This window comes from Micropterus salmoides, unplaced genomic scaffold (assembly GCF_014851395.1).
Source record: "Micropterus salmoides isolate LMB-PRFRI ecotype aquatic unplaced genomic scaffold, ASM1485139v1 Ms_hic_scaffold_4, whole genome shotgun sequence".
In the NCBI taxonomy this organism is placed as follows: Eukaryota; Metazoa; Chordata; class Actinopteri; order Centrarchiformes; family Centrarchidae; genus Micropterus; species Micropterus salmoides.
This window is the reverse complement of record NW_024043372.1, coordinates 13,882,059-13,939,741: the sequence shown is the minus strand read 5'-3', so window position 1 is coordinate 13,939,741 and position 57,683 is coordinate 13,882,059. Positions and strand designations below refer to the sequence as shown.

The window sequence follows — 57,683 nt, the reverse complement described above, 5'->3', positions numbered from 1 at the left end:
GATGGAACATCAGAAATGTGGACTGGAGATGCTCTGAGAGAAAAGTAAACTTAAAGGCGCTATATGTAGTTTTTCAATGAAATCACTTCTCATTAAATCACTTTTTTACTACCTTATTTCTCAACGGGCTGTAACCTCACTTTAAAATGAACCACACGCCTGTTTTCTCTGTTCCTTGGAACAGCCACTATTCTGCTTCTTATGTGAAGGAATCGGGTCGGGTTCTCTGCAAGCTTGCCCCCGGGGCTCTTGCTAAATACAGCGACAACACAGCACCAAACAAAATGCAGTCCACTAACACCAGAAAACGACGTGCACAAACTCCAATTAATACAGACTCAACTAACTAACATGTTATTAACTATCGTAGTACCGTTTAACACCAGTGTAGGCAGTCAGAGTTTGTCAACCCTGAGTTAGCTTGACAATCTGAATAGGTTAAACTCCCTTCGTAGTATAGGTCTCAGGTTGCAATCTAAAACCCGCACAACTATTGGCTGCTGAAAACTACATATTGCCGCTTTAAAGAATCAACAAACTCTTTATGAAGACGAAGATTTCATTCTGTGGAGTTTGCTGAAACATTTTATCCATTTAATCTTTACATAAAACACATAAAACTCGTTAAAAAATAAAATACATACATTTAAAAAGACATTTAATGAGTGTTTCTACAGAAATCTTGTAACTAAATTAGGACAACCTGATTGGCCTGTACATTCTTGATCTTCTTCTACATTTAAAGGGCCATTATGGAGTTTCCAGCAGCCAATAGCGGTGCAGTTTTAAGATTGCAAGCTGGCGTGTGCATGTACGTGTGCTCACTTGAACTCATGAGCGAGCATAATCCAAAACACAACCACTTTCATACAGAAATCCTGCAATAAAGAGAAACACCTGCATGCCGGCTGTGGCTTTTCACACTGACATGTTCAGGCTCTGGTACTTAAACGTTCCCGGCTCAGAGGCAGCTGAACACCGGCGCCGTACCTTTCAGCACAGCGAGACACCGGCATATTGGCACAGTAGGCTACTCCCGAAAAAAGGCAGAGTGACAGCAGCTATAGACAGGCAGGGAGACAGCTTCACAAAACATGGTGGGAAACTCAGGTAAATCCCACTGCAACGTTACAGTAATATTTTTATCAGCTTGAGGTTGAACTAATCCACGCTCATTTCATGATAACGGTACAGTGACTGCATTTAGCCGACGTGCTACATCGTCGTTAGCTTGCCTGTCTGCTTTTCAGTAAATAACTTTACTATCTGTGCATCTTTCACCAGAGGCTCAGCAGTGCCAGCACAGCTAAATGTATTGGATGGAAACGGTTAGTGAGCTGGACTGAAAATTATAACGAGATTGTGTCACTCTTAATAACAGTTAGACCTCAGTAAGTAACTTTACTGTAGTGTTAGTGGATGGCTCTTCCTCTGTGTGGTTGTGACCATTTTGTTGCAGTGTTTTATATTATATGGGTCACATTTGTTACAACAGCAGTAGGTCGGAGCTCATGTAGCATTAGCCAGCTGCTCATGGCTCCATTTCTATAGTACAGTAAAAAAATCACTCCACATTTGCTTTTTACCATTACATAATTTCTTGCAGTTTGGTCTGATGGGCTTCAGCACAAAAACTATTGTTGTTTTTTATCCTTACGTGGAGTCTGTGTTTTGCTATGAGCTTGTTGTTTTATGGTGTTAGTGGACTACATGTCGTTAGCTGCGGTGTTGTCTCTTTAGTCTGAGAGAGGCTCGGGAACGCTCACAGGGCTGAATGCAACCCGGTGTCCTCACATTAAAAGCAGAATATTGGCTGATGCAAGCAAGACAGAAAACAGGCTTGTGCTTCATTTGTTAGTGAGTTATGTTAGACAGACTGAGGCACTGGGTGGGGATCTCAGGTACGGCCCTAGAATGGTTTTCATCCTACCTGTCAAATAGGAAGTTTTGCGTGTCTGTAAACAACTATGTCTCTTCGTTCTGTCCAGTTAAATATGGCGTGCCTCGGGGGTCGGTCTTAGGACCCATTTTGTTTTCCTTGTATCTGCTTCCCCTTGGACATATTATCCATAAACATGGCATTTCCTTTCATATTTATGCTAACACACAAATGTACAGACCCACAGACCCTGAAATGCTGAGTTCACTTACCGACTGCCTTTGTGAAGTAAAAATTAATGTCAAATAATTTCCTCCAGCTGAACTCAGACAAAACAGAAATCCTGGTCATCGGGTCCCAGCAGATGGATTCCCTATCACGTTAAACCTGTTGCAAAGAACCTTGGTGTCTGGTTTGATAGTAATTTAAATTTCGAGCAGTACACCACAAAGCTTGTTCAATCATGTTTTTATCAACTTAGAAATATAGCAAAAATTCGATCTATGCTAACTTTTAAGGACACCAAGACCATTTTACACGCCTTCATCTCATCACGCCTGGATTATCGCAACAGCCTTTTCACCTGTTTAACCCAAAAATCTATTGATCGACTCCAGACTGTCCAGAACTCAGCTGCCAGGCTTTTAACCAGAACAAAGAAATATGACCACATTACTCCTATTTTAGCTTCATTACACTGGCTCCCAGTATGTTTTAGAATTGACTTTAAAATTTTATTGATCACTTTTAAAGCTCTTCATGGCCTCTCGTGTTGTTATATTTCTGACCTTTTAGTCCCATATGCACCAGCACTTACCTTGAGATCCTCGGGCAGAGGTCTGTTGTCTGTTCCAGAGTCTCGACTGAAAACTAAAAGGGACAGAGCATTTGCAGTCAGGCCCTGAGTCTCTGGAACAGCCTGCCCAAGGAAATCAGGTTGGCTGAGTTAGTGAACTCTCTCATTTTGAGTAATACTCTTAATCATTTTCTTGCTGAGTCAGATAACACAATTTATAATGAGTGACCACTTTATAAGGTACATATGTACAATCTAATGTAATCCAATGTAACTGTTCTAAAATAAATTCACTTTTATGATGTTGGGGGTTCCTTTATGTGACACTGTCATAGTGGTATTGTTAGTGGTGGTGTTGTACTGCATTATATTTAGAGATGGATGTAATATTCTGCCCCTTTCATGTTTGTAAATAGGCAGAACAAAACATCAGAAACACCTTTTGGTATAATGCACTATTACCTCAATAATAAACAGATAATTAAATGTACACATTTCCAACAGTGTCAACAAAAAAATTTACATTATAACCTTTGTAAAGGTCCACAGAACTTCTGATTCAGGTGAAACTTCTCTGTAAGTTCATCACTATGTACGTTCATCACTATGAGCAACAACTTTAACATTGTTTTCACATTGTCATACATTGTTATTATAAACATTTTGATTATAACCGCTTTCTTCCTCTGTAACATTCAATATTCATGACTAAATAAGCAACAAACATAGTAACTACACATTGTTAAGTATTATTTATTAAATGTTTTCAAGCCAGTGAGAAGAGAAAAAAAAAACAGAAATCTCTCATATGAAATAACCAAAACTTTCAGGAATTTTATTAAAAGCTTTATTAAAAGGCTGACCAGATTTTTGTTTCATGTTTTTTCCACATAAATAAGTTAATAGTTATTTTGTTTCAATGGACAACTGGAGTGAGTTGTTGACTAGTCTTCTGCTGGTTCAATCTATCTGCACAAAAACATGTGGGATAGTTATGTGGGCGTGTGTGTGTGTGTGTGTCTGTGTTTTCCCAGTTTGAATCCAAGGGGCACTTTGAGAGGTAGGTCATTTGTTTTCTCCAAAAGATGAACTGTTCGGGAAATGTTCTGCAAAGGTAAAGCAGCAATATTACAGTATTAAAAAACTCCATTACAAGTAAGAGTCCTGCATTCAAAATGCCACTTAAGTGAAAGCACGTATCATATACTTGAATTTCCCTCGGGATAAATAAAGTATCTATCTATCTATCTACTACAAAAATATTATTACAGGTGTACGTGTTGTATTTTAATGTTGTAGCTGGTCGAGATGGAGCCAACTTGGATGGTTTAATTTATAACCAGAAATCATATTTTATAAGCTCATTATATATTATTTTTATTTAAAAATCATTATCAGTAAAGCAACTAGTAACTATAGCTGTCAAACAAATGAGGTGGAATAGAAGTATAAATTGACATAAAATGGTCGTACTCAAGACAAGTACCTAAGAATTGTACTTACAGTCCATGGGAAAATATAATACAATATATTGGCATTGATGGGAAATTGTGGGTTGTTTTCTTTTTCGTCATGGGAATCATTGTGCTTGGTTTAGCCTAATACAGCTATTGATAATGCAACAGACTGTATTTATCTCCCCCAAGCAGCACATGGTCCACACTCAGGCACCAATTAATCTAAGATGTACTCTATGTCCTGTGGGATGAAACACGTGGATCTGGAGGAATCCCATGCAGTATGCACATGAGAAGAACATGAGAACTCCCCATAACCTGAAAGGGGAATTCCACCTAAAATTAAATTTTAAGGTATAGTATCTAAAGCCGCTATGTTTAGAATTTCAAACATTTGGCACCCCCCAGTGGTAGAAAAAAAAGACACACTGTTGCAGTGCCTTTGCATGAACACTAGTACCCTGGTTATGTCCAGATTTCAGAGAAACCCAGAAATGCTACTTCACTTTAAGAGTCTGTGGAATTTTTCAGTACAACATGGGTGTGGGACAACTGGGACAAACACAAAGCTAATTTAATTTATATACTCCCACTTGTGTCCTCAACTCGAGTTATGTAGTGCTTATTCAGTAAATAAAAAATATAATGATCAACAATGTACAATAATGACGATGTACACTCTGAAATTAAAGTGAAAATCTTACATCGGTAATGTGGAGGACACATTTGATCGCTCTTCACTCACATCTTCTATTACTGGTAATCAGAGTGAAAAGCCAAATCAGGCTAAATGCAGGATAGGCCAAGTGGCCACACACCACTTACTAAATATCTTTATGTTTCAACTAAGTACCCCGTATATTTCTATTATGATGAAAACCATGAAAAGACTCAGGATACAAGCACAAATATTCTCAGTGTCTCCCACTGATCTTACCTGGGACACTGACATAAAAGGGCTGATAGCGACACCAACTGCATCAATTTCGACTTGAATTATGTTATTTGCAAATATAAACTTATCAGAATCATTAGAATGATGCTATAAAATCATATTAAAATTCTACAAATTGCCTTTTTAAATACACTATGGCCTCAAACGTGCAACACGATGAATGTCAATCTCAACTTAAACCCAATACTATGAGCTTAAACTAACTGTTATTTCCAGAAGGGCTTTTGTACACTATAAATAAAGATTCTGTTACTTTATTCCTATTCTGTAAACTAAACTTCCAAGAAAAACTTGCCTCTGCATAATGTTCCTATGAGCTGCAAAAAACAAAGATGATAACTTTTGCCCTGTCATATTCACTATCAGCACAGCTCCAATCCTTTATCACCACTGACATTATTTTAATTTTAATTTTAAATGACTGGTAATTATATGCTGTAAATACTGTAAATTCATTTATCTAGAAATTACTGACTTGCTTGTGTTGTTACACCTTGGTGTTACTTAGATAAATGGCTCCCTCTGCTGTTGATCATGTACAATCAACAACCATTACCTTCCTGACTAAAACAAAAGTGGCAAGGATGTAGGTTTGGTCACAACAGTGGTCAATACTGGTAGGGACATACAGCCCATATGCAAATCTACGGCCTTGTTGAACATGTTTTTGACCAACATGATACTGATTACAAATGTTTGACCATGCCTTGTGTCAAAATGACAGCCTTGTTAGAGATTCATTGAGAACGTTGTACTGTACCAACCTGTCGGGAGAATAATTTTATAAGAAAATTGTCTGCACCATAAACCACAATTACTTTTTATGCATAGTGTGTGAAGACATGTAAGGGCTAATTTACCAATATGAGAACACAAGCTTTTTTCGATTTGGAAAAGCACAGGTGTAAATAATAAAATTGAATTTTTCTTAATAGCCTCAGTTTCAGGGTCCTGTTTTTGTGCATGCTGGCTCGCTGTCACAATGTCATAGCATACTGGGACACTTGAATACGCAGTCATTGTTAGTGTTATTAGTAACACCTGTTCTTTTCATACTATGAAAAGTCAAAACATCTGCTGTGTCAATTGTGAAAGCACGTCACAATACTTATCCACAAGCAAACCCTTCTTTACTATATGGCAGAGGTCACTAATAGGCGGACCGCGGTCCGGATCCGGACCCAGCCGCCGTCCTCTCCGGACCGCTGACCTACAGCATATTTATTATTGAGACTTACTACCTCGTGACGGAGCGTTTCTATTTTAACCCGCGCAGCTTTTCTAGCATTTACTGTACTGGTTTAGAGGACCAGGAAACTCACAGACCAATCGCATGTGCTCCAATCGTCTCATGTGACACTGCTCAGCCAATCAAATCTGTGCATACCGATGCTTGCGAGTCCGCGAGATTCACCAGAGACGTTTTGGAAACACACCCGAATTGAGGAGACGAAAGATAAAAGAGATGCTCACGGAGCTCACGTTTCTCACTGAACAACAGAAAGTAGGAAAGTGGTAGCTCTGTAAGAGGAAATGAAAGAGAAGAGGAGGCATTACAGCTGTTCATTTGTTATGATGTGTTGAGTGTTTATTATAAAATTGGTTAAGACTACACTTCATCACTTCAAGCTACACTTTTTATTACATTTTTCTAAAAAATTAGGCACTTTACTTAAATTTAGAATTTATTATTTGAATAGTTATTATTTATTATCCCTCCAGTTTGATGTGAAAACTGACTGAAATATTATTTGATTTGACAGTCCGTTGTTTACTAAAAACATGTGTTGATACAACTATAGGTTATAGTACTGAATGATAACGCAAGTTCGTCGTTTTGATGTTCCGGACCTTTGCTTCAGGAAATTTTCTCTAACTAGACCTCTTTGAAATCTAACTGAATACCCCTGCTATATGGTTTGGTACAACAGTACAGTCACTATATGTTGTATAGAATTATACACAATATAGTGAAAATGCATAATGTTCACCAGATTTAAAGGCCCAACACTCGCATGGTTCACCGACAGAGGTGTCATCATTCGTTTCTGCTAACAATCCCCATTATTTTTTAACAAAAACACTAACATTTTTGGTTTAGAGATGTCAGAATGACACAAAATGATCAATTTGCTGCTCACTATTGAGTAAACTATTATAAGTGGGCATTATATAGAGCAGTGAACGAGTGAACAAGTGAGTGATTACGGATACTGTTTGACTGACATCTCTCTGACCCTAGTTTTATTGCACCTGTCTGGGTCTGGGTCATGTAATTCCCGAATAACTTCAACCTGAGCAGAAGCCTAATCAATGTCTGTTAACACCTGTGTTGGTGTACAGGGAAATTAAAAAGTTGTAGTATAAGTAAGTGAGTGTTGGACAGGGGCTGATGTACAGCAGCTGTTTTATTTCTTGCATGTCTATGTGTGAAAAAAAGTGTAAGCAGGTAAATGTCATCGATATTTTGTGAAATAAAATTACAGTGGTTGAAACTGCAGTTTTCATAAAAGTAGTACAGCACCTCAACAGTGAATATTGGTCCAGTAAGCTAATAGGAGCAACTGTGGGTCTAAAACATCCACATTTGTTGGTTTTACAAACAAAACAATTATTGTGTAAGTGTTACTTTGGGTAATTGTGATGGCATTTCTCACTATTTTCAGATTTTTTTACAAAACAAACAATTAATGGATTAATTGAGAAAAACAAATCAGAACAGATTAATCCATAATGAAAATAATCATTTGTTGGATTTCAATACAACATAGTTAAGAATTAGCTCCACCTCAACCAACTACATGAGAAAAATCCTGTTTTACATTAATGCAGGAGTAATAATAATCTAATGATATAATATGTAGTAGTATAACAAGATACTATGTTTGTGAGATGTTTGCATGCCACAGGGCGGCTGTGGCTCAGGAGGTAGTGCGGGTTGGCAGTTAATCAGAAGGTTGGTGGTTCAATCCTGAGTTGTTAAAAAGACTAGAAAGGCGCTATACAGAGCATTTACATTTATACCTTATAATGGTTTCAGTCACATATTATTGATCCTATTGAGCATAAAACCACCATTTCAATACTACAGGTGTTTTTCCATTCTTAATATCGTGACCTTGGCAAGCTTTAAAATCCAAATGGAAGACTCTGTTTCGGAGTGTGAGAGGACGTGGCTGAACCCCAGTTTTTTGTACAGGGCCACAGCAACGGTCTGAATGGAGCTGGTATGCAGCACCACCTTGGAGAAACCTCGTTCTTTACAGAAGTCAACAACAGTTTGAGTCAACCTAAAGCCCAGGCCCATTTGTCTGCACGATGGTGAGATGATCATTCTGAATAGTTCTCCATGTCTTTCTTTACCACTTTCTTTGGCCACTACAGCCACCATACCCATGATATAGGCCCTGCCATCAACCTCAGCCTCCGCTACCCAGAAGCACTCATCAGGCCTGCTCAGATACTTCCCAGGGATGTCCTGCATGTCTGTCTGGAGTTTCTCCCTGACGTAGCCGGCATAAATCTCATGACAGCAGTAGTAGATGAACCCCACCCAGATTCCTGGCAACGCCACAGCCCCTAACAGAGAGCCGAGGAGGAGGCCAGCAACACACAGACCCAGGGTGATGGTGAGGTAGAGAGGGCTGGTCATGGCGTTGTGAAAACATGGACGGATGTGCTCCCGGATGCCGACGCTGAACAGGGTGAGAACTGCATCCTTGTCTGAGGGACGGTACCGGCGGATCACCACCTGCATGGCTAGAAGGAACTAAAGGGAAATAAAATAAAGGACTGGCATGTGAAATCTTAAACTAAAATGCCAAGTATAAGCTCTTTAGGGAACTAATAATTATTTTCATTATCAATTATTTCTCAATTAATTGTTTTGTCAGTAAAAAGACAGAAAATTGTATTATGCTAAAAATGATACTTTCCCAGAGCTTGAGGTGGCATCTTCCTTCTTTTATTTGACAATCACTCCAAAAACCAAAGATATTCAGTTTGCTATCATATATAAAAAAGAAAAGCAGCAAGTACTCATATGATAAGCTGAGAGCCCGTACAAGTTTAGCATTTGACTTGAAAAATAGTTTGCCATTGACAAACCAATAAATCGTTTCAGCTCTAAAATGTTTTATGGAATTCACTTTCTGCCTCTCACTAATAACACGGCTGTGTAAAATGTACAACATGGTTATATTTATAGTGTTTGAGCATAATCAATTCAAATATTGCTATAGGGCAAGGTACTAATTCAACACAATTATTACTTATCAACCTTCAGTATTGTGATGATATGATTTTATAGTGTGATATAATATATTCATTTGTTACAGTTGTTTAGCTTTTGCTTGTTTGAGAGATACTTCAAAGCCAAAAACCAGGACATCAATCATTTCACATTATTATCTATATCAAATATTAACTCAGTGACAGCCATGTAACTAAGATTAGGATTTATTCAAGCACTGTATTTTTGAGGTCCTTGTGTTTTCCTTGAGTATTTCCATTTCATGCTACTTTATACTTAAACTCCACTACATTTCAGCGGAAAATATTTTACTTTTTAAAGTTAATTTTTACAGGTTCAGATTAATGCAAATGATTTCTAATATTCAACAACAATCCATACATACATGATGATAATTTATTGTAGCTTAAGCTACCAGGCAGTCAAGTAGTAGCCTAGTAAATAATTAGCTTCACGTTTACCAGCCTAGTAGTTCCCCAAAAATAGGCTAATGCTTAGGCTACATAGTAATTATAATTCAATAATATAAATATTTATTAGGCATAAATTCCATTAATTTATTATCTTCTATTTTTAATTTATCATCTTCATAATGAGTAGTATACTTTTTGTACATTAAGAAGGTCTATATTTGAATGCTAATTTTACTTTTAATAAGTAAATTGTTGAATGCATGACTTTAACAGAGTGTTTCTTGTCTGTGGCATTGCATCTTTTACTAGAGTAAAATATTGGCTAAGAATGCGTTCCCCCGCCCCCCCAAAAAACAAAACACACACACACACATAGCCTACTTGTCGGCTACTTTAATAACATTTTAATGAAAACTGTAGCCCACTTACGTTAAGTTACTCAGACGACTTGTAAAACTGGTCCTTGTCCAACAACAGCACAGTCCAACAATTAGCGGCTCAAACGAACTATGGACATTCTGACAAACACCATGAAATCGTTTAAAAATTAACTTTACCAGGGACACGTTAACATAATCACGGCGTTGACAAAGAAATGATCTTTAAAGACATAGTTTTACTCATATGTCGGGTCTCAGTAGATCGAAAAAGTAATGATTAACGTCTGTTATTCAACTCACTGCAGAGTCTGCGCGGCAACGTAAATAATTATGTGGATCCAAACCACTTTAATGTTTATTCGCCCCATATAATCATCTGTAGGCTACGGAATAGTTGTCTTTTGTAACCACAATGTTTCCACATACCTTTCCTCCTCCAAACCCCTCCGTGATCTGTGACGCGGATGCAGTTTGGTCTATTCATCCATAGACATAATATAGAGATGTATTCATCCACACTTCAGCCTAGAGAACAGGGGCCTTTCCGAAAGTGCACGCTCGTCACTTCCTCTCCGATACGGAGTGAACTCTGGTCGGAGTCACCTTCACAGCCAAATCGAGCTCACTAACCCGCCTAGGGTTTAAATACAGCGGACAACTTTCGGACGAACTACCCTCTCCCCCCAGCGTAAATAGGATCTGACGTTACCGCTGCACTCACTTGTGTACTCAAGAAAAGTACCTAAGAATTGTACTTACAGTCCATGGGAAAATATAATATATTGGCATTGATGGGAAATTGTGGGTTGTTTTCTTTTTCGTCATGGGAATCATTGTGCTTGGTTTAGCCTAATACAGCTATTGATAATGCAACAGACTTTATTTATCTCCCCCAAGCAGCACATGGTCCACACTCAGGCACCAATTAATCTAAGATGTACTCTATGTCCTGTGGGATGAAACACGTGGATCTGGAGGAATCCCATGCAGTATGCACATGAGAAGAACATGAGAACTCCCCATAACCTGAAAGGGGAATTCCACCTAAAATTAAATTTTAAGGTATAGTATCTAAAGCCGCTATGTTTAGAATTTCAAACATTTGGCACCCCCCAGTGGTAGAAAAAAAAGACACACTGTTGCAGTGCCTTTGCATGAACACTAGTACCCTGGTTATGTCCAGATTTCAGAGAAACCCAGAAATGCTACTTCACTTTAAGAGTCTGTGGAAATTTTCAGTACAACATGGGTGTGGGACAACTGGGACTAACAAAAAGCTAATTTAATTTATATACTCCCACTTGTGTCCTCAACTCGAGTTATGTAGTGCTTATTCAGTAAATAAAAAATATAATGATCAACAATGTACAATAATGACGATGTACACTCTGAAATTAAAGTGAAAATCTTACATCGGTAATGTGGAGGACACATTTGATCGCTCTTCACTCACATCTTCTATTACTGGTAATCAGAGTGAAAAGCCAAATCAGGCTAAATGCAGGATAGGCCAAGTGGCCACACACCACTTACTAAATATCTTTATGTTTCAACTAAGTACCCCGTATATTTCTATTATGATGAAAACCATGAAAAGACTCAGGATACAGGCACAAATATTCTCAGTGTCTCCCACTGATCTTACCTGGGACACTGACATAAAAGGGCTGATAGCGACACCAACTGCATCAATTTCCACTTGAATTATGTTATTTGCAAATATAAACTTATCAGAATCATTAGAATGATGCTATAAAATCATATTAAAATTCTACAAATTGCCTTTTTAAATACACTATGGCCTCAAACGTGCAACACGATGAATGTCAATCTCAACTTAAACCCAATACTATGAGCTTAAACTAACTGTTATTTCCAGAAGGGCTTTTGTACACTATAAATAAAGATTCTGTTACTTTATTCCTATTCTGTAAACTAAACTTCCAAGAAAAACTTGCCTCTGCATAATGTTCCTATGAGCTGCAAAAAACAAAGATGATAACTTTTGCCCTGTCATATTCACTATCAGCACAGCTCCAATCCTTTATCACCACTGACATTATTTTAATTTTAAATGACTGGTAATTATATGCTGTAAATACTGTAAATTCATTTATCTAGAAATTACTGACTTGCTTGTGTTGTTACACCTTGGTGTTACTTAGATAAATGGCTCCCTCTGCTGTTGATCATGTACAATCAACAACCATTACCTTCCTGACTAAAACAAAAGTGGCAAGGATGTAGGTTTGGTCACAACAGTGGTCAATACTGGTAGGGACATACAGCCCATATGCAAATCTACGGCCTTGTTGAACATGTTTTTGACCAACATGATACTGATTACAAATGTTTGACCATGCCTTGTGTCAAAATGACAGCCTTGTTAGAGATTCATTGAGAACGTTGTACTGTACCAACCTGTCGGGAGAATAATTTTATGAGAAAATTGTCTGCACCATAAACCACAATTACTTTTTATGCATAGTGTGTGAAGACATGTAAGGGCTAATTTACCAATATGAGAACACAAGCTTTTTTCACATGTTCCAATTTATGAGCAGATAGCGATTAGGAAAAGCACAGGTGTAAATAATAAAATTGAATTTTTCTTAATAGCCTCAGTTTCAGGGTCCTGTTTTTGTGCATGCTGGCTCGCTGTCACAATGTCATAGCATACTGGGACACTTGAATACGCAGTCATTGTTAGTGTTATTAGTAACACCTGTTCTTTTCATACTATGAAAAGTCAAAACATCTGCTGTGTCAATTGTGAAAGCACGTCACAATACTTATCCACAAGCAAACCCTTCTTTACTATATGGCAGAGGTCACTAATAGGCGGACCGCGGTCCGGATCCGGACCCAGCCGCCGTCCTCTCCGGACCGCTGACCTACAGCACATTTATTATTGAGACTTACTACCTCGTGACGGAGCGTTTCTATTTTAACCCGCGCAGCTTTTCTAGCATTTACTGTACTGGTTTAGAGGACCAGGAAACTCACAGACCAATCGCATGTGCTCCAATCGTCTCATGTGACGCTGCTCAGCCAATCAAATCTGTGCATACCGATGCTTGCGAGTCGAGTCCGCGAGATTCACCAGAGACGTTTTGGAAACACACCCGAATTGAGGAGACGAAAGATAAAAGAGATTTCACATGACTTTTAATCAAGAATTTACAGATTTTTACATGTACATTCCTCCCACGGGCAGTTCAAAACCAGAATATCTCATAGATCTCCAATATGCTAGCTGGAGCTCACGTTTCTCACTGAACAACAGAAAGTAGGAAAGTGGTAGCTCTGTAAGAGGAAATGAAAGAGGCATTACAGCTGTTCATTTGTTATGATGTGTTGAGTGTTTATTATAAAATTGGTTAAGACTACACTTCAAGCTACACTTTTTATTACATTTTTTCTAAAAATTAGGCACTTTAGTTTACTTAAATTTAGAATTTATTATTTGAATAGTTATTTATTATCCCTCCAGTTTGATGTGAAAACTGACTGAAATATTTTATTTGACAGCCCAGATAGCAAAAATCATGCGGCCCAGATCCTTCATAAGTTCTGGGCCAGATCTGTCTCCTTTAGCACAACGGGCCAATGCCGGCGCGGATCCGGTTTTCACATCTGGGCCGGCACTGTTCCAGCTCCAGAATGGATGACAATTATGTAGTCATTTGGCCCAAATGTGGGCCAGATCTGGACTAGTTCCATACTGGATCTGGCCCAGAGTCTCTAAGATACTTTTGAGGATCCGGTTTTCACATCTGGACTGGCACTGGGCCAGCTCCATTTATTAGTTCTGGCCTCTTTCATAACCTTGATCTATACCCACAAAACATATACAAAAATGTGGATTTTTGTTATGGCAGGAGCTGGTCTATATAATGTATAACAAATAGTGACTTGTATATCACTAAGGTACACTAAGATTTCTTGTTTTACTTTCGTTTTCTTTTTCCTTGCATTTTAAACGCGATTACTTTTTTCTTTTGAATTTAAAAAGCATGGACAGTCAAAACTACTGTTACACTGTTACAAAGACTGTTTCTATTTGTCCTACACAGAATTTCAACAAAGAAAGTGATAGAACGGATGAGTGACACATTTTAAATTTAATTGAAAATACACATTTTAAATTTATTTGAAATGTTTGAGATAAAGAGAGGACAGAAACTTAAAACAAAGTAGATAATTGCCAAACTAACAATCAATCTAATAAACACATTTTACAGCTCATTTCTGTCTTTAACAACTGTAGGAACAAGAAACTTCACTCCAGTTGACTTGCAGGTGACAATTAGTTTCTAGTAACTGTACAGTAACCACACACCTATGACACAGGTGTTATTTTTAAATGAATGCAGAAGTATTAAACTCTAATAATAGCAACAGTGTGGCTTAGTTAAAAAGCTCAATACATTGACATTGCTATCAGTCTTGCATAGTGTAGTGTACCATTAATAATGATGGTAAGAAAGTAAGATTTCTTTCTCCCTGAGAAACATATAAAGCTAAAGCCAGGAGACACACGAGATTCTACAGCCTAAACACACAAGATAATGTTTTAATTAGCGACAAGCAATAAGTTTGTCTTGATAGATGATTACTGCCAGCCATTTAGATTTTAACCATTTTCCATGACCCTGGTATAAATAAAAGATTTTATAGCCAAAATACAATATCCAACTCCAACTAGTCATGTGAAACCCTGAAAAAAAATGTAAAATGTTCATACACATTGTTTGGTGGCTTTACGGGTAACATTGATGAGGCAAGTGGAGAAGTGGGAATGCCATAACCCTCACATGACACCCAACAAATCATCAGTAGTGGAAGAGTGGGGGATGGCCGATGTGTTCATTTCTGCGAAGGATAAAAGAATGGGTGATTACTCAACTGATAATGGCAATCACAAATTACATAAAATCCACAGATTAGTCATTTTAAAAGGTGGCTAGACTAGACTAGGGCTGGAAGATTTGACCTAAAATCAAAATCCCGAGTGAAGTGAACATTTTACCGCGATTACAACTAATGAATGATTATTTTGTTTTTTTTGCCCTCCTAGTTCACTGACCAGGCTTGTACTGCAAACATGCTCAACTATTGTAGGTGGGGTGGTTTTTTTAGACTCACAAATGTCAAAAAACGATTAAGTAAATGTTAACTGATAAGATAATGTTGAAGTGCACACAACAGATGTACTCCCCCTAAATTTGGCATATCGCCACTACTAATATTTCACATGATCAATTAATATCAATGTGCATTAATCTCGTGCAACAGTGTTGTGTGCATGTGACCAAATGTGAGAGAGTGAGCAGCTGAAAGTGACGGTGAAAGTGAGCGAGGTTGTTGTAAGTGTGGCAGTAAATGATCAGTGTGGGTCAAAGTGTGTTCATAAATAAATGCTGCTGGAAAATTAAGGCAGTTAGCACTAGTTAACATCTCCCTGTGCTCCAGACTCTGGGAGCTGAGCAGGACAGGGCGGAGTCACTGACTACAGTTTTTTAAGGGGAAAGTACATAAACACAGGGGGACATTTTAACAGGAAATAAAACAACTAAAATGGTAAAATTACAGCCGTTAGAGCTCGGAATTTGGGTTTCAATTACTTCAATTAGACGTCCAGCCCTAGAGGGGAGACATCATGAAAAACTCCCCTTTTCTCTCCCCATTTGGGTATCAAACTGTGAAATAAGACAACCCAGACAGGTTTTTGTGGGTTGCCTAGATCACAAAACATGTGCTTCAACAAGCCATTCAGATTTGGTTCTCCTTCCTATGTCACATGCAGGCTTATTAGAATATAAGATAAAATAAGATACAACTTTATTAAACCACCGCCTTCCCCATCTGAGTATCCCCACTCAAGGTTAAGTACCATCTTTGCAAAGCAGTGGCATATTTTTCTCGCAAGCCAATCAGCAGACTGGGCTTTTTCAGGATGGGGGCTTTAACGAGACAGGTGCTAAATGGAGCATTTCAAAAAGAGGGTAAATACAGATTTACCATGGTTAATACCTCTCTGGCCATGGCACGTTCTTTGCAGCCACCTCCACGGTCAGAGGCCAGGTTGAACCAGCGGATGGCGTGCTGGTTAATTCCGTTGTCCGATGCGCTGCTAGCAGCTTGGTTCTTCCGTACAGCCTCTGTTAAGAGAGAAAGTCAATTGGTTGATGAGCTGTCATTAACAGACATTTTGAAAATTACCTGTAAGCCAAGCTAATAACCAACTTTTTTGAGAAATGCTTTAGAGGGTTGAAAAGAGTACTCAATGCCCATGTTTACTATTGTTGATGTGGCAGTAGACCTAATTTTCTATAGCATTTAATTTAGTAACTCAAAACAAATAGAATTTCACTCATGAATAACTAATTATTAAAAAATCATACTGATTATGAACTGCACAATTATCAAATCACATCTGGATTGTATTGGATCAGCCTTAAATCTCAGTGCATCTTATTACAAATTTATCTGTGTGGATTCTGTATCAAGGTCATGGATAGGCATTGGCAGGTACCAACATTTCCCCAGTATCTCCAGGCAGAGGACATTTAGGGGAATCTCGTTTAGTAAAAAGTAAAAGCTCTCAATTCAACTCCATGTAAAACATTACAGCAAACAAGCTTCTCGTGCTTTTATTTTGCTGGCAAATCTACAAAGAGGAAGTGATTATGTGAGTAACCGGTGCTGTCATGACTGAGATCTATTTCACCACTGCTATCAAAGTATTTTTTGGCTTTAAAGTTACATCCCTGATATATTAAAATATACTATTTAAATATTTTATTTTACATAATTCACTCTACTAGTCACCTCCACATATAATACGTATACTAAAATACTTACTGATCAACAGAGTTCTTGTTAGCATTTCTTTAAAATATATCTTTTCTCTGCTCCTCAACCATATTACCGTGGTGTGATTTCATACAAAGTCAATGAAAAGACATGGAGAGATGCGATTTCCCGCCCATAGACCTTATTTGTCATAGTGAATTTACGTTTTGATTAATGTCAGATGAAAATTCCAACTTCTTTAGATGGCTTTGATTTTTTAAACACTTAACTTGCCTATCATAACTTTATAACGTTATGCTTAAATATAGCCAAGATTTGAAAATCAAAGCCAAAAATACTTAATTTACCCTATAATCCTGGGCTCTCAGCCAGGGGTGAAGAAAAGATTGAACCTAAAAAAGGAGACCGGTGCTGTTGGAAACTAACATTACAACATCGTTGTAAGTTAACTAACCTTAACGTTAAACAGCATTAATGTTTTGTGCTAGCTGCACACACACACAGTTGTTTATTAATGCTAGCTAGCTTAGCTATCCGTTCATTCAGTTAATTTAGCTAACCCAGCTAAAAAGCTAACGTTAGCCAATGCCTCTTCAACAGTTTTAGCTATTTTAAGAAGTTAAAACCCGGTCAAAACATTCCGATGTGATGATGTTAATGTTGTTAACAAGCATTACACCACTATTAAAAACAATCTCACTAAACTGTTTGACTGTAACATCGTTCAACTTACCGTTATAAACTCATTCCCCAAAGCTTCCAGTCCGAACTGATCCAAAGACAGAAACGGTTAACGCGCTCGTTCCGACGGCCCCGGGCCAGAACAACTACGATTCCGCCGACTGACTTCTGCTCCGGTATGAACCAGTTCGAAAGAAAAAAAAAAAAAGAAACAATTCGATTTCAATTCAGTTTTATTTATATAGCGCCAAATCACAACAACAGTTATCTCACAGCGCTTTTCATAAAAGAGCAGGTCTAGACCGTACTCTGATGATATTTACAGAAGCCCAACAGTTCCCACCAAGAGCAAGCACTAGGCGACAGAGGCAAGGAAAAACTTCCTTTTAAGAGGCAGAAACCTCGAGCAGAACCATGGCTCAGGGTGGGCGGCCATCTGCCTCGACCGGTTGGGGTGAGAGAGAGAGAGAGAGAGGGATGTAAGGAGAGAGAGAGGGGAGGGAGGCAGCCTACACAATATACACACAGAGGTACAGACAGTAAAGGTGATGTTGCTATAGACTAAATGAAAAATGGTACAGATATTTATAGTAGTGTTAATGGTAACAGTCGTAATGTTAATGATTATAATAACAATAGGACTAGTAACAATAGTCGTTGCAGCAGAGGGTGTCGAGCAGGAACACGGGGTCAGCAGGTGACCCGCAGCCACAGATCCAGACTCCACAGCTCCAGAGCCAGAAAACCTGCAGGAAGTGATAGGAGGAGAGAGGAGAGGGACGAGAAAGCACAAGACTACCAGAAAGGGGAGAAGTTGTGTTAGTAACATGCAATAATGGGATGAGGTTGCATACAGAGGGAGAGAAAGAAGAGGAGAGAGGAGCTCAGTGCATCATGGGAAATCCCCCGGCAGTCTAGGCCTATAGCAGCATAACTAAGGGATGGTTCAGGACTCACCTGAGCCAGCCCTAACTATAAGCTTTATCAAAGAGGAAAGTCTTAAGCCTACTCTTAAATGTGGAGATGGTGTCTGCCTCCTGAACCCAAACTGGCACCTGGTTCCACAGGAGAGGAGCTTGATAGCTGAACGCTCTGGCTCCCATTCTACTTTTGGAGACTCTAGGAACCACAAGTAACCCTGCATTCTGGGAGCGCGCTTGTTCCGACGAGTCCGGGCCAGAACTGTTATGATTCCGCCGACTGATGGATGCTCACGCCCACTCCTGAGTGTACACAGACTACATGCGGGCCGTATCTGGAACTGGGCAGTATAACGGGCGTGACTGTTACACGGATCTGCCGGTTTGGAGGCGGATCCGGCCCAGAGTCAACTGCTATCTGGGAGTCCGTTGTTGACTAAAAACATGTGTTGATACAACTATAGGTTATAGTACTGAATGATAACGCAAGTTCGTCGTTTTGATGTTCCGGACCTTTGCTTCAGGAAATTCTCTAACTAGACCTCTTTGAAATCTAATTGAATACCCCTGGTCTATGGACTGGAGCCTCGATGTCTTCATCAAATGGGCACATAAATGCTGGAAACAATGCTTATTCAACTTATTTTTACATGCCATCTGTGAACAAATTTAGTTTGTTGGCAGGGATCAATGAAATTCACAATTTCAGGGTCCAGCCAACAGCCTATAGATGGCTTGAGTGTTCTTTGCCCAGTCGTTTTTTTCCCTCAATGTGCACGTGCTTGTAGTCCTTCAGTGTCCACACCAGGTTTCGAGTTATGATCTGAACTTCGTGGGGGTCTGTAATATAGCCTACTAACTAACAGTATTGGCAAAGATAAATAATTAGAGCTCAGATTAGGGGTGTGACAGAACACTTGGGTCACAAGAACAAGATGATAACAGTACTTTATATAAATATTCTATGCTGTAATATATCAGGCTGGGGGGTCCTCCCCCAGAAGACTTTGAGCACCTAACACTTAATTTCCTGCATCATGGAAACATTTTCTGCACCAATTTATGGTGGAAATGTCTTTATATGATGGGAAATAGAATTAAGTTTGTAGGTGACAATTGGAAATATAAAATATAATGGTGTCACAGTTTGGTGTGGGTGAGGCAGGTTGGAGGACCTAAAGCAGGAGGAGGTATAGCACAGAGGGTTTTAATGAACAAACCAAAAGCAAGCACACTTACAGGTGAGTGGCTGAATACAGAGTCCAAAAACTAAGGTAGTCCAAACAGAGATCCAAAGGGAGCAGGGTAACAGGGAGACGCAACAAGCAGGCAACAAGCAGGCAACAAGCAGGCAACAAGCAGGCAACAAGCAGGCAACAAGCAGGCAACAAGCAGGCAACAAGCAGGCAACAAGCAGGCAACAAGCAGGCAACAAGCAGGCAACAAGCAGGCAACAAGCAGGCAACTCCAGAAGACAGCATACAATGACCCAACAAAGACAAGACAGAAACACCAGGTATATATACACAGGGACTAACGAGCAGGGCGGGAGCAACACAGGTGAAAGACATGATGCTAACGAGGCACAGGCAGGGAGAAAGGGAGCAGGGGAAAACAGAGACAGACATGCAGAGGGATAACTGGGGTAACAGACATGACAAGGGTTACCAAACACTAGACGACAGACAAGACAGACCCCTAAAACCCAACATACAATAAGGCAGATACTAAACTCAAAAGTGCAACACAAAGAATGGCCGACCGGCAGAGCGTGACAAATAGAGTATAATGCAGTAATCAGCAGCTTGTTGTTTTTACTTAAGTTTTCACAAAGTGACGGAGACACTCTAATTCTGACATGTACCCAGCATCCCCAGTGTAAATGACACCAATCTGTCAATATTTTTAAATGTCGCGCCCCATCCAGGCTGTGATTGGTCAGTTCACAAAAGGTGACATTGACAAGCAACTTTCTGGTAGAGATGTGCGGATCGATCCTAAAGTATCGATATTTCTGATACCAACGTTTCCTGCTCTAGGATCGATACTCATATAAAAGGATCTAAACAGTCATTTGGAGTGAGTGTGTGTTTTATCCAAGATGTCCAAGTATCTTACTGACACCAGGATGGTCTAATTATACTCAGTTGATAGGAACTATTTTTCCTTCCGCCTGACAAAGTCATGCTTGCGCTATGGCTCTGTGAGGAGCTTCTTTGAAGTGAGCCGCTGCAAGCCCTTTACATTTCCCACGATTGAATACTGACTCTGGCCGACGTCTGGCTGTATTTTAGCTGTGAGGGTAATAATGTTGCTCTGTGTGATGTGTGTGCAAATACAGTGAAATACTTTGGCAACACTGCAAACTTTGCTAAACATCTGAGATTAAGTCTGTCACAATAATAGGATGATGTTACGAAGCGGCATTTCTGAGCATGATATTGATATTATAATTAAAGAATATGAGAGTAGTTTGATGTCTTGTCATTATGCAGCTATTATTTTGAAGTGGTAAGGCTACAGTCTACTCCTTATTTCTCATAAATACAGAAACGGGAAGGGGGAGGTCACATTAAACTAGAAATACAATATGTAAAAAGTATTAGTATCGGTTCTACCAGCCTGGGTATTACTGGGTATTGGATCGGATAGGAATTAAGTGGTATCACACATCACTACTTTCTGGACACGGCTGCATGACAGGCACCCGAGCTTCTCTTCTCAGGAACAGGTGAGCGTCACATGGCACCCAGAGAACCTGATATGTAGAGGGCAGAGGAGAGTACCGGCAGCTTGTGAGAAGTGCCAGTAGGCAAGAAAAAGTCCCAGTAAGCCAAATAGTAATATGTTGAGGTGCTGGTACTGTGGTCTGCATGTCAGATAGTCAACAATCCAGAACATGTGGGGGGCATACTCCTGCATCATGTCAGCCTGACACCCAGCAGGGCTAGCCGGATGGTGTTGAAAGCACTGAAGAAGTCAAAAAATACAACCCATAGAAGCAATTAAGCAGGAAAATGATGGCATCCTCAACTCCCAGTAAGGGCTGGTTAAGCAGGAGCCATTGTCTCAAATCTGTTAAAGAGAACAGATTAAGTTTGTTACACTACTTCCAGTGGGTCTGATGCCAGTGATGTTCTTCATGCCACTCTAGACCTCTTTAATTTTTTTCTGCTGGAGTTTCCGCTCCAGCTCCCCCCTTTATTCACCTTAGCCCCCCCGACCTTCACTTTCAGGTCCCCCTGAATTGCACTCATATTCTCTTACCATCACTGAAAGCCCTCCTCCTTCAATTGTGAAAAAGCTGTCATGGTTATAAAACATGACTTCTACAGAAGGTAAACAAGTGATTGTAATCCAGTGCACTTTTTGTTAAATTCAGCGAATATTTCCTCATGGATCGCTTGCTCTTCGTTTTGTGGGTGTACTGAAAAAGTGGGTTTCCTACACAGCCCTGGATCTGTAAATGAAAATCATAGAAAGGGGTGCAGATATTCCCCACATCATTGTTCCAGCCATTCAGCAACAGGTGGCGTTAGTGTTCATGCACAGTGTTCTACACACCGGCACATTCAAACATGCTTGATTCCAGGCACCATGAAGAATGAGAGATGGCAGAGAAACAGCCAAATAGGAAAAGGTCTGAAGAGTATACACAGAGTAGAAAGTTTTATGACCAGGCATTTCAACGCTGCAGAAACCTCAGACAGTTTGGGACAGTGAGAGGGAGATGGCATGGTGAGACTTTATATAATCTCAGGAGACTTTGTGCAATTTCAAACATGGAGGCAAGCAGTTTAACAAACATTCAAACATTTCAGACAATCCGCCCACACACACACACAAATGTGTGAAAATGAAGTTGTCCATGGTTGTCAATTTGTAGTTGCCTTGCTCTTTATGGATTTCATTTAGTTCACACTGCTGTGCTTTGTTTTTTTATTTATTTTGCTTGACTTTTTCCTTTTCTCTATGTTGTTTAGTTGTTTTATTTTCTCTGCTGTTTATTGCTCTTTATTGTCCCCTGTCATCTGGCCAGACAAAATTTGGACCCTGAAAGTATTGATGCACTCAGCACACTCTTATGAAACTGCAAAACAGACAGGAAACAGCGGCCTCATACCAGTTTGTTTGATAAGTAAACATACAATCTTACTGGAAATGCTAACATTCAGGGTTAACGTTCAGTTAAATTGGCTTTGTACTCACTCAGACAGGGGATTATTTATTATCTGTGATAAACTAAAACAAAACTGAACCCATTTGTGTTGGGGGTTTTTTTACATGAAATGTTGTAATTATTGACAAATGACAAATTCCCTTATTTTTATTATTTCAGTTGTTACTTCATTATAGCCATGCAGATAGTTTTGGTTTAATTTGCCCTGCGATATCCATCTGAGATTTCTGCAGCAATCACGTCAGAAAATTTGTTAGAAACAAAAAGCAACTTATCTTTCCAGAAACAATGTTGCAGAGATTCTGACAGACCTCATTGTGAACATGTGTAAATAAATCAAACTATACTGTACTATTAAAAACTAATTTTGTCTGTCAGATATTTGTTACAGAATTTCTCACTTCCTGGTAGTGTTAGGTTTGGCAGATTTGGGACCGACGAGACTCAGACTTGAGTGTTGTTATTTCCTGTTTACTTTCAAAGTATCCTTCCTTGTGTGTCTTGTATAACTTCGTTTCCTGTCCTGGTTGATTGTTTGCTCCACCTGTGTCCATCCAGCCTTGTGAGTCATCAAGTGTCCCTGCTTGTCTCCTGTCATGTTTAGCTGTGTTTCTGGATTTTGTTGGGAAGTATTGAATTTTGGATTATGTTCTGTGCCTTTTGGATTTGTTTGCTTTGTATTTTGATTGCTTCCCTGTTTTGGACTCTTGCCTTCCTCATTACCACCTAATACTGTTAACTTATGTTGTTCTTATTAAACTCCATAAACTGAATCTGCTCAGCCTGGTGGCCTGAAAAGCAGATGTATATAATTGGCAAGTAACCAGGAGCCAGGGAGGAGAGCAAGAGTTATCACCACACCCACAGCACCCAGACACAGATCGACAAAACACACAGGGGGACACCGGAAAGGGAAAACACAAGCAAAAGGCTGACGTCACAGCTGTTACTGTGACAGATAGCCTTGAAACTACGTCTTTAATAGAACAAATTTCAGTCCACTTGTTTTTTTTACTGTGAGACAAATATTGATCATCTTGTGCATCCAATATAGAGATAGTAAAGTATACAGAGAGTATTTAGCTCAGCTTAGCTTAAACACTGACAGCCGTGGAAACTGTATACACACCTATCAATAGTAGACCGAACTAAATTCTCGCAAAAATATATGTACAGAAGAAAAAATGCAAAACTGAATATAGCTAAAAGGACATTTTAAAACTGAGCATTGGGCTCAACTATGACAGAGCTAACAACAAACCTATAAAAATAAAGTATAAGTAATAAGTATTTGATAGCATATCTATCTAACTACATTAAAAAATATGACCTTCAACTGAATTTCTATTAATAATAAAAATATGAGACAGCTAATTAAAAAACATCCTGATGAGTTCAAGAAAATGTTGTATCAATCTTATAATTAAACAAAGTGCCTGTATAGTCATATAGCCATTAAGAACAAAGAAGCACAAAAACAAGGAAAATCTTCTTTCACTCATTTTTGACAACTGTTAATGTTACTACTGAGATTGTTGTTTGTCGTCTGGCTTATCTGAGATCCTTGATGTTCTTCTCCATGTACAATATACCGTCTCCAGATCTTCAGGTATGCTGTCCTGATCTTTTGTATTTTGAAAGCATACACAACTGGGTTTACAGCTGAGTTAGCGTGAGAAAGCAGGATGCCAACGTAGAAGGCTATTTCTGGTACATCATTCGGTCCACCAAAGTAAACAATGCAGTTCATTATGTGGAGAGGGAGCCAGGCCAGGGCAAACAGAGCCAAGACCAGAGACAAAGATGCTGCCAGCTGTTTCTCTTTCCTTAGGTAGTTCTGAGACTGTTTTTGGACACCATTACCTGGTTTCTGTTGAAGGTTTCCTCGTATAGTACAGAAGACATACCCATACAAAACAGTCATCACCAACAGGGGTGTCAGGGTACAAAGAAAAAAGTTGAAGTAAACCAGATATGACATTGGGATCACTGATATAAACTGGCAGACAAAAGTAGAGTTGACTGAGTTGGGCAAAGTTTCGTGGTTGTGCCATCCAAGCATGGGAGCAAAACTCAGTGGTATTGCAACAAGGCAACATGCTGCTACCGCAAGCCAAGAATGTGTCTGTGTTACAGTCCTTTTGTACCTATAGAGAAAAGCAATAATGATTGGCATCATCAATTATGTTGCTATACATACAAAAGGGTCAGAGTTGAGTTAAGATAAAATAATATAAAAATACAAAACTTTTGATTCAAAGTTTTGATTAGAAGCACTATTTAATTTTTCTCTGCACAATAAATCTTCCAGAAAAAACGTTACCTGAGAGGGATATAGACCCGGAAGAATCGGTCCACCGCAATAGCAGCAAGAGACAAAACTGAGACCAGGGTCAACAGGATGACCACACAGCTGATGAAGAGACAGCCATAGAATGAAGTCTTGACTCGTCCGTCCACCAGCACAGCCAACGGTATGGCCACACAGCCAACCATCAAGTCAGCCACAGCCAGACAGACAATAAGGCAGAAGGTAGGTTGTTGAATGCTTTTACTGGTCCACAGTGCCAAAATAACCAACATATTACCAAGACAGCAGCTAACAGCAATGAGCACCTCCAACAACGTGTAGATCACAACCCCTACATCCATTGTGTCTGAATGTGAGCCTGAGCCTGAATGTGCTGAGCCCTTATGAAACTATTGCGGAAGTCCTCAGCCTTTTAGCAAGTTTTAAAAAAGTATATGCATACGATATCTGCTGATAAAAAAAAAAATCTAATCAGGTTGTTGCAAGGGTTTCATAATAGTCACTAAAAAACAGAGGAAGCCACAAAGCCACATCCTTACCCCCACACAGACCCACATGTGCTGAAAGTGGCTGGATTGGTGCAGCTGAAGTGTTTATGCAGGTCAGGCGGCGCATTACAAATTCTGGTTCACATTTTGGCATTCAAGTGCATTTCTGCTTACTGTGGCTACTTTACCAATGCAAGTTCTGTCCATGGAGCTAGTTCTTTAATTCAACAAGAAGACCTCCAAAATGGTTGTAGTCCAGCTGTTCAGGAGAGGTTCTAATCCCATTCAAGAATATCAAGGGTTTAGCTTCCACTTTGTCAATAAAACCGAGGAAATTCTGTCAGTGTAATGGTTGGAAACACAAACAGTATTGGAGATTTAACCAGCTGGCTTCACTGTTAACTCTGGTTCTTTAGTCTCCCAAAGATGAGTTAAATGTTACAAGGAACAGATTTTGTTCAATTTACAGATCAAAACATATGAAAGATCTACCAGTCAGGTTCAGAAATACTTTATTGATCCTCGATGGGAAATTCTTGTGTAACAGTTGCTTGATTTGCACATCAAGGCATTAAAGGAACAGAAATCACAGGGCGTTTGTAAGTAGAATATAAGGAAGATACAAATCTAAAAATAAATATACAAATAAAAAATATTTAAAAAAGAGTAAAATGTACAGTATTTACAGTATACGACAGAAGTGTAATGATAAATAGTAGTAATAATGAGCACTGAATGTGGAGAGGAAGAATGGATTAAAATCCTTAAAAATTGCAGTATTGGAAAGAATTTAGCACATTAAGGCTCATAAAACATCCTCAGCCTGCAGATGTTAAAGGAGACCTATTATACTGCTTTTCCAGTCCTATATTGTAGTTCTGTGACTCCTGTATGGCAGCTTTGCATGATTCAAAAATTTTTTTTCTTATACTGATTTTTCATTTCAGCCTCTGTCTGATCAAGCTGTAGATGCTCCTGTCACTTTTTTTGTTAAATTCATTGAATATTTCCACACGGTTCGCTAGCTCATAGTTTTGGGTGTGTACTATGAAAAAAAATCTGGGTTTCCTACACAGCCCTGGCTCTGTAAATGGAAATGAAAGAAAGGGGTGCAGACCATCCCAACAACATGGTTCCAGCCAATCAGCAACAGGTGGCATTAAGTGTTCGTGGACAGGAGAGAGTTCTGTACACCAGCACATTCAAACATGCTTGATTCCAGGCACCGTGAAGAATGAGAGATGGCAAAGAAACAGCCAAATAGGAAAAGGTCTGAAGAGTATACGCCAATTATATGTTTGTAAACATTAGGGATGCGCGCACAACATGGTTGCAGAAAACCCGGACGAGAGAGAGAGGAGTTAGCTAGCAAAAATAATACGATAAGTTATACATAGTAGTTAGATATCAAAACATTACATTTTATATTGAATAGATGGTACATATTTAAAATGTTCTCCGCATACTACAACAGCTTGTCACCCAGCGATAAGAATTTATTCAACTTCAAGAAGTTATTCAACTAAACTTATGTTAGTGAGTGGGATACGTCTTACAGATCCGTTTTCCATAGCGCCTTGTCAATGGTTAAACGACGAAACAAAATGGCCAAGCATTCAATGGCCAGAAATATATAATTACCTGATTGACACTCCAAGCGTTTATACCCAGGAGAAGTTGAAATCGTACAAATCACCAGGTTTCACCACTGTGGAAAACCCCAGAAATGCCCATTTTATAAATGAGCCACACTGATTCATTGCCGGATAGTGCGACAATTAACCTCCTCCCGGTAAATATCAGTGTGTCGGAAGGAGAGACTGGGAGAGGAGCAGTGACAGAAGTGGCCGGAGCAAAATGCTCTTATTTTGTCAGAAAGAAGAAAATCAAAGTAAGGTAGTAAATCTCTTGGGTAACGTTTTTCATCTGTGACTTTTCAACCATTCGCCCATCCTGTACACTTCACTTCACCGTCGGATCATCATTCTACATTCGCCTTGCAAGGTTATTTGCGGAAACAGACAAAACATTCACAACCCAGCAGCAAAAACCTGACTGGACTGACTGACTGGACTCGTTTTTCTGTACTATGACGTTTTGTTTGTGCCTGAGAAACTGAACCAGCTTTATTTATCTTTTTTTGCTTTGGCACTGGACTCAATTTATCTTTGTGTTTTTGAAATGAATTGCAACTGATTTGTGTTTTTGAGATTGTTTGGTTTAAGTGTGCAGAAAACCCGAAGTGGAATTTACAGTTGGATTGTGTTTTACTTTGTGATTGTGTTTTTGTGTGAAATCTTTAAATACACCAATATTTTGTTTTGTGATAAGCTTTTGAGTTTGTGGTGTTTCTTTGTTTTATGGTCATTCAGTGGGAGGGTGTAACTGTGCAACTCAGATAAAAAAGTGGCACCCCAGATGGGACTTGGAAAAGTATAATTGAATGACAAAATATCTCAAAAAATAAAAACGCACACCTATTGTGAAGATAAAACTTATATTTATTTTTTGGTACAAACAAAACTGACACATACAAAATGGCTGCTAACTCAGAGTCCTTGTGGTGTGAAATGGAAGGAGGATCAGTAGTCACTACTGCCAAATGTCAATGTTGTGCCGGCCCGGGAGTTACCTCCTACAACATACTCTCTGTTGGAGATGGATCTCACTGTGTTTTCTGAACTTGCTCATCCCTTAACGCCGTTGAAATAGTCATGGAGGACCTCGGCCTGAAATTTCTGCCTTAGAGGAAACCTTTTCTGGCTATGGGATTCAGCAACACCTTCAGAAAATTGCGGAGGATCAACTTCACCACCGGCAGGAACTAAAAAATTCATATGTGGAGGAAAACCACAAGAGCTGGGAGAAATACTTACCTGAATTCTGTTTTGCATTGAACTCAGCAGTGCATGTGTCCACAGGACACATGCTTCTTCTGAAAGGCCCCTTGGATGCTGAGCTCAAGCCACAGCTTTGTGATCCTGATACACCTGCATATGCTACTGCTAACCAGATAGCAGAGTTCAAGAAACTTGTAAGTGGCAACCTGGAAAAAGCAAAACAAAGGCAAAAGAAAAACTATGTCAAAGGGAGGAGAAACTGTGATTTTTCAGACAAAGATCGTGTCTGGCTCGGTACTCACCCTTACTCCAAGGCTGATAAGTCAAACTGGCACCACGGTGGAGAGGTCCTTATCGTGTTACCAGGAAAACTGGCCTCTTAAACTATGAGGTGGTCCTAGAGAATACTGGAGAAGACTTAAGTGTTGTTAACGTGGCCCAACTCAAACCATGCTATCGCACAGCCGAGGAAATGGACAGAGAACGTCGACGGATCCTTGAACTATTTGAAGAGGAAAGCGACGGGGAGGATTTCCTTCGTGTCTCTGCCTCAAGTGTGGAGGAAGATAGTATTATGAGAAAAAATTTAACACAGGCCCTAGATAAGAGAAGGGGGGGAAAAAGCCTTCCTTACGAGGTAAGACAGAGGTTCTGCCTAGCCAAAGACAGGGTAAGAAGACGGAGTAGTACAAGGCCTGGGTTATCGTCAACAAGACCAACAACTGTATTCTGACTGCAGACTGCACCAGTATGGCTGGGTATGTAACATACGACATTTATGAAATTATATTGGTTATGGAGTGGTGGATAAGATGCATGCCTTTGGTGTGGGAGACCTGGGTTCAACTCCCCACTGTGACACATCCACCAATGTGTCCCTGAGCAAGACACTTAACCCCTAGTTTCTCCAGAGGCGTGCGACCTCTGACATATATAGCAATTGTACGTCACTTTGGATAAAGGTGTCAGCTAAATGTAATGTAAATGTATTACATTTTATTATTATTTATCCAATCCAGTATTTGTCAGGAAGATAATCCAACTCAATTTCACTGCTTATTTTCTGAAATCATCCAGCTGTTGTTATTGACATGGATAGCCTAAAGCACCACTTACACCAATGTGTTTCATTCATTAGATAGCTAGGAATAAATGTTGTGCAGGTTAGGGTGATGCTGCAGCCATGCAGCTGCCCTTATGTTTAAAGTTGAGCTGTGGGTCAGGATGGGAAAGATGGAGAATTGTTGTACTTCAGGGACAAATATGGCTCCACACATCCAAGAGAGAGGTGAAGCCAGGTAGACTGAGTGAGATCAGCTTCAGAAAGCCTAAGAGGTCAGACACCCAACTGCAGCCAGCCAGAGCAAAGCGTAAGAAAGAGCAATGTCAAAGGTAGACGCAATCTGAATTTAGACAAGATCAGGCCATGTACATATAACAAGCAGCAGGTATAAATTATATTTATAACCTTATATTTATGACTTTTTATTAAGCCATTACTATCATTCATATAAAAAAGTTATAACGAGTGCCAAGGTACTATTATAACAGATGTAACCAGCTGTGGTTGCAATTTGAATTAAAATAAGATATCTAACATATATTTTATTGTGTATTTAGAGCTGACAGATGAAGACATATCAGATCTGAAAGTCTTGGCACCTAACGCAGCTGTGCTCACTAGCATGGACTTCAGTGACACTGATTCTGCATCCAAATCACAGAGACCGGAGACCTGCCAGAGCCACTGTTAGCTCTGTATGCTGCCACTCTGAGATGCCTCTGCCCAAATAAAATGCAAGAGAGAAGTGAAGATACCTTTGCAAAACTGGGGCGAGAATTAACTAATGAGCAGTGTGTAAACCTTGAGCTTACGACTAGAAATCAGTCCCACTCTCAGGCCTGGCACACACACAGAACTGGCAGGATAACAAGCACAACCTTACGTCATGTATGCACTGTAAAAACCAAAAAGGCAAAAACAAACCTTGTACGACAGGTTATGCACTACAGCAATCAGGACTTATCCCATGTCCCAGCAGTACTTTGGGGAAGAGATATAGAGGACACAGCCAGGAGACAATACACAGAAATAATGTGTAACTCTGTTTTCTGTGTCTTGTTGTGAGGCCTGACAAACCACATCTTGGGGCATCGCAGGATGGAATGGCACACTGTACCTGCTGTGGGAAAGCAGCTGTTGAGATTAAGTGTCCATACAAATACCGTGATGGTCTGACGGGGAGCAGTGAGGACACACAGTTATGCTTACACAAAGCACTACACCTAAACAGGAACCATTTCCACTACACATGCGCCAGAGTAAGAAGAAAGGTTGTGGAGTGGTACTGTGAATAGTGCAAAAATTAATGAGTCAGAATGAAATGTACATAGAAGGAAATTATTTAATACACACTAGTATTTTACATCAAAGCACGAGCTAATAACAAATGTACAGCAATAATTATTATTATAAATAAATAAATATAATAATATAATTAGAAAAATCTGTCTATCTGTACTTATTTATTGTTATTCTATTTTATTTATGTGTTTGTGTCTGCCCTTTTTATTTACTTGCCAAGGCTGTCTACATCACTATATCATATTTTGGTTTTGATAATACTGCTTTCTCTGACATTTTCATTTGGAGTATGTTAATATGTTTGTTTTGTTTTTTTAAATTTACATTACATTTTTGTTATTGTTAATATAACATTATTATATTATGTATATAATAATATATTATATATATATATGTACAGATGTATATAAGTATTTATTTTGACTCTATTACTTAAATTTGCAATGTATAATCATAATTTCTAATATTATTGCTGTTTGCTGTGTGGATTTGTGCATTTTATATCAAATAATTTGGAGACTCAAATTTCCTTCTCTCTCTCTCTCTGAGAAAGAAAAGGAGGGGGTTTGAGATATCAACCCTCTACGGACAGCTGAAGCAACCAAAGGAGCAGGTGAAAGGTTTGTTTTCCCTAAGTGCTGTTTCTGGGCAGTTCGATCATAAAACTTGCCACCTCTGGTGCCGCAGCCAGATAAGGCTCGGTGCCTGACTGTTAAAATGACAAAGAAACACTAACCAGAGATTACAAACAGCCTATCAGAACTCTTTTGGAAAGAGGGGAGGAAACCCTAAACTGCCCCCCGCCCACATGTAATCATTGCAACTGACCTCCCTCTTTGTTAATTACCTCACATCAAAGGATATTCTCCTCTTCACGCCCAGACGTGAGAAACTCCAGGACACCAGAGGACAGACCTGAACTCTTTGTGTAAACAAAGAGTACTGTCTCCTCTAAACTCAAAGCATTACCTTATTTAATTAAATAAGTTACTTAACTAGGTCTCTCCACTCCATTTGAGTAGTTATGTTACCATGTTGTTGTTGATATAGTTGTTGAAAAGAATCTAAATAAGTAATATATATAATATATAATAAAATAATAATTTTGCAGTGTTTTAATTTTCAGCAAGGTCACCTGACATTGCCTCATTTTATGTTGTAACCAATGCTTTGTTCTCAACACTTTTTGACACTTCTTTTAGAAAGGATATGATAAAGAAATGTCATCCTATACTCGATTAAATTTCCATCTTGAATTTAATGTTAAATCACTAAATTCCCCAGATCTTGAGCAAAGGGTTGTTTTAGGATTAATCAAAGCTATCCTCATGGAACCAGAGCTCCATGGACAAAATGGACAAAATAAGTATTACATGCCATCGTTCTGAAATGCCGTTTAATGTATAAATGTCACTCTGTATTTACCTGTCCATAATCTGATGCCATTCGTGTAATTTGCTTATACTCTCTAAGTAAGAATGTGTAACAACCAATATTGTCCAGAAAGCTAGTTACGTTCCTCTCATCAGATGTGATTCCTAGGAAATGCTAACCTTAAGGTTGAACTACTGACAATTGTTTTCCTTTTTATCAAATGCTTAAAACTAAGAACGGTATACCCGTTTGACAATTAAGGTTTGATTGTGGGAAGATATTTGATTACAATATGCGCAAATAGATTTTTGAATAGACATATTAAAAGTTTAAAGAATAGACAGTTTCTCAGGAAACCGGAAACAAGCCCTCAGGGGAACAAAGGACTGCCCTCTGGGAACCACGCCCCAACAAACAAAAGCAGCGACACACGCTCTCTTGCCCTCTCTCTTCTTTTGTTCTCTTCAACTGCACTTAGCATGCGCCCAGCTTGCTCCCGTCTCCCAGCAACACCCTAAGAAGTTCGACCCGGCGCAGCGAAGGCTCTTTGTTCGTTTCATGCCACACACACGAAGCGCCGCGACCTCGACTTTTCCCTCGTTCCCAGCAACTTACTTGCTTTTTTATTTTATTTTATTTTGTTTGTTAAAAGTTATCATTCTGTTAACTTACACAATTTTAATTCAAGAACGACCAAGTTCTTTTTAAGCTTCCAACCACGTGGGCCCACCAGCAGTAACAAAGGACATCCAAAAAGAACAGCCTAATTGCCAGACCGAGGACGGTCAACACTGGAGTGTTTTTCTTCATTCAGACACGGAGAACCCGCGGAAGATTTCCTAGCAGAAAGCCAGGAATCGGGCAGCTAGCGTGGGGACACATGCACCGCTTTGCTGTTAATAGAGCTAAAGGAAAATTGAGTGTTTCCTTTAGCTGCTCATTCTCCAATTTCAGTTTGTTGATCTCTGAACGCAGGTTTACACACTCTGCAGAAAGTTGTCTGTACTTGTGTTTCAGTGGACCGTGGCTTTTGAAATACAGAGTAGTAGAAGTCGTGGACTTCTAAAAGATGCATTGTAACTTGTTTTAACTTAGATTTTCTCTATTATTTGATGTATGTTTTCAGAAAGGAGACAGCATGTGCTAAACAGAATACTTTTCAACTTTATTCACAACATAGTTATGCTGTATTGAAAATATGTACAAACAGGGTGACCTGATTCATCCTAATAGTGACTGCCCTATATTAGTTAAAATGTTAGAAGTTCTTACCAGTGCAAGGACCAGCACCAGGCTCCATTCTGCAGTCATCTGAGGACAGGCAAGCGACTGAGGATTCTGATGCAACCTCATCAGTAACTTCTGTGGACAGGTGTACATCATCTGGTGGTCTGTGGGTGGTTTTCTCTCTTATTCTTTTCCTCTTAAATCTGATACTCAGAGAAGAGAGCAAGCAGTCAGTCCAAAATAGTTTAGTTGCTTGGTAGATCACAGAGGCAATCAATTCCCAAATTAAGTCAAGTGTAAATCACATCCTCAAAGGACTTTATAAGACAATGCAGACATAACAGAAACAATCTGGTCCAAGAAATCCTCTTGACAAAAATAATGTGACATTAAATTACTCGCCATACATTCCCTGCTCTTCGATGCATGCAGAGAATGTATGGCGACTCGAGTAATGATGTGATCCCAGTGAGCAACTAAATAAGGTGAAAGTGACAATATTTACCTCTCAAGTTTTGCCTCGCCTTTGCTTATTTCACACTTGGTTGAGTAGGAAAAAACAGACGGGACAAAGTCAGGACTACTGAAGTCCATGGATACCTCTCCTGTACAAAAAAAGTTAGGTCTGTTAGTGTTACAGTTAAATTTAGTCTGAGTTCGCTATAACCGCGTTATTAGCCAAATACTAGGTAAACTTACTAGACTAGCTAAACGTCAGGTTAACCAACTAGCAAGACAACATAATGCAACTGAACCAAGGTAACTTTAAGTTAGCTACTAATTTTAGCTAGCTCGTCTCAGACTTGTATATTGTTCTGCATTCTACTATTAGATAAGTGTACAACTTAATACATCAGAGTTTTTTGTTGTAAGCTAAACCGAGTGATGTGGGTGATTTAGCGCAACTTACCTGATATGAAGGGAGAACTGCAGAGTCGAGCGTTTTTAATTAGGTTCTCGTTCCAGTCGGTTCTGAGGGCTTGTAACCCAAGATGTCTGCGGTTGGCGTTAAAAGGAGTGTGAGTTGATGGTATTCGGTAAAACTTCAGACCTTTGTTTACAGATTTTTGATTCTGGCAACCCACTGCACAACACAACATTTTTCCTGGGTTTGTTTTTCAGTTCCTTACGACTACTACGTTACTACTACTAGATTACTACTACTAAAGTTACTTTTACTTCTAACTACATAATCTTCTTCGTCTTCTAATTCCAGGCAGTGTGGATACCTTTCTAGCTGTCACACTGCCGCAGGCAGGGAGGTGACGGTTGGTGTGTTGTGTGTTTGTGTTTGAGTTTATTTTGTCCCTTTTTGAGCGTGTGAGAGGTGCTTGGTGGGTTTTGGTTTTGTCTGGTCTCTGTCTCTCTCCTTCTCCCTCTCGCCTGTCCTTTTCTCCCTCTTCCTCAGGGCGGAGTTGTGGGCTGCACCACTGGGCTGTTCTCCCCAGCTGCAGGCAATGTGCTGCTCAGACACCTGTCTCCTGTCATCATCAGGACTGGCTTTTATACCCTGCCTTCTCCTCAGTTCACCGCCGGATTATTAAGTCTGGTTTTGCCTTTGGAGACCCTGCTCTGCTCTCGTGTCGCCCAGTCACGAAGAACACCTGGCTGGAGACTTTTCCCACCGTAGTCTTACATCTCAGTCAGCCCTGTTACCTGCCTTGCCTGGCCTCGCACTTACCAGTCCTGCCACACCGGAAGAACCTTACCCCCAAGCATTGAGCCTATCGAACCATATCTTGTGTTCAGTCAACTGTGTGAATATCCTTCCGAGCTGTGTTCTTGTCTGCATCTGGGTTCTGAGCAAAAAAATCCCTGACACTAACACATTGCTGCCTCCCACAGGGCAAATATATTCCCATTTATAATCCTATTAATCAAGGTGGTTGCCGGTCAGAAGCTGACCGCTGCTGACGATGCAGCAATCGATGTGACGTGTGATAATTCCCCTATAAACAGAAAGAAAGTTTCATGACCAGACAAGGGCAAAGGCGTTTCAACTCTGGAGAAACCTCAGAGATATGTTGGGACAGTGAGGGAGATGGCATAGTGAGACTTTGTGCAATTTCAAACATGGCGGTGAGCAGCTTAACAAACATTTCAGACAATCCGCCCACACACACACACAAATTTAAGTTGTCCATGGTTGTCAATTTGTAGTTGCCTTGCTCTTTATGTATTTCATTTAGTTCACACTGCTGTGCTGTCTTATTTATTTTACTTGACTTTTTCCTTTTCTCTTTGTTGTTTAGTTGTTTTATTTTCTCTGCTGTTTATTGCTCTTTATTGTCTCCTGTCACCTGGCCAGACCAAATTTGGACCCTGAAAGTATTGGTGCACACAGCACACTCTTATGAAACTACAAAACAGATGGCAAACAGCGGCTTCATGCCAATTTGTTTGATAAGTTTGGATATACAACACAACCCTACAGTGATATTGCATAATATGATTCTCTTATATGTTTACTTATTACTTATGATTGCTCATATGATACTCAATATTGTGTGACATGCTTATCTTAGGTAACTCAGCAGTTAAGACAGAAGCTTGTGCTGAATAACAGGAAACCGGGCCCTGAAACCAATACACTCTGACACACTTCACACTTGTCACTCACATGACAGCCCTTAAGGCACACTAGAAATATTCTACACCTATTGACAACTTCCATATAAGGTAACATGGGATGTGCAGCTGGGTGATGTCTCTTCAACATATACACAGCTTAGCAGAAGAGTAGTCAGACCTTGACTTAGGTAGCGTGCAGGAAGGGTCTCCAGATATATCTGTTTCAATAAAGGTGCAGTTTGAATCTGATATCTCGTCTCCTCTAAGTCCTTTTCCATCAACCAACTTGGGGAAGTTGTTGCACTTCCACATAAGTAAACATAAAATCTTTCTGTCTGGAAATGCTAACATTCAGGGTTAACGTTCAGTTAAATTGGCTTTGTACTCACTCAGACGGGATTATCTATGACAAAACTGAACCCATTTGTGCTGGGGGGGGGGGGGGGGGGGGATGTTGCTATTTCCTGTTTACTTTCAAAGTAAAAAGTTGTTTCCTGTCCTGGTTGATTGTTTGCTCCACCTGTGTCCATCCAGCCTTGTGAGTCATCAAGTGTCCCTGCTTGTCTCTTGTCAAGTTTACCTGTGTTTCTGTATTTTATTGTGAAGTATTGGATTTTGGATTATCTTCTGTGCCTTTTGGATTTGTTTGCTTTATATTTTGATTGCTTCCCTGTTTTGGACTCTTGCCTTCCTCATTATCGCCTAATGCTGGGTACACGCCAAAGGATTTTTTACATCTTATAAGATTTTCAAAATATGATATACCACAAATATGAGGAGAAAAAATCCTAGTTTTAACCGTTTTGCTCCTATAGTGTGTGGTGTGCCATGATGAGACAAAGACAGCACACTTACTACATTCAGCCAAGATCACACACATAATATACTTTGTTGCTATTTGGTCAGCTACCTGGTAATGACAATGCGCAAGCTATTTCTGACCAAGTCTTCTCTTTGTTCAGTCTGTTGTGGTATGTTTTACACGACACGTTGAACAAACATTCGTGCTGTTGCCACAAATCTACAAGCTGATCCTCCATCTCTGCTGTCCACATTAATTTCACCTTGTGCTGCGCCATGACTGCGTTTCTTACGCTGCCGTCTTCAATCATCTCGCCTTCTGATTGGATATTGTTTCGTTTCACGTCATAATCTCCAGAACGTGCGCGCGTTTGTCCTCGGGGATCCGATCCGAACCTGATCGGAAAACCGTATTCGACCGTAAATATTCAACATGTTGAATATTTATTTACGATTCCCGATCGGGGCGCCTCCGACGGTCTTCCGATCAGGTTCGGACACTCTTAACACCAAGGAAGAATCTGATTAGATAATCTGTAGAACCATCAAGATAATCGGGACATAGCTAGGATTGTCGGAAGGGGGGAAATCAGCCCGATTATCTTTAGGTGTGTACCCAGCATAAGACTGTTAACTTATGTTGTACAATCAAACTCCATAAACTGAATCTGCTCAGCCTGGTGGCCTGAAAAGCAGATGTATATAATTGGCAAGAAATCAGGAGCCAGGGAGGAGAGCAAGAGTCATCACCACGCCCACAGCACCCAGACACAGAAAGATCGACAAAACACACTGGGGGACGCCGGAAAGGGAAAAACACAAGCAAAAGGCTGACGTCACAGCATTGGGCTCAACTATGACAGAGCTAACAACAAACCTAATCAACTAATAAAAACATGAGACAGCTAATAAAAAAACATACTGATGAAGAATACAAGAAAATGTTGTATCAATCTTTGTATTAAACAAAGTGCCTGTAAAGTCATATAGCCATTAAGAACAAAGAAGCACAAAAACAAGGAAAATCTTCTTTCACTCATTTTTGACAACTGTTAATGTTACTACTGAGATTGTTGTTTGTCGTCTGGCTTGTCTGAGATCCTTGATGTTCTTCTCCATGTACAATATACCGTCTCCAGATCTTCAGGTATGCTGTCCTGATCTTTTGTATTTTGAAAGCATACACAACTGGGTTTACAGCTGAGTTAGCGTGAGAAAGCAGGAGGCCAACGTAGAAAGCCATTTCTGGTACATCATTCGGTCCACCAAAGTAAACAATGCAGTTTATTACACATTATGTGGAGAGAGAGCCAGGCCAGGGCAAACAGAGCCAAGACCAGAGACAGAGATGCTGCCAGCTATTTCTCTTTTCTTAGGTAGTTCTGAGACTGTTTTTGGACACCATTGCCTGGTTTCTGTTGAAGGTTTCCTCGTATAGTACAGAAGACATACCCATACAAAACAGTGATCACCAACAGGGGTGTCAGGGTACAAAGAAAAAAGTTGAAGTAAACCAGATATGACATTGGGATCACTGATATAAACTGGCAGACAAAAGTAGAGTTGACTGAGTTGGGCAAAGTTTCGTGGTTGTGCCATCCAAGCATGGGAGCAAAACTCAGTGGTATTGCAACAAGGCAACATGCTGCTACCGTAAGCCAAGAATGTGTCTGTGTTAGTCCTTTTGTACCTATAGAGAAAAGCAATAGTGATTGGTATTATCAATTATGTTGTCATTGTTGTTATGTTTTCATTAATCGGACAATCCGCCAATGTAAGCCAAAGTTAAAGTAATATCAACATTGCAACAATCCCACCGCTTTGGAGGACCTGGAAGACGAGTGTTTGGAGGACCTTAAAGTTTACACTGACCAATGTTTTCAACGAGTGGTCATGGGGAAGGCCAAAAGAAATGCACTCAAGACTCACCTAGACATCCATGACATCCATGACTCAATAGACAAAAAACTGTCCAGCTGCTCTAATTTCATTACTGCTGTCTAATTTACAAGCAGTCAGGCATAACAATAGCACACACATAGACACACACATACACAAATTTAGGTTGTCCATGGTTGTCAATTTGTCAATTTGCTCTTAATGCATTTCATTTAGTTCACACTTCTATGGAGGGATTACTGGGTCAGATTTAAAGCTAAAAGTCTAAAACTAAGAGTCTTAATTGAAAACTAAATGTCGAAATCGAAAACTAAAAGTCGAAATCAAAAACTAAAAGTCAAAGTCAAAAATGAATTTGGTATTTAGGATAGGGCATGTTGTATTTAGGTTTGGGCATTTAGCCATTTAGGATTGGGGGTTTGGGGATTTAGGATTGGGAATTTGAGGATTTAGGATTGGGAATTTGGGGATTAAGGATTGGGAATTTGAGGATTTAGGATTGGGAATTTGGGGATTGAGTTGTGTATGCAAATGAAGAGGCGTGGCCAAAGGCTGCAGGGAGGGTTTTGAACGGCTGAGGCGCAGAGGCACTTTATGGACTGCAGGGGGAGTGAGTAGGGCTGGAGGGAGGACTATCATTTATAATACCATAACTAAAACCGTACAGCATTTCTGTCCATGTGGCCTCACACAATAAGTCAACAGTGAAAGGAGCGCTATCCGTCTGACGAGAAAGCAGCAGGTAAGATATGCTAACATTAGCAAGTTAGCTGTATTAGGCTAACTGTTGCTGACATGTATGAGTTACGTTACTGTCGGTACATGCAGGTTTTATATGTGGCTATTAACCCCACTGCGGGCTGTGCGTATAAACTGTAAAAAATAAGGTGTGTTTCTGGGGAACAGCACCATGCTGGACAGGTGTGTGTTTACAGTGTTTGTGTGCTCTGAAAAACATAATAGCACAGCTATAAAGTCTCAGCCGGCAGACCTAGCATGGTATTATTATTATTACATACACATACGTGTAACCCTTATTACGAGGCAGTAATAATGTACATAGGTGTAGTAGTCTAAAGTAGTCTTAGAGGTTATCATTAATGTGGACCAGAATCAGAAGACGCTAAATTGTTAAGAGCCTGAGAATTGAATGTCAATAAAAACAATACCACACCAGAATGACAGTTTGCATTAAGTGTATTAAATACACAGGGCTGGTACACACAAAAAACAGTTATGAAAAATAACAAACTAAAATAATGAAGTGCGCACATAAATAAAATCCCTTTCTTTTTGGTTTCTTTGAACTCATTTCGTCCTCAGTTCCACTTGCCTTTATTGACAAAAGTTAATTTTTCACTGTTGGGGCCCTTTTAAATTTGTGTTAGTGTTTGTCCTACCACCATAAAGATGAAGAAGATCCTGGCAATCCGTCTAAAGTCAGAGTCACAAATACGGTTGGCTCACCCAGCCACCTGGACTGGGAATCTACGAATCTCTGGAAGAACGTCTGGAACATGTGCATCGGTATCACTCCGTGGAATGGATCTCAGCTGCACGATGTTTACAACTCTTTACCAAAACCTGAGCTATAAACAAGGCCAAATCATTTATCTCAATTACCATTCAGTGAATAAATGGACTGCTACAGGCTACTATAAAATAAAGTGAAATATTTCAGTACACCTTTAATGCAATATCAAAATCACTCTCTCGTTGTACAACAGCTCTTCTTGTTTCTTCTTAAGTATCATAACTATGAATTTCTCTCAAGTATCAAAAGTACATGTACATCAAAAATTACATACTTCATATAAACGCTAATTCAAGTTTCATGAACCCTAAGTAACATTAGCAGTGTCATAAATAAACTGCAGGCATTGCATGTAAACATTGATCAACTTGTATTACTTCAAATTAGAGGCATTAAGGCGTTAGCGTGCTGATTTATCCCCCTCTGCACCGGTAACAATGGAAAGAATGCACTAAAAATGTACCTCTTTAACTTCCAGTAAACACAATTAAATCCACAATTTTTAACATCATTATTTTACAAAGTAACCATTTAGCAACAATATGGAAAGGTAAAATTTCTTTTTCACAGGCATTAAACAGTATTCCGCTAGCTTATCATGGCTAATTACCCTATTAACATATGAATACAGCAGGCTCACATTAGCTTTACCCAATTAGCACCTTTGCATTGCTTCACCAATTAGCATAAATGCTAGCGAACTCACAGTAAACTCAGCAGGCTAGGTTAAATACAAACGGTCCTCAAAAGCCTGGGGCCTGTTAGCATGGATGCTAGCGAATTCAGAGGCCTAGCGCCAGGTAAACAACTCACCATTTTAGCGGAATTCACTGCCTTTAGCTCCGTGACAACAGTGGATTCGGGCAAAGCTCTCTTTTACTCTCTATATTACAACAGGGTATAGTCAGTATAAGCAATAATGATTACAGAATTTGTTTAATTCACTCCATGTCGTTTCCATCTTACCAGGTGGATAGCGCAGCCTCCTACGCCTCAGGTGCAGCCGCCAAAAGAACGTGCAGAGACGCGAAACTAGAGGCTTAACTGTAGCGGAGGCTAGCTGGCAGCTGATTGGTCAGCTCACTGCATCATACAGTTCACTAATTTGCTAACATACAAGTCCATCAAAGATGATGAGAAAAATAAACGTTAACCCTTGTGACTTGGTCAGACAACTAAATAGTGTTTCTCATTATTAAGCCTGGGCTATATACGCATGTAACGTTTAAGCCTAATAGACATCCGCTAATCAGAAATGGAGGACTCTACCTGCATCACTGCCGATGTCATTTGACCAGGGAGTGAATGGTGATTAATGCGATTGTCATCAGTGTTTTCCAAGTGTCTCCTTTTGTTATTTCACTTCACTGTATTTAGTGTGTCACTGTGTTTGTTATTGACCCCTGTTCAGCTGCATCTACACACGTGCACTGGGTTGCACCAGCTCTGTATTTCTTCTCTCCTAAATTAGGGCATAAAGTCTACACTAGAGGTGTTTGAGGTTTAAGCTCTACAGTGTTGTGATGATGTAGGAGCATTAGATGAATGAGAGATGACTAGGGTTGGAGATCTGAAGGCATCTGAAGGAAGTTTGTGAATAATGTAAGATCAGATGGCGTGGGCAGTGGTGAATAAGGATGCATGGCTGGCTGTCTGGCAGAAGGCAAACGTGAGGCAGAGGAGCAGGCGGTGATCCTGAGGTACAAGAAACAAAACATTAGTAATGAGGAAAACACTGGGAAGCAAAGGACAGATGATGAGGCAGGAGCTCTGAATTGAGTGAGCCTGAGATGTTAAACTGAGTTTTCAGTTCTTGAACAGCTGATCAAAACTAGTTCAATCAACCCTGAATGTGTTCACTGAGTTAAGCATGTAATAATAATAATAATAATAATAATAATAATAATAATAATAATAATCTTTATTTGTAGAGCACTTTTCAAAAACAAGTTACAAAGTGCTTTAACAAGTGTAAAGACAATAATACCCAAGAGACAAAAGACTAAAATACACGTTTAAGATAAATATAAAATTAGTAAAATAGAATAAAATAAAAGGGATAAAATAAAGTCAAATAAGACCGGGAAAGGCTCTCCTATAAAAGTATGTTTTAAGAAGGGACTTAAAAGAGTTCACTGACTCAGCCGACCTGATTTCCTCGGGCAGGCTGTTCCAGAGCCTCGGGGCCCTGACAGCAAACGCTCTGTCCCCTTTAGTTTTCAGTCGAGACTCTGGAACAGACAATAGACCTCTGCCCGAGGATCTCAAGGTACGTGCTGGTGCGTATGGGACTAAAAGGTCAGAAATATAACAAGGCGAGAGGCCATGAAGAGCTGTAAAAGTAATCAATAGAATTTTAAAGTCAGTTCTAAAACATACTGGGAGCCAGTGTAATGAAGCTAAAATAGGAGTAATGTGGTCATATTTCTTTGTTCTGGTTAAAAGCCTGGCAGCTGAGTTCTGGACGGTCTGAAGTCGATCAATAGATTTTTGGGTTAAACAGGTGAAAAGGCTGTTGCAATAATGCAACATTTGTAATTGTAATACTACAATTCACCATGGCAATGGGTAAATAAAGAGCAAAGTCTCCATTTTAATCCAGTGGCGCAAGAATATGTAAAGTCATAGTCCAACCCAGTAATAAAGATTGTGGTGATTTGCAGTTGAAAATTAGTCTAGGTTCAAATTGACTCTATTTTACATTTTAAAAGCTTGCTCATTTCGCATTTGAAGACTATCTACAGATGTTCAAAGACTTGAAGAAGACTGATTTTGAAACTCCATTTAGTCCATACCCTATGTTATCATGGTGCATCCAATTTTGGTCTAACTAACTAGCAGTTACTAAGCCTCTAGTGTCAACTTTATGCCCTAACTTGCCCTGACAGAGAAGTTATTGTTGCACATCTGAATAAAAATTCAGTGTGGCTTTGAATATCTTTACTAAACGGCCATGTTGAGGCTACTCACATACCTCACTAACAGTATACTACTAAAGGAAACATTTTGCACAACTCTATATTTATACAGATTAGTATTGTAGCTCCTGTTTACGACAGCTGCATGTACAGTTATGTTACAGGCTTTAGAGACACAATTTCTTTCTTCAATATGTACCACCTCATACACGGAGCAACTTTTAGAGCAATGGTGCTTGGCAATGTTGCCATCAATGGTAATGAGTAAACATTACTTCAGTAATCCCCTTCCCCCACTAATCTGCACCCACATATATCATCAGCTTAATGTCACTGGCAACAGTTAACTTAAGTTAGCTTAGCTGCTAGGTTAACATAGCTAACAACAACAACGCTTACTTTTTAACAATGCCCTGCTTGTGACACTGGAGAACAATACATAACAACAACAATACCAAGAAGCAAAAGTATCACAGAGCAATCCATTTAACTCTTTTAACCCTGATTGTACACTGTACTGTAACTTTTATTATATTTTAATGTGTATTTTTTCAATTTCCCTATGTTGCTTTAAAACTTTTTTATATTTCCCTGTTGCTTTTATGTTTTATGTAAAGCACTTTGAATTACCTTGTTGTTGAAATGTGCTATACAAATAAACTTGCCTTGCCTTGCCTTGCCTTACATGAAGAAACAACAAAACAAACCCCACTGCTACACCCTAAACAATATGTAAGGGGGTTCCTGTGTTATGAACGTAAAAAACACATTAACCTCACATTACAGTATACAGAGCTAGTGCAACACAGTGCAGGTGTGTAGATGCAGCTGAGTGGGAAACACAGGGACAGACAGGAACACTCAAAACACAGTGAAGTGAAAGAACATCGCATTAATCACCATTCACTCCCTGGTCAAATGACATCGGCAGTGATGCAGGTAGTGTCCTCTGTTTCTGATTAGCGGATGTCTATTAGGTCTAAACGTTACATCCATATGTGTATATAGTAATAATACCATGCTAGGTCTGTTGGCTGAGACTTACTTCTTACCTACAAAGCTCTTAATGGTCAGGCACCATCTTATCTTAAAGAGCTCATAGGACCTTACTACCCCACCAGAGCACTGCGCTCCCAGAATGCAGGGTTACTTGTGGTTCCTAGAGTCTCCAGAAGTAGACTAGGAGCCAGAGCGTTCAGCTATCAAGCTCCTCTCCTGTGGAACCAGGTTCCAGTTTGGGTTCAGGAGGCAGACACCATCTCCACATTTAAGAGTAGGCTTAAGACTTTCCTCTTTGATAAAGCTTATAGTTAGGGCTGGCTCAGGTGAGTCCTGAACCATCCCTTAGTTATGCTGCTATAGGCCTAGACTGCCGGGGGATTTCCCATGATGCACTGAGCTCCTCTCTCCTCTTCTTTCTCTCCCTCTGTATGCAACCTCATCCCATTATTGCATGTTACTAACACAACTTCTCCCCTTTCTGGTAGTCTTGTGCTTTCTCGTCCCTCTCCTCTCTCCTCCTATCACTTCCTGCAGGTTTTCTGGCTCTGGAGCTGTGGAGTCTGGATCTGTGGCTGCGGGTCACCTGCTGACCCCGTGTTCCTGCTCGACACCCTCTGCTGCAACGACTATTGTTACTAGTCCTATTGTTATTATAATCATTAACATTACGACTGTTACCATTAACACTACTATAAATATCTGTACCATTTTTCATTTAGTCTATAGCAACATCACCTTTACTGTCTGTACCTCTGTGTGTATATTGTGTAAGTGTAGGTGTAGGTCTCTCTCTCTCTCTCTCTCCCCCGCCCCCGAACTGTTGGGCTTCTGTAAATAGCATCATAGAGTACGGTCTAGACCTGCTCTTTTATGAAAAGCGCTGTGAGATAACTGTTGTTGTGATTTGGCGCTATATAAATAAAATTGAATTGAATTGAATTGAACTTAGACTTTTAGTTTTAAATCTGAGGCAATAATTCCTCCATACACATGTGCTGTGTTGTTTATCTATTTTGCTTGATTTTTTCCTTTTCTTTTTCTTTTTGTTGTTCAGTTGTTTTATTTTCTCTCTTGTTTATTGCCGTCTTATTGTCTCCTGTCATCTGGCTAGACCACACAACAGTTTGGACCCTGAAAGTACTAGCGCGCACAGCACACTCTTAACAGTGGCCTCATGCCAGTTTGTTTGATAAGGAAAGATAAATTCTTACTGGAAATGCTAACATTCAGGGTTAATGTTCAGTTTAGTTGGCCTTGTACTCACTCAGACAGGGGTGGGTAGATGAGGCACAACAATTATTGGTCAGTTAGATCAAAATAAGACAGATCTGAGAGAGACACACAGGCATCTGAGCCATGATGAAGACTTTGTGTGTTGCTGTTGTTGTGCTGAGTCTCACTTCAGTGTGCCAGCCTGCGTCACTGGCCTGCGAGAAGCTGTTGAAGCCAGTAGACAAAGGACCAGATGTAAGTCTCTTTCAACATTTATAACTAACATGATATTTTCCAAACTGCTTTATTAGACTAAACTAAACTGAACCTATTGAACCCCTTTGTGCTATGATTCTTTTTCCTAAAATATGTTATGATAAAAACCTTTCACAAAAGGCTTCAGATTTTTCCCAAACATTTTTAAAGTCAAAATTAATAAAACAAAATTTCTTTTTGTTATTTCAGTTGTCTGGAGGTTGGTACCTCATAGCCATTTCCTCGGACGTCTGTTTGGTTACAACATTACTGAATTCAGTTTTTTGGCCAAGTTTTGCAGTGGATGTTACCTCTAAGGACACACCAAACATCTATGATGTCAACTTTAAGGTTAAAATGTGTGTGAATGGATTTTGTGCTAAAGAATCAGAAAATTATTCATATGAGAACACCATTTTCAATGTTAACAGCAACATTAATATAAGGTTAAAATGTGAGCAATCTTTTTACTTCTTCTAATGGTGGTAAATTAGTTGGTATTTGTGCATTATACCTCACCATGTCCTGTACAATTCTTTCAGTTGTTATATCTTTATTATTATTTAAAATATTTGGCAGGTATGGATATTGTACAAATGAAACAGAACAATATTTCTATGAGAAAAACAACATCTTCAGTGTCAGCAGCAACAGTAAGTTTTGTTTAATTTGCTGTGTGCACTGATATTTGTGTCTCTTTGTATTTGCTTCTTTTAATCACTATTTAAACTTTTAATCACTATTACTACTGACATTCACTTGATTGTTTTCTCTTGTTATTACCATCCACACAAAAGGCTTTGACTTGCTGCACTTAAGACTTTTAGAGAAAATAGGTAAAAAGGAGATTATAAACAATGCATAGATACTGATAAAACTACTGCTAAACCTGTAATACATTTAAGCTTTTATGCAGGCTTTGAAATCATTTAAATGAAACTCTACAATATATATAGAGCGGTTTATATTTATTATATTATTATTTTGTAATTTATTTACTGTTAATATCTTCTAATGTTTCCAACAGATACCCCAAGTGGTGAACCAGATGTGCTGCTGCAAAGTGGCTGTCCTGACTGCATTGTCGTAAAGGACACTGACATCATTGACACTCTTATGCTCTACAGTAAGGATAACAGAGGGATGATATAAGAAAACATGTAATAATATTTCCAATAATGGTGGTATACAGGACAATGTAGCTTAAAATTACACTAATACCACAGGAAAACTACTCTGAGAGACTAATTTCCTTTATCTGGCTTCAGAATATTCATAATTCATGATTTATTCATGATACAGACTTCTGTGACGATAGCTATGAAAAGTTATTACGTATAATGTTATAATAATTCATCCTTAGGGAAATACGTCAGTAAAAATATTCTTGGCTAATCATCTAGTTGATGTGGTGAAGATATTACAACATACCCACAGACCAACATTGCTAACTAATATTGTGATATCGCTGTATTTTGTTTCTCTCTTTTACAGGTCTATAATAGCATGTACTGTAAATACATAGTCTATTTTATGTGTGTGAGAGCTTGCAGTGGTGTGGGTTAAACTAGTATAAACTGTAGAACATCATCACTTTCATCTCAAATCACCTCTTTAACAGGTAGGAGAAAGACTGTCACTGCTGCTGAGCTGAAGGAGTTTGAGACACAGACAGAGTGTCTCGGCTGGCCCACACCACAGGTCTTAAACACAGATCACGGTGAGACTTGGAAAAAAAACTGTTGTTCATGTAGAGCAGGGGTTTTCAAAGTCTGAGACTGCGAGCCTCTCCTCAGACAAAGCTTGGGAAAGCCCCCAACCCCCCCTATTGTGGTATTCACAATACCACTTCAAACATTGCAAAAATACAATTAAGGGTACAGAATCAATTGGGTATAGTGAATGGGTCTCCCAAAGAAGCTAAAGAAAGCTTATACGTGGGGGTCCATAATTTATAAAAAAAAGTAGTATACACAGTTATCACTTGATAACACCACACAGAGCACACCAGAACATTCATCACAAAACATACACATACAATCATACACATACACATCCATCCCAGTAATTCATTAGAAAACAGTTTGATATTAGATTCTAGTAAATCTATTTATGGTGGGGAAAAAAGAGGAGTGAAGCCATGTTTTGCCCCATCTTCCTTAGACATATCAATGTTATAGTCAACCAGTATACAGTCTTTTTTTAACTTATTCACTTTGTATAATAGATCTTCCAGTTTACAGCAAAATGTGTCAAGAGCAGAGTCTGGTGGACAATAGAGGACGCCAACAATAAGTGTTTTGTCATAATTGTTAATCTCAATAAATAAGGACTCACAGTGGTCATCCTCTAAATAACAATCACAGATATTTACTTGGAGACTGCTCTTAACATAAAGACAGACCCCTCCACCTAATCTATTTGGTCTATTCTTAATGTGTAGATTGTATCCATCAAGGTTAAGTAAATCGACATTTGAAAAATCATTGAGCGATGTTTCACTACACCCAATAACATCAAAATGACAGCTTGAGTTAGATAATAAGGAATCAGAATGATGTTTGTTTAAGCTTCTAATGTTTAAATGTAACAGTGAATAATTATATATATCATCTAATGGTTTTAAGTTATCAGGGTCAAAGACATTACAAGTTGTATTGCCACCCATATCAATGCAGTGCTGAAAATCTACAACGATATTAAAATCATCAAAACCCATAATGTAAACAATACAGATTGATCATGGAGTTTTCTGGGATTACATTGAGCAACCAAACACACGCACATACACACAATACACACACAAAAAAGTATTCTAATACCACTGTGTAAGCAATTTGTACCACGCCGCAGTCATCAGCGCCAACTTGCAAAAAAGGAAAAGGAAAAAAAAGGAAAATGTCTCTCACCTCTCCGCCCTCCTGCCTAGAAAACATGGTTCAAGCCTCCCATAAAAAGGAGAGTAGGCTTTAAGAGATTATCGCCCGTAATCACCGCTGTCAAAATAGGAACTCTACTTCAAATGCTAAGAAGCCATAGCCTACTGGCCTGCCATCCTCATCGCATGGATTTGGGCAAGCTATGATCCTAGGTGTTCCACAAGGGCAAGGATACAATTAAGGCTTCAGCCTCAGATACTGTGGGAAAGTGTTTTCTACCTCCCGACTCCATCTTGATGTAGAGCCTGGCCGGGTACAGCAGGGCCGGCTTGAACCCTCGCTCGTACAACTCCGACATGACTGCCTTGAACTTATTTCGCTGCTCCACAACTTCTGGGGGATAATCCTCAAACACAAGGATAGGATGGTCTTGGAATTTCAGTCTACCCCTCATGGTCCGGGCATGGCGGATGATCTTGTGCTTTACCTGGAACCTGAGGAGACGGATAATGACCGGTCTTGGCCGCTGGTTGGGTGGAGGTTTAAGTGCGAGGGCTCTATGCGCCCGTTCACACTCCACAGCTGAATCGAGGACCCCTCCAAAGACCTCCTCGAGCATGGTCGCAGCAGCTCAACAGCGGATCAGCAAGTTTGTGAATCCACCACTTTTGGATAGGTTTAGGAGCAAGTTAGGCAACAAATGGTGAGGTTAAAGATGAGTAACCATTTGCAAGAGCGCGAGACGCAGTGTGCTTCGCTTGTTACCACATCACGTGACAAAACTTATGATTATATTATCTGATCACATAGACACTCACATTTGAGACAAAATAGCCTAATATTGCTGTTTGACATAACTTTTTACTACACTAAATAGTTTTAAAAAGATCTGTCCAAAGCCATAGCCTACTAGCCTGCCATCCTCATCGCATGGATTTGGGCAAGCTATGATCCTAGGTGTTCCACAAGGGCAAGGATACAATTAAGGCTTCAGCCTCAGATACTGTGGGAAAGTGTTTTCTACCTCCCGACTCCATCTTGATGTAGAGCCTGGCCGGGTACAGCAGGGCCGGCTTGAACCCTCGCTCGTACAACTCCGACATGACTGCCTTGAACTTATTTCGCTGCTCCACAACTTCTGGGGGATAATCCTCAAACACAAGGATAGGATGGTCACAAGGATAGGATGGTCCATTTGCAAGAGCGCGAGACGCAGTGTGCTTCGCTTGTTACCACATCACGTGACAAAACTTATGATTATATTATCTGATCACATAGACACTCACATTTGAGACAAAATAGCCTAATATTGCTGTTTGACATAACTTTTTACTACACTAAATAGTTTTAAAAAGATCTGTCCAAAGCCATTTATTATTTTCTGACTCTGATGGGGGGGGGGGACTGTTCCCCAAAACTACTGTATCTCTGAACTCTCACACATGTAGGCTATTCTATGTGATCTCCTTTTGATAACTAATGCAATAAGTAATGTAATATTGTTTAATTTCCATTCACTGAGCCTCCCCTGAAACTGTTTGGAGCCCCCCTAGGGAGGCCCGCCTCACACTTTGAAAACCCCTGATGTACAGTAAGATGTCCTTACAGTCGACTTATGAGTGTGGTGGCGTTGTGTCATGATACCTACCATTTTATTCTCTGCGGTGCCATTTTATGTCACAGTATGTAATGCATGTAATGGTAAAATGTATTGTGGGGATAAAAATATACACTATAAAATAGTGTTATTTATATTGTCAATACTGTCAGCTTTCTAATTTAAATTTTTGCTCCCTGCACAGAGTACGAAAACTGCCCAGCACTTGATGATGATGATGATGACACCGATACTTCCAGATTATCACTCATGATGTATCAAAGACTGAAAAACGTGTATACAGAGCCGCTCAAGTGTCTTGCATATGACTTTCTTTATTACCCCCGTCTTGCCTATGAGTGGGTTCGGCAAGAGTGGGATAATATATGGCCCTTTTAGGGCACTACTACAACAAACATTCAATCAAACCAATCATGTTTACGTGAAATGGTTCCCCATTTACACCTGGTATTAGAATGTGATTTGTATCCGTTATTTTGAATGCATTCTCGTTATTCTCATAGAAATCTGATCTCTGTCCTCCAGAGCAAAAAAAAGCGTGATTCATTTGAGGTAGGGGATTTCGCCCCAGACTCCTTTAAAAATCACATAGTTTTGTTTGTTTCTCAATTAAGTTAAGTATTTGTCCCCTCTTGCCAAAAGTAATTGCCTGGATGAAGGTATTCCTTTCTTCGTATAAGAAGATTGTTATTCACTTCTGACCCATATAGCTTTAATTTGTCTGCCTTCGTGCTTGCTATATTTTATGTTGGCTAAAAACAAATATCTGTAAGCAAAACTATTTTGTCATGTGTAGATGCCAGCATGTCATAGGCTATGGATTGTGTTTATACCTATCTAAGACCTGAGCACAACACCAGCCAGATCATCTCCAGGGGTAAAACTTTGAGAGTTGCAAACTTGTAGAACTTTTTCTGTCATCCACAAACACAACAGTAACACCATTTGACATTCTTCATTGCAGGTGTACAAAATCATATTCTATCAATCACAAATGACAAAACTTATACACTCACATTTTTGCTAATGTTGCTGCAGAAAAAAACGTTGTGTTTAAGAATAAATTCAACTCTTAATCTATTTTTCTCTGTGACTTTAAATTTACTGATACACATTTTTGAAAATCACACTTTTCATGCAGTGATATTCATGTGCAGGTGTTTGTTAAACAGGTAACAGCTACAGACAAAACAAAATATGCTAGTCTGGCAGTGGTGACTGTAAGCCTATATTAGTTTTAGCACAGTGCATGTGTGCAGTCACAAACTCCATACTTCACTGCTAAAATCCACTGACTCCAACCTAAAATCCTCTGATTCCAAGCCGTGTCAAGCAGCACAGAGCAGATCAAACCAGGCAGGAAGTCAGACACAGAATGGCATAGAGACCCCTGTGGAGACTCCCGATCGTAAAACAACAATAAACAAGGTTAAGGCAGACACAAAAAGAAATCATTTAACTATGTAGCCTACTTTATCATAGTAGAAGCACAAAAAGCAAACACTGATTACCAAATCAACAAAATGTAAACAAAATCAGTCAGGCAAAATGCTCTGATTCTGAAATGCTCCTTGTGGGAAATGCAGCCTGATGTTGACGGAATGAAACGGGGTCACAGAGAGCTGTGAAGAAGGTAAATGAAAAATTAATTACAAGTCAATAATGTGGGGCAGGCTGCACGCTCTGCTGCTGAAACGCTTCTGAGACGCTTCCAGTGGACTTCGACACCAGGCTATGGACAGATCAAAACCATGGCGCAGCTGTAACGCGCTGTAGCCGGTGTCAGAGGATTTTAGGAGTTACAAGTAAGGGAAACGTGGATGCAATTAAGAGGGATGTACCCACTGACTTAAATATGCTAGAGGGGTGAGGATAACAATGGACAGATTAATGCATAGGGTGTGCTTTAAGTATACTTCATTTCGTCATCTTTCCAGTGTGAGCATACTACATACTCTGAACCTTCTTAGACTCTGTGTGGTATGGATTTGAAACACAGTTAGTCTTCCTTGACCAAATTAGGACCCTGAATGTATTTGTGCACACAGCATAGTCTTGTGAAACTGTATTACAGACATAATCTGACCCGCTGTCCCTTTTCTCTAGTTTGTGAACAGCAGTGGCCTCATGCCAGTTTATTTGACAAGTAAACAAAATGGCCTACTGGAAATTCTAACATTCAGGGGAGATAGGCACAAAAATAATTGTTCAGTAAAATCAATGTAAGACAGACCTGAGCGAGACACAGGCATCAGAGCCACGATGAAGACTTTGTGTGTTGCAGTCTCACATCAGTGTGCCAGCCTGTCACGATCCTGTCCTGAGTTCTCTGTGTACTGTATTTTGATTGCTTGTTTCCTGCTGTGAGGGCGGCACGGTGGTCCAGTGGATAGCGCTGTGGCCTCACAGCAAGGTTTCCCCGGCCTTTCTGTGTGGAGTTTGTATGTTTTCCCCATGTCTGCGTGGGTTCTTGCCATCTATCTTTTTTCCAACCCAAAACCACGCTCACTTCTGTATTACGGAAGCCTCAATGGTATATGACAGTAATTGGAAAATTGCGACATGGGGCTCTGAATTTGACGAATGTGCAGCGGTTGGCCATCTGGCTATTCTGGCAAATGCCAGAGGGCCGGTTATATTTTTAATATATGTGCATAAAAACATTGTTTTTACAGGCCGACAGCACATAGGACAGGTTGTTTTCGCAACTTGTCCGTCGTAATTGCTGTCGTGTTGTAGCAATTTGCTGTAGTGTTATGGTGAATTGCTGTCGCGTTGTGCAAGTGCACATCAGGACCACCGTAGGTTTCTCTTGAAGATTTCCTTGAAGTACAGCAGACATTCCTGTACAATACAGTCGTCACCTGCAGAGATATAAACTGGCAGACAATAGTAGAGTTGACAGAGTTAGGCTACGTTCAGAATGCAGGTCTTAATGCTCAATTCCGAAACAAGGAGCAACAGAGGTTAGCTCCTGTTAGCTTACGGGAGACTCGTTTTTTTATTGTCCTCTCATGGGAGTGTTCACAACTTTTGTCCTTTTCATTACAGTTTCTGGTGCTGTACAACGCACCTGCCCCACAATTCCCTCCGTCTCTCTCTCTCCACTCTGTCCGCTTGGACAAATAACATGCATATATCTCCGAAGAGAGCTTGCGTTCTGGTGGATTTCAGGTTTAAGAAAGGGAATCTGTGAGCAGATGAAGGCGAGGTAGAGGAGGAAGAGAGACACATGTTTAATAATGGCTTTTGTGAAGCTTTTTCATTCATTGCGGCTCCGTCTACAGCAGAACTGTGACAACAGCGGCTCTAGAGTGACATCAAAGTCTCATCAATTTCGACCTGAGTCTGGATACTCAGGTCGCATTTAAAAAGATCTGATCTGTATTGGATTTGGACCACATATGGAAGTGGCCCAATTCCGAACTGGAAAAGATTAGATTCCATGTGACTTGGCCTGTTCACACTGTGATCAAAAGATCAGATCTCAGTCACATATGAGCCAAAAAAATCAGATTTGGGTCACATTGGCCTGCAGTCTGAATGTAGCCTTAGACAAAGTTACGTGGTTGTACCATCCAAGCATGGGAGTAAAACTCTGTGGTAACATGCTGGTACTACAAGCCAAGAATGTTCTGTGTTACAGTCCTTTTGTGCCTATAGAGAAAAGCAGTAATGATTGGTATTATCAGTAGGCTATTTATGTAATTGCGTGTTCTCAACACAGTGTCACTAAATGAATTCAAAGTAGTATAACAAAATTTGAGTAGAAATATTATCATCTTGTGACTGTAATGATCAAAGCCTTTTTGCAGTTATTTGAATCTTTGAATCTTGAAGCTTATCAGCTCTTTTATATTCTCTGCTCAATAAACCATCTAGAAAAAATCTATTAAAATGAAATATAGATACTGTATATAAAGTACTGTTGTGGTGTCTATTTTTGAAAGCATTCTTACTTTATAGGATTTTCCACACCAAATAGTTTTTATAAGTCATTAAAAACAAGGTATTTATACCTCCAGACAGACACACTTGTGCTGAAAGCGGCTGGACAGATGCAGACTGGTGCAGCTGATGTTGTCTATGCAGATTAGGTGGTGCGTTGCAGATTCTGGTACACATCTTGGCATGAAATTGCATTTCTGCATACTCAGGCTACTTGTTGTTGCAAATGCAAACGCTGTCAATGTTGGTGCACACAAATACTTCTCCAAAACTGAGAACCTTCAGGTTCACCTTTAGGACGCAGATGCAGACTCAAGAGTCATAGATGCATTTTGTGTTTTAAGTGTTCCCTTCATTTTTGAGCGCAGAAAGATATAGAAAGCCATTATTAAAAACAATGTTTTGGTTTCCAGGTAGCGAAAAATCTCTCTGTCTAGTGTTAATCCTCCTCCAGCATGACACTAGCGCTGTATTTTTAGCTGGCTCTTTAATTCAACAAGAAGACCTCACAAAAGGACCATTGTTGACCACTTATCCTCATGATAGAGGTTTCAGAGCATTTGGACCAAAATCCATTTATTAATAAAAACATTTACCACTGCAGACTTAATTGACTGCTGTACAAAAAGTCTTATTTACATTTAGCACTGGTAACATCATTAATTGTTTATAACTTCTGACATGGTACAAACTAATGGTAAATAACCTTCTGTGCTTAGCTACACATAGGACATTATTCAAAAAGTCACAAAAGCTTATACACTCTTTTTTAAATTATATATATATATATATATCAGCCTGAGCTCCACCAAGCATGGTGGCCCTGAACTGCAAAACACAGTATGGGTAGATCATATCCTATTACATCTGAATAATTTAGGTTCTTTTCTTACAGGTTCCGAAATATTGTATTATTATTATTTTATTTTAAGTACAGTCATTGCGTGCAGATTTCACCTGAGAGTCTTCTGCTGACATATTCTCAAACTTGTTCCTAAAGGAGACAAATCTGTTTCTGTGGTTTCCGCTCATTGGTCAAGTTTACACTGATTACAGTTGCCATGGTAACAATTAAGGCATGCCAAAGCTCCAAGGAGCAGGTTTTGTCTCCAGGCTTATACCTAGTGCACACAGAGGATTTTCAAATCTTAACTGATTTTAAAAACGTGGGATACCACAGACATAACAAAGATTTTGAATAGTAAGAACACCAACACTAGGCGATTGAGTCAAGATGCAGGACCACACACTTGGCGTTTATAATGAACAATTTCAGTGTGGCGATTCTGGGGGACTTGATAGGGGATGAAACATGGCTGTAGAAGTAAACAAACATGGAGGCAGACTGTCATCGTCAGCCAGTTGCACTTGTGTGTGCTATGTTTTGTTCAGAAAAGAAAAGAGAATAATACTGTGGATAAATTCATGGCTGAGAAGAGGGAATCCACATGGTTAATATATTTTAAAGTGCAAGCAAATACACAACACGCTGGTGACACTTCCTGGTCAGCTCGCTCTCATTGGCAGTTGCAGGTCTCTGATCGAAAGTTCCCTCATTTCAAATAATAAACATGTTTCATAATTTAGATTTTTTGCTTGCGAGTGTTCAACGAACCACCGTTTTCGTTGGGAAAAAAAAAGTTTTGCTACGTATTGTCTGAACTCGCCCCTTTTCACATTTCTCTCATCAGCCCTGCAGTCACCTGGCTGACTCCACCCACTCCTCCTGCAACTCATTTCATCGTCAGCCACTCATCATGTCTACTTCTGTTGTTCTCTGCCAGATTGCTGTGTTATGTTGCATGTCTGACCTTTTGCCTGTTTTTGGACTTTTGATTATTGCCTACTCTTGTTGGATCTGTTTGGATTGTAGTTTTGACCTTTGCCTGCTTGTGCCACCTGTGGATAAATCCTACTGAATTTGGTGCTGTATGCAATGTAAAGCGCACTGAGTTGACCTATAATAAACATGCTATATAAATAAAATTGCTGTCTTGCCTTGGTGATTCTTTCCTTAGTGCCATCACAAGGTTGACATTTGATTCAGGGTAAAATTTCTCAACCACTGTGGAATGAATTGCTTTGAATTTTAGTACAGGAATTCATGTCCCCATCAAGATGAACTCAGTATATACTACAGAGTACACAATCATCATAGGGTGCATTCCGATCGCCCCGTAGTTCCCTGCTAAGTGGACTGCACAGGGTATTTGGCCATTTTAAGTGAGATTCCAAACAGCAGGGAGCACAACATGTTCACTTCAAAGGGCACTGTGAACTGTGTAGGGAAGAAGCGAACAATGGTTCATCAGTTCGCAGGAAGTTAACAAGAAAGATTACCCATAAGACTTTGCACCTCATAGGAGCTAACAATAGAGCAGACCACAGAGTTTGTACAGGTGAAACTCGAAAAATTTGAATATCATGCAAAAGTTCATTTATTTCAGTAATTCAACTTAAAAAGTGAAAATATATTATATAGACTCATTACATGCAAAGTGAGATATTTCAAGCCTTTATTTGATATCATTTCGATGATTATAGCTTACAGCTTATGAAAATCCCAAATTCAAAATCTCAGAAAATTAGAATATTGTGAAAATGTTCAGTATTGTAGTATTGTGTCACACTCTAATCAGCTAATTAATCCAAAACACCTGCAAAGGGTTCCTGAGCCTTTAATTGGTCTCTCAGTCTGGTTCAGTGGAATTCACAATCATGAGGAAGACTGCTGACCTGACAGTTGTACAGAAAACCATCATTGACACCCTCCACAAGGAGTGAAAGCCTCAAAAGGTAATTGCAGTCCAAAGAAGTTGGATGTTCTCAAAGTGCTGTATCAAGGCACATTAATAGAAAGTTAAGTGGAAGGGAAAAGTGTGGAAGAAAAAGGTGCACAAGCAGCAGGGATGACCGTAGCCTGGAGAGGATTGTCAGGAAAAGGCCATTCAAATGTGTGGGGGAGCTTCACAAGGAGTGGACTGAGGCTGGAGTTGCTGCATCAAGAGCCACCACACACAGACGGGTCCTGGACATGGGCTTCAAATGTGGTATTCCTCTTGTCAAGCCGCTCCTGAACAACAAACAACGTCAGAAGCGTCTTACCTGGGCTAAAGAAAAAAAGAACTAGTCTGTTTCTCAGTGGTCCAAAGTCCTCTTTTCTGATGAGAGCAAATTTTGCATCTCATTTGGAAACCAAGGTCCCAGAGTCTGGAGGAAGAATGGAGAGGCAATCCAAGATGCTTGAAGTCCAGTGTGAAGTTTCCGCAGTCTGTGTTGGTTTGGGGAGCCATGTCATCTGCTGGTGTTGGTCCACAGTGCTTTATTAAGTCCAGAGTCCAGCGCAGCCGTCTACAAGGACATTTTAGAGCTCTTTATGCTTCCTTCAGCAGACGAGCTTTATGGAGATGCTGAATTCATTTTCTAGCAGGACTTGACACCTGCCCACACCATGGGATTACTGTGCTTGATTCGCCAGCAAACTTGCCTGACCTGAACCCCATAGAGAATCTATGGGGCATTGCCAAGAGAAAGATGAAAGACATGAGATCGAACAATGCAGAAGAGCTGAAGGCCGCTATTGAAGCAAATTATATCATATAAAGGCTTGAAATATCTCACTTTGCATGTAATGAGTCTACATATTAGTTTCACCTTTGAAGTTGAATTACTGAAATAAATGAACTTTTTCACAATATTTAATGTTCTG

General features: G+C 39.6%; 3 protein-coding genes and 1 long non-coding RNA gene across 7 annotated transcripts; 1 reads left to right on the top strand and 3 right to left on the bottom strand.

The window, feature by feature from the left end:
• Positions 1–7,462: 7,462 nt before the first annotated feature.
• On the bottom strand, positions 7,463–10,882 carry nat8l2 (N-acetyltransferase 8-like 2). 2 transcript variants are annotated; one of them, XM_038696652.1, is made up of 3 exons: positions 10,559–10,882; positions 10,182–10,270; positions 7,463–8,856 (listed from the first exon to the last, which is right to left on the bottom strand). In XM_038696652.1, exon 3 carries the CDS (start codon positions 8,842–8,844, stop codon positions 8,173–8,175), a length of 672 nt encoding a protein of 223 aa, XP_038552580.1. In that variant the 5' UTR covers positions 8,845–8,856; positions 10,182–10,270; positions 10,559–10,882; the 3' UTR covers positions 7,463–8,172. The 2 variants fall into 2 exon arrangements, with proteins under 2 accessions (XP_038552580.1, XP_038552579.1); XM_038696651.1 differs by lacking the exon at positions 10,182–10,270 and having other exon boundaries at positions 10,559–10,857.
• Positions 10,883–23,640: 12,758 nt separating this feature from the next.
• LOC119886116 (adenosine receptor A1-like) lies at positions 23,641–31,687 on the bottom strand. Of its 3 annotated transcripts, none has more exons than XM_038696649.1 (3): positions 28,408–31,687; positions 25,056–28,313; positions 23,641–24,879 (listed from the first exon to the last, which is right to left on the bottom strand). In XM_038696649.1, the coding sequence occupies exons 2-3, from the start codon at positions 25,382–25,384 to the stop codon at positions 24,231–24,233; spliced, it is 978 nt and encodes a 325-aa protein (XP_038552577.1). In that variant the 5' UTR covers positions 25,385–28,313; positions 28,408–31,687; the 3' UTR covers positions 23,641–24,230. The 3 variants fall into 3 exon arrangements, with proteins under 3 accessions (XP_038552577.1, XP_038552578.1, XP_038552576.1); XM_038696650.1 differs by having other exon boundaries at positions 25,056–28,577; positions 28,674–31,687; XM_038696648.1 differs by having other exon boundaries at positions 25,056–31,687.
• Positions 31,688–37,650: 5,963 nt separating this feature from the next.
• On the bottom strand, positions 37,651–41,020 carry LOC119885662. The gene is made up of 3 exons (XR_005441376.1): positions 40,956–41,020; positions 40,009–40,197; positions 37,651–38,399 (listed from the first exon to the last, which is right to left on the bottom strand). It is a non-coding gene; the product is annotated as an uncharacterized LOC119885662 (long non-coding RNA).
• A 4,346-nt stretch (positions 41,021–45,366) lies between these two features.
• Positions 45,367–51,106, top strand: LOC119885660. The gene is made up of 6 exons (XM_038695806.1): positions 45,367–45,529; positions 45,740–45,888; positions 46,109–46,182; positions 46,557–46,655; positions 47,151–47,249; positions 50,211–51,106. The coding sequence occupies exons 1-6, from the start codon at positions 45,419–45,421 to the stop codon at positions 50,402–50,404; spliced, it is 726 nt and encodes a 241-aa protein (XP_038551734.1). The 5' UTR covers positions 45,367–45,418; the 3' UTR covers positions 50,405–51,106.
• The last annotated feature ends 6,577 nt before the right edge of the window (positions 51,107–57,683 follow it).

Bases quoted from the DNA above. Each gene is read 5' to 3' on its own strand.
- nat8l2 (XM_038696652.1), bottom strand. From the start codon at position 8,844: ATGCAGGTGGTGATCCGCCGGTACCGTCCCTCAGACAAGGATGCAGTT.
- LOC119886116 (XM_038696648.1), bottom strand. From the start codon at position 25,384: ATGGATGTAGGGGTTGTGATCTACACGTTGTTGGAGGTGCTCATTGCT. The intron at 24,880-25,055 runs GTAACGTTTTTT...TTTTCTCTATAG, and splicing joins CGGGTCTATATCCCTCTCAG to GTACAAAAGGACTGTAACAC.
- LOC119885660 (XM_038695806.1), top strand. From the start codon at position 45,419: ATGATGAAGACTTTGTGTGTTGCTGTTGTTGTGCTGAGTCTCACTTCA. The intron at 45,530-45,739 runs GTAAGTCTCTTT...TTGTTATTTCAG, and splicing joins CAGTAGACAAAGGACCAGAT to TTGTCTGGAGGTTGGTACCT. The intron at 45,889-46,108 runs GTGTGTGAATGG...AATATTTGGCAG, and splicing joins GTCAACTTTAAGGTTAAAAT to GTATGGATATTGTACAAATG.